Below are 70889 nucleotides of genomic sequence, written 5' to 3' on the forward strand. Positions count from 1 at the left end.
ATACATATATACTTTATTAGGGATATCAAAATAATAAACATTTATTTTTTAAAAAAATTAAAAAGTTAATTTCTCTCTTTCTCCTACTTATTCACTCTCTGTCTCCTCTCTAATTTTCTCCTACGTCTTCTGACTCTTCCCTTTTCTTTTCAAATTACAAACGGATACCACGGAGTCATGGGCAATATTAATATTCGTTTTAAGCTTTTAATGAAATCTTTTATATCAAAAGATCAAGAATTTGAAATCACACTTTTACATTGGAATATGAAAATCAACTCAAGAACATATCAAAAGGTCAATCGAAAGGGGTAAAAAAAAATGAAAATTGTTGTTTTAGTCCCTTCTCCAAAGTCCGCTTAAGCCAAATGGTTGGAAATGTTTAGGGTGTTTGCGGTTTGTTTGTTTTTGGTTTAATTTTTTTTATTGAAAAGTCATTTAAAATAAACTTAAAAACTATACGTGATTTAGTTTAATTTCTATTTAAAATAAAATTTAAATCAAATCAAACTAATATTTTGTGATTTGATTTGTTTTTACTAAAATATTATTTCATTAAAATTTATATACTTTCTTTCCATATTTTAAATAAAAATACATTAAAAAATTGTTAATAAAAATTTATAAATTTTATTAATATGTTAAATTTTCTATGATAAAAATATAAAAAATTACATGTATTTTAAATCAAACATCTTAAAAAAATTATATGAAAAAAATAATATTTTATATAAGTTTTATATGTATAACATTATATCAATCAATTTTAAAAAAATCATCTAAACAAATGAAAAAAATTAATTTAATTTGATTTTCAATTTTTTAAGCAATTTTAAATTTTTATTTTGAATTTGATCACCCCTAAAAATGATCAGCTCAAAATCATGGCACATCCTCTCCGTGGCCACTTTGTTTCAACAATTTTTTTCTTTTTGAGGCTAAGAATGCTCAGAGTTCTTGGTGGCACAGTGAACCTGCCAAACGGTAATGTTCTGAACCATATGGACCTCGGCCCAACCCGAACTACTGACTTTCTAGACTTGTACACACCGATGCAACTGTTGGGAAGAGAGATGAATGGATTTTTTATTTTTCTAAAAAAAGGTTAAACAGCAATGTCCCTAAAATAAATTAACTAGAAAAAAAGGAAATGATGGGATTTTTGGTCCACTTTTTTTTTTTGTTTTTAGATTACTAACATACATACTTCAACTAAAAAAAGATAAAAATATATTAACAAATTCATAACATTCATCTAATCCTGACCGGTCCAAGTCTACCAAAAATTAGCGTGCATTCCAAAATCAGGTAATGTAAATATGTAATATAGAGAAAGTTCAACATAGGGGAGAAAGTCTGACATTAAAAAAAAGAAATTGAGGTTAGTTTTGTATCAAACTATTATGTCATCTACTATAACACCGTGTTATCTGTCATAGTAACATGTTAGTATTATGTGATCATCAATATTCGCGCAAATAAGTTTTGATAAAAATTAATGATAAATTAAAAATAAATTAAAATTATTAATTTTTTAAAATTGCTAAAGGTAAAATATATAATAAATTTTTTTAAAGACTAAATTTATACTGAAACATATATAGAGACGAAAATAGATTTAAGCTCAAGATTTTTTATTTGAAAGTAATTCACCGTCAAAATTCATTTTAAGATAGGCAAGACCGAATAAAAGAAAAAGTCTGTAAAGGCCACTATTAGGGAAACATCATTTTCTCCATTTCTTTCATCTCATAAACTTTTGAATAAATAAATAAAATAAAAATGATACAAACATTTATTTTCTCAAATTTTTTTACTAAGCTAAAAACATAGAATAATGTATAAAAATATGAAAACATATAAAACCAAGTACATGCGAAGCTTAAAAGAATAATTTGTAAAATGCTTAAAAACATATGAAACCAGCCAAGTAAAAATAGAAATATCCAATCACATATACAATAGTAGTTACATACATATTGCACTGGCTCAAGATATAGACACCAAATATGAAATATCTTACCACGAATGCACAAATTCGAATGCCCATATGCTAAAATTACCTATGGACATTTAAGCTTCTTAAACCTCAGCTTGTGGTTCTTACTGATAAGAAAATATCTCTAGCTGTTCTGCTCTAATAATACTAAAATTTTCAGGAATTACTCAAATTTACAATAGAATTACTCAAACTTACTGATAAGAAAATATCTTTAGCTGTTCTTAAACCGAGTACATCTACGAAGCTTACAAGAATAATTTGTAAAATGCTTAAAAACATATGAAAGCAGCCAAGTAAAAATAGAAATTATTACTTCTCGATTTAATTAAATTATGATGCTATGAAGCATCATTCAAGTTCTGATACTTGATCATATCTGAAGGAACTTTGTTAAAAAAAAAACTGCCAATTTCACTGTGTGTTTTTACTTCGAAAAGACTATAATGAAAAATATTTTGGTGTGTAAGAAACTAAAAGGATCATTGCTACATATGAAACCGTGAAGGCTCCACAGAAAATAACGCTGATATATAGGTCAAATAAGCTTTGTTATTACGTTTAATTTAAACCAGCTAATAACATTTTAGCGATATGACGACTTGTTTTTTTACATTTATTTAATCTATTTTAAATTCTAACATTAATTATTCCTTGCTAAGGATGATTCTCCCTGAACAAAAACGTTTATGCTCACAAACAGAGCTGAGAAAATCAAGGACGATTAAAATTGAAAACTATATCATAAATTGAAGTTTTTCCGTGGTAGTATATGTAAACTCGCTGAATATCCATTTGCTATTAATAGTATGTAACAACGATCATGGTCCATTAATTTTTTTGTGTTAAAAACAAAAAAAAAAAAAAGAGCTGCAGGAAGGAAAAATCAACAAAAGGACGAGATATAGAACGAACGTTACATGCATAAACAACCCCTCCACATAACTAATAGCCTAATTAAGCGTTAATTGGCGCTGGTCTGGTGCCTCGCTTTTTCCTTCTCCTTCACCTCACTTCCCTGCGTCTTGTCATAAGCTTCGTGCATATAGATTACACATACCAAACAAACATATTAATATTTAGACATAGCCAATAAGAAAAACAAATTAAACACAAAAAAGCAAGTATATATATATGTGTGTGTGTGTGTTTGACAAGCAAATCAACCTGGGTCCATCTCAGGCTTCGATTGGTTTCCACCATAAACTCCACCAAACCCTTCTTCATCAGACCTCGTAGCGTACCCTTCCCCAAATGAATGAGACATCGTATCTCTTCACAACATTAATTAATATCAGTACATATAGAGTCAAATTAACCCACGAAATACACATACATGCATGCATATATTCCAATGAAATTAATTTGAACTCACCCTTGTTTATTTTCCTCAGTACTAGGCTTCTGAGTCTTGTCCATCTTACGAGCACTGTCAGTGCAGAATCTAACTGCGCAAGTTTCCCGACCAAGGTTGGAAGAGAGAGACCGTGCAGGGAATGAAACTTGTGGACAGGTTAAAACCGTTTTGATTGAGTGAAACATAATTTTTTCTATATATGTTGAGATCTTATAGAAGAGGCAGTGTGGTATAGGCTTATTAAGAGGCTGTGTGGTAGTCCTGTAATTTCGACACGGGTTGAATTTGATCGCAACAATGCAAATCCTATTAATCCTCTGGTTCACTTGCTATACATGGTTCAGGAAAATGAAAATATCAAGTATCTCATGACGTGCCATCTGGTGTGTGTATTGGACGCTTGTCCTTCATTTAAACCCTTGCGTGTCACCTTGGGGCTGTTGATCTTTTTGCATGCAAATATAACTATTATTTCAATTGAACTTTAGTTTGAAGACTGTATCATCATGTGGAACAACTGAATAATCGCCACGTCCCGATCAGGTATAGCATCAGCGAAGGATATTAATTTTTATTTTTAGTGCATTAGTACGTGTATCGCATGACTCGTGAGTTGTCTAATTAATTTGAATTGCTCAACTTTTACCTTCACTAACATCGACTCTGACATAGCACACTTTGTCTAAGTTTTATTTTTTTTTTCATCAAGTTGTTGGAAACAGTTCAAATTAATTCTTACTCCTTCAATATTTCAATGGAAAACTCTATAGTACGTGACTCTGAAAAATAATAAGGAAAAGATGAAGTACATGATGAAGGATAAGAGTCCATGCGCCGCGTTTAATCTAGATTGTCAAAGAAGGCGTAAGTTATAGGAATTTTTATCACTTGGTTGGATATGAAGTCAAAAAAAACTTTATAACTTTTCGTTTTTTTATAGGTAAGTCGTAAAAAATTCAGCGATTATAATTTTTTAAAATTATTTTTATAAAATAGTAAATTTTTCATGACTTCAAATCTTGAGTAATTTTTTTTTCTTTTTAAATTAATTTTGAACAACTTTGAAGTCATCTTAATTATAATTTTATATTTTAATTTCTATTTTTTTTTCATATTGTCATGTACGATAATTTTTTTTTTGAAGCAATGACTTCCAAGATTATTTTGATGATGTCAAAGAATCAAGAATTAAGCAAGTTTCAAAGAATCAGGAGTAAAAAAAGCTTCAAGAATCAAGAATAATCAAGTTTCAAAATTCAATCAAGTTTCAAGAACTCAATCAAGATAAGTACTAAAAAAGTTTTTCAAAATATTGGGTAATAAAAAAAATTTCACAAAATCTTTTACCAAAGAGTTTTATTCTCTGGTAATCGATTACCAGAAGATAATAATCGATTATCAGTAGCTAACATTATTTTTAAAACTGATGTACAAAACTGTAATCGATTACCAATATTTTAAAACGTTAGATTTTAAATTTCAAGAGTCACAACTAGTGATAAAATATTTTCAAATCATTTTTAACTTGTGTAATCGATTACACAATACTTGTAATCGATTACCAGTGTTTCTAAACGTTTTGATTTTCAAATTTAAACTTGAAGAGTCACATCTTTTGATGTGTAATCGATTACCAGTGACTGATTTTGAAAAATAAATTTCCAAAAGTCACAATTCTTGAAGTGATTTGTTTATGAATATTTTTTCAAAAGTCACAACTTTTTAAGTGACTAGTTTTCACAAAAGTCATAATTCTTAAAGTGAGTAGTTTTAAAGAAATTACCAAGAGTTACAAATTTTAACTTGAGTCATCAAATGATTATAAATATGTGACCATGACACGAATTTCATATACTGAAAAGACTGATTCCTTTCATGATTAACAAATTTCTTTCATAGAGTTTTTGTTCAATACTTTCTCTTTCAAGAAAAATTCATTGTTCAAAAACTTGTGCTACTCTTCTTCTTCATTCACTTATTTCTCTTTCAAAAGATTCAAAGAACTAACCGCATGAGAATTCTTTTATTTCTTCTCTTCTCCCTCTTGACAAAAAATTTCAAAGGACTAACCGCCTGAGATATTTTTTTTCCCTTTCCATTTATACAAAAGATTTCAAATGACTAACCGCCTAAGATATCTTTTGTATCCCCCTCCCAGAGAATTTAAGGGACTAATCGCCTAAAAATTCTTTGTCCTAACACATTGGAGGGTACATCCTTTGTGGTACAAGTAGATGGTACATCTACTTGGGTTGTTATACTGAGAACAAAAGAGGGTACATCTCTTGTGGATCAGTTCAAGTCGAAGGTATATCCACTTGGTTGTTCAAAGAGAACAAGGGAGGGTATGTCCCTTGTGGATCTTTGGCTTGTAAAGGATTTTACAAGGTTGAAAGAAATCTCAAGAACCGTTGGTTTTTTGGGGACTGGATGTAGACATGGTTTGTGGTCAAATCAATATAAATCTTGTGTTTGTCTTCTTCTTTCCTACACTCTATAATTTTCGTTGTGTACTTTTAATTGCCGCTTTTACTTTTGATTAAGTTATTGATTTTGTTCTTTACTTTCTCAACTTAGTAGTAAAAGCCTAGTTAAATCTAGTAACATTAAGAATGATAATTTTTTAATTAGTCAAGACACAACAATAATTAATTCAACCCCCTTCTTAATTATTTCAATGCCACTTGATCCAACATTTTTTATATAAGTTTATTTTTTTCTTTTAACATATTTATTTTTAATACAATTAATATAAAAAAATGTATTTACACAAATAATAAATGTTGTTTTCTTTCTTTTATAATTTTATATTTCAGTGTTTTTATTACTCTATTTTTTTGTCATGTTCTTGTATTTTTTATGTCATGTTATTATATATGACAAGGGTATGATATAAATTCATTTTTTCCCTATTTTATTTAATATTTTTTACATTTGTGTTGTAAATTATTATTATTGGTTAAATTTAGAAATGAAAAAGAATCCAAATAGTATAAATTAATAATCTAAAAATAATTTCTTATTCATTTTATCTAGTTATTATCGGTTAATAAAATATTAATTAAAAATAATAATGGTTAAGAATAAAATAAAAGTTGTTGGATTATAAAAGAATTAGTCGTTTTAATTATAATTATTATTTGAATGACTTTAAAGTCATAAATTATGAAAAAAATATTAATTGCAATTATTTTTAATTTTAAAAGAATAAAACAATGAAATATAAAATTATAATTAAAATAATTTTAAAGTCATTTAAAATTAATTTTAAAATAAAAAATTAATCATGATTTTAAAGTTCTAAAAAACTTACGACTTTATATAAATAATTAAAAAAAAACTAAAATTGTTAGATTTTTATGATTTTACTATAAAAAAATCGAAGTCGCGATTTTTATGGCTTCATATCCAAAAATCGTAAATTTTTTACAATTTACCCATTTGAGAATTAATTCAAAAAATATTGCCATTTGATAAATTCCAAATGGAATTATCCATTTTGATGGAAACCTGTATAGGTTAAGATAAGCTTTCTTATTTATTATCTGTGTTTATTCTCGATGTCTCAGCCTAAAGTGGTTGGTTGAAGGTGTTTGGAAGTTGACATCTTTAAGTTTTATTGTGTGTATTTAAGCTGCTAAGGCTTATTTGCTTTTTTCTTTGTAAACATTTATAGCATCTATGGTGCGTTTAATATATTGTTGATTGCCCATAAAAAAAAAAAAACATAACTCGAGTATTATTTATTTTTTATAATAAATTATAAAAAATTGAGTATATTTTATGTAAAGATTAATCGAGATTATAAATAGGTAATTTCAGACTGTCAAATAATTTCACGATGAAGGATTCTGACATTTTTAAGTTGACAAATGAAGACGTTGCTGTAATGACAAGATTATCACTAGATATTTTGGGTACATATAGTCCCTCTTCTGATTCAGTTGATAAAGCAATTTAGAGACAAGAGAGTCTGAAGTCTGAACTTCATTATGTTGAGATTGGTTAACGACCCCCCTATTTTGAGTATAAAGGGATTGAACTCGGTTTTCTGAATTTATGAAAAATCATAAGTTGTCCCTAATATAATTGTCTTGTAATTAGTTATGGTTTAAAAGTTAAAAACTAAATAAGTTGGCCAAAAATTAACCAATAATTCAAGCATGGAAGTCATAGAATAAAACATGTGAATTTTATTTTATATTTGATATATCTTAAAATTAGGGAAAGGGAGACACTCGGTGTCTCTCTAAAATTTTTAAATAGTAAAAAAATAGAAATTATACCGTTAATGAAAAAATGACAGAATAAAAAAGAATAATAATATAAAAATAATAGAAATCTAATGTAAGTTAAAAAAATTAAAATTTAAAAAGTGATTTTAAAATAAAATTATCCAATGAAATATATGCATGAAATGAAATAATTCTCATTCTTAATAATTATAAATAAAACAAAACAGAACATGGAATAAAAAAATAGTACATTTTAATTTTATATTTTACAAAATAGTATGTGTTACATACTAACCAGTAAACACCACTAATGAGTTGCGAGAGTCAGAGAGGACAAGGATAATTGCTCAATCTTGACTCATCCTCTCCCTCTCGTAAACTGGCATATTTTTACCTCGAATATATATTGACATATAATTGATCTATCAAAATATAATAAATACTGACAACATAATACGTCTAAAACATGCATAGAATTATGCTAAAATTCAACAAAAAAAAGGACCAAAATCTCCGAGATTTGATGGAATCAGCACCTTTGAATATTTGACCCTGTATATGAGAATGATGCATATTTTTGCCCATACTGTAGCCTTACGAAAATAAATTGCATAGAATTGTTTCAATCCGCGTAAACAGAATTGAAAGTTAAATAGTTGAGATAAACCAAACTGTTGCTATGAAAACGAGCAACGGAGAGATGGTCACACCAAAAATGGAGGAAGAGAATATTCCTGATACACTTAACACTTTCTATTAAATTGTGTGAAATTTATTTTATATTGACACCCTCAAAGACGTAAATCTCATTTTTCTTTCAATGAATCTCATTTGTTATTTAATAAAGTTTACATGCATTTTATTCTATATTAAAAAATATGTTACCGGCATTCCTAATAAATCGAAAAAGAAAAATAGTATGACACACCATGCTAGAAGAAGTCCAATACAAAATTAAAGATTCTATTCGCCAATCGATGAAGCATAAATTTGGTGTTATTTTCAACAAAAATATCTCTCGAGTTCTTTGAAAGCAGAGTTGATGTATTCTACAAATATCAATATGGGATTTTCTAGAAAAATTATTGGAACTCCCTGTAGAATGGGTTAGATTCAAAGGAAGAACACTAGCCGCACTAGCCTGGAAACTAGAAAGAGTGATAAGCAAACTCGAAGATTCATTTTCTAACTGGGTTAGGAAAGAAGTGTTAATCAAAGTAATCCTTCAAGCTACTTCCTTTATATGCCATGTCAATCACTAAGTTTTCCAATATGTTATTATTATTATTTTTTTTTTTTTGCAATTCTCTCCACTTTAACGAAATTGTGTAGTTGTAGACTTAACAAATACAGAGGTGTCCATTGAAAACGATCAAAATATTTGACAAAAACTAAATTTTCTAGATGTATGGGTGTTCAAGAGTTTTCCATTATGCCTTCCAAAAAAAAAATATTGAGTTTTTCGTTATGAATGCATGCGCAAATCGTCAACCAAGCAAGGTGAAAGAATTGAAGTATCCTAGAGCAATAAGGGTGAGATCATAAGATGAATTTATTTTCCAAATTACAATTTTCTGGAGCATTACGGGTGACAATTTGCTAAATGCCTTTTGTCTTGTTTGCTAAGTAACCCAAGAAACAATAGAATATACCTTCCTTATTTGTTCATGGAATAAGACGGCTAGTTTGCTTCATAGATCTGTATTCCATTTCCATCCATTTACGTGTGTGTGAACCTAATATGTTATCAATGATGGGAGAATATTCCAAGTATTCAAGGAGCAAGTTCTTAGCTTGCACTTTGGCCAATTTATAAAGATAGAAATACGATGTACATTCAGAACAGAGAGCCGAACTATATAAGCTATGTTTGAATAAAGAGTAAATCACACTCAAATTTTCTGAAATTTTACGTAATTACGTATATATGACAAAACCCCACCTTCTTATAAATAAAATGATAATGGCTCACCTAATTTTTTTTCCCTAGATTATGCCGATCTATAAAACTATTGTGAGTGACAAGACTAAACTTTGGATTATGTCTGTAAATTTTGTTTGTTTGTAGTAAAATTGATTCCTTTCGGAGTTTCATTATTTTTACACGAGGAATATTGCATAATAATAATAATTTTTTTTCAAAAAATAATTTATATTGTAATACTATATTATTTTTAACTATTGACAAATTTTTAAATAAATCTTTATGTTAAGCCAGAGTTGCATAGCATTTTAATCTCATAAATTGAACATCTCATTTTATTTTTTATTTTTTATTATTTTAAAATGTATTTTTTAATTTAAACTTTAAATTTGTTTTGATTTAACAATTAATCCATTTTTAATCATATCTTCTCTTCTTCTCTTTATTTGTTTATTTATTTTTTAACTACTTATCTTATTTTTAAATTAAATACTATATTTAAAAAATTTTCAATAGTTAAAAATAAGTTTATATCATCATACAAATGATAAGACAAGTAATGGAAGTTACTACTTGCACCTGCCGAAATACAAGTGTTTTTGCCACATCCCTCCTAAGTCGTAACAACCTAAATTTTGGCTTGACTCATCCTTATTTACCACTCCCTGTTTTGATCCATCTGTGAAAGATAAAATAAAAAGGTTATATTTTTTTTATTATTTAAAAGAGTTGCATAATTGAAATCAAAATATTTTATACATTGTTTCTATCGAGAAAAAAATCCATTATCTATGTCTATCCATATATTTTATACATTGTTTCTATTGAGAAAAAAATCCATTATATATTTATTAAAAACGATACTCGATATTTTGTCTAGAAAAAAAAGAATTATAATTATCTCTATAATAATATCTATAAAAACGGAAGTAAAATATTTATCTAAAAAATGTTATTATCTATTTGTCTTTGCTGTAAAAACGGATAAAGTTTGTCTAAAAAATATTATTATCTTTATAATGAAAACAATAAAAGGAGAACAAAATATTTTGTGAAAAAATAATACTTAAATATTATTATCTCTAAAATTATATTTCACCAAATAAAAAATCACCATAATATTAAAATATTATTTATTCTAAAGCTGGGATAATTTTATTATTATTTTTTATTAAATATAAAATATTACAAAATAACCTTATTTTTAATAAAATACCAAATAAACTTAACTATATTGCATCATTAATTGAGTAAATATTTTATTTAATAAATATTTAATAATAAATTAAAATATAAACGACCAACAAAATCTCTCGACCAAGTCAGTCAACAATATATATTGATATTTATTTTGTTACAAAAAATATTTATATTTATCTAGGACGTACAGATAACGATAAGTCGATAACGCAATGGGACGCGACTTTGTGCGTAAGGACCACGCAACGTTGAATTGTTGGAACCTGGAAGCCAGCGCGTCATTGCCGCCCTTGTACCATACCGCCATTACGCTACTCCTATTTTACCAAAATACCCCTCCATTATTGCAAAGGAAGCAGATAACAAACAGCTTTGCCCTACCGATAAATGAGCCGCACCTAACGTTACACGTCACCAAATCCTCACCGTCAACACAAGCAATCTCAACCGTCCGTGTTCCCAGAAACCCATTATAAAATAAAGCATAGGGTTCGTTTCTTTCTCTCATTCAGCGCCTCCGCGGCTTCAACCTTGTAGTTATTCTCTTTCTTCTTTTTTAGCCACCCCTCTCTTGAAAAATCTAGATCTCGTTCTTCCTTGATCTACGTTACGCTTTTAGTGACCGGATCTGTATGGATCTGAACCAGATCTACACGCCGATGGTGGTTTTGGCCTGGTACAATAAATCTTCCATCGGAGTTTTGCTCTGTATAGGTTCGATCCATCGTTATTAGCGTCTTGATATTGTTATTTTCATTTGTCATATAGGTCTTTCATAGATCTGATGCATGGAGGCTCAGATCTACTGTACAGAGGTGTGCGATTCATGTTCGTCTCTCTTTTGGAATCTGTTTCGTAGAAAGTCGTTTGGTCTTCCATGTCGCATGGCTCTTGAGGTATTTTTTTTTGCAGATACTGTAGATAATCGATGAGAAGAACGCAGATCCAGCCGCTTCCGCTTGTTCGATCACTACAGACGCTTGTATCGGATTATTCATGATTGATTCATAAGCAGCATGTCTTCCTCCGGCTATAGTTGTTGCAGATCTCGGATGTTGTAAAATTAGTGTATGATGTGAAGCTATGGGCTGGAAAATGTGGATGTAGGAGATTTCGGGACGAAAGGCCTCAAAACGCTTCGTCGTTTGTGGTTACTGAGTCCTGAGTGATCTTGTCATCCGACCTTTGCCATGACAGGTGCGCTTGCTTGGCAGGTCAAAATATGTTAATAAAAAAAGTTTTATTGGTTTAGGGAGAGATCGCACGGGAGTTGCCCGGGGTCTCTCTCTCGTGTGGTGTGTGGTGTTTGCTGTGCTCTCCTTTTCGTTATGCCTTTTATTATTACCTATCTGTCGCTCCACTCCGTATTACGACTCTGGATCAGAGGGATACATCAGAGGATTCGCTCCAACTCCTATCGAATAAGGTATTATCTGTCAATTTACATTGGAAAGGGTTAGGATATTGAATTTTACATAATTAAAGATAAAATCAACGATAGCTATAGTTTTAAAATTAACCATCGATTTAGTTGCAACTGGAACACAGGTTTCTTTCAATGAAATAATATTAATATCAATTTAATAAGCTGGTAATGTAAAATACTGCTAATGTTAATATGAAGTTTGGATGGTCTTATTGGCAGAAGATGCTAGGTGGTGTTCATCAATATTCTGAAAGGTAAAACGATTTTGGTTTTTAATGATAATATAACCATGAATCTAACATCAGACATTGAACGCTACACATCAAAAATAAATCGAGCCAACGCATTTAATTGTAAGTGTCTTCATATTACCTGTGTTCTGTGACATCTTTTTGCATAATTTTGGCACTAAGTCTTTTTTGATAGAAATTGTGAAGATGTACTGTTATCATTGTATCAACTATATTGTGCCCTTCTTTTTTTACTTGATTTGGCAAACACGGCTACTTTTCTCCAAATAAGATGGATCATTTGTATTGCCGGCTTTGTGCACAATTATCTACTTGTAAGATGTCCAATTTCGGGCAACAACATTTGTAATGCAGAAATAGGTCATTAGCATTGTAAATCTCCAGGCGATAAATGGAATATCAAATGGAAGACGCCGCATAGCTTCTGGTGTGACAATATCATTGTGTTGGGCAAAGCATTTTCGAAGAAATATCGTGGATTTAGGAAGATTCTGATTATTCTTCTACATCTACAATTATTAAGGTGAAGATAATTTCGGCTCTTTACAAGTAAAGAATGAAATTTTCATATGGTAGATTTAGTTGATCAGTATAATTATTGTTTTAATTTAATTCCTTGAATTATTTTAATTATTGTTCTTCGACACTTTATTCAGTATATTATTAATTTTTTTAGAACCAGAATTAGTTTATTGCACTATGGTTAGTTTTTTTGGTCATTCACATTTGTACATTTATTCGGTATACATTAATTTATCATTATACATTAATACAAAGGGATTTTTAGAAGTTGGTTTTTCCCTTGCTGGAAATTCTTATTGAGAACCCCAGCAAACAGCCAACCCAAATATCTTCTATTTGAACTTCCTATTTTCAAGGTTTCACTTGTGGTTCGAGTTCAATTTGCAATTCAATTGATAGTTTCTGTTATCTGCTATTGAGGATGACTAACGGATTTATAATACAGGAAGTTTAGACGTGGTTCAGCGAACACATTAAAAAAATCGTGTTTTTATTTTATATTTATACTGTATCTACAGTTTTTATGTATTTCAGAAATTCAGTATACGTAGTTTTTTATTATGTTATTTTAGTTATTCTTTATGTATACATAGTTTTATGTATTTATATCTACTGATGTTTATATTGTTCCGAGACGCATGGATAATTGGAAAATCATGCCAGTTGTCGATTTAGATGTTAATTGAGCCAAACCAAAATATATTATCAGCCCAGTAAAGTAGTTTTAATCTTTTTTGGTCCCCTCTTAATTGTTACTTTTTCTAGTAATTCCCTTTTTTTATATGAATTATGTATATTAATTTTTTTAAATTGAAGAATAAGAAATACTCTTGGTACATGATAAACTACATAATTTAATTGGTTTTATTATTTAAGTAACACATGTTAGGAATTTTTTAAATAGGCCCAGCCTCCCTACCCATCTAAGTCTCAACTTCCATTTTTTTTTCTGTTTATTTTATAATTGGGATGAAAGGATCAACTATCATAATTAAATTGCGTTGATAATTTGTTATATGCAGCGTATAAGTTATTTTGTTGTTGAATTTGAGTGTTTTTTCCTGGGTTATTTAAGTCTTCTGAACATTATTACAATTGCAACATTTGTAGGTTTGGTTGAGTGGAATAGTTTGAATTAAATTAGTATAAAAGACGTAATCCTAATCTCACTAATTTTTTGAATTTTTATTTTTGATTATGCCACAGTTTAGTGAGGTAGTTAATGATTAACTTTCTTATATTAAACTTCCTATAGTGTGTAGGCGATAGTCGTGGACGTGTGACTTTGCAGTTTATCTATGTAGTAGATCTTTATTGTTATTCAAATCAATATTATCATACGGTGCGCATGTAAACTTACGCAGACTTCAAGGATTTAGAATTCATGGTTAGTTCTTGTTATTTATTAAATGTTGTAATTATTATCGTTGATAGATCTGTTAGCTCAAAATGGTAGAGCGATCAGAGTATTTTGTTGATTGATTTGACAATATATGCTCTGGTAGGATGGTGGTTCGAATCCACCCAGATCTGCATCTTGAAAAGTAGTATAAAAATTGTATTATGGTAAGTAATTTAACATGGTTTGAAAGAAGGTAATCTTAATTATGTAAGATTATTCTTTTTAAATCGAAATGTTGTTCGTATGAATAACTTTTTGGATTTAGATTTTATAAATTTTGAATTTGAACTTGCGAAATTTGAAGATGATTTTTTTCTTTAAAAAAATAAGAGCTTCACCAAGTGTAGTTTGATAAGAGAAAAGATATGGAAAATTTGATTCACATGTTTGATTTATTTTAACATAATATTTCAGAAGTATTTTTCGGATGTTTTCATCTCTTTACTGCAAAAAAGGTAGGGAATTCAAGTTTAAAGTATGTTTTTATACAATTTATCCTCAGTCAAGGTTAATCTTTGTCCAAAAATATCATCTATGTATCTTTTTATTTTTTTTAATTTTTAAAGTTGTAAAAAAATCTCCTTATTTATTTTTTCGCATCTTAATCTAGTAATTGTCAAATAACCTCAACGATTCCTATATGATGAATCATCTATTTTTTTTATAAATTCAAAAATATTTTTATGATTATATTTTTTTTAACGTAAAACAATTAACTTTTTATACCTTTATATATCATTATCATTATGTTACAATATAATGATAATTATAATACATACTACAACCTATTTTCTTGATTACTTTATCATAATGATAGTTTATTATAACATAGTTATTATCTAATTATGTTAACGTATAGTACACTTTTAATATATTAATTAATTTTAACAGAATAAATATATTTGGATTAATATTGTAATTCAACATCTAATATGATAGTAAGCCATTATATTAATTCAATAAAGTAAAATATTGTCATAATTAGATCTAGGGGAATGTTAATATAAGGTGCATTAGCATTTAACATAAAAAAATTAGATTATAAAACTATTAATTATTGTTTTTTAAAATTTAATTTAAAGATATTATGATATTTTATTATTTAATTTTTAAAAAAATATTTTTCCTATTTTTTCCACGATTCTTTCATATATATGAAAAATATTTTATATTTTTTTTAAGTTAAATGGTAAAATAATGTCCTTTTGAAATAAAAAAATTAATAATTTTTTAGAACAATTTTTTGTTATGTTAAATGTTAATCTACTCAAATGTGAATAGATATAATGGGGTTTCAATAACCTCAATCATGATCCAATTATCCAATTAAGTAATAATTGCATCCAAGTAAGGGTTTTAAGTATGAAGTTGGGAGTCGAATCTAAATTTGTGTATTTGGAAAATTATTTATTGAAATCACTAAATAATATTTTATAATTATGTTTTATGAAGGTTCATAGAATAATATTTTAATTGGCTTGTATTTTTAATTAATGTTTTTATTCATTAATTTTTTATAATTAAATAAAATACAATTAACAAGTACATGTAAGAGTAATTAGGTACCAAGTGGACAAAAATGCAAGTATAAACTTACTACCTACTTAGTACAATGTCAAGTATTATTGTTTAAATGCAAGTACGAAATCAAGTACTATAAAACCCTGTCTTTATCTATTGTAATTTTTAAAATCCATTGTCTGCTCCAATTTTCCAATACTATGTTATAAAGATTAGTATAAGTTTACACACTCGGTACATATGTTAAGGACAACGAGAAACACACACTCTATATACCACCCATTTAGGGGTGTATGGAGTGCACAAAAGAGAGAGAAGAAAAAAGTAACAAGTGTGATAAGTCATATTACTCAAATCTTAAATGGTTAGACTAATTTACCACAAAACATAACAGATATTTGTTCATTAATTTCTTTTCTAGAATCATGGAATTATCAGTCTTGAGAGTGTTTACATCTATAGGACAAACCAGACATACAAAAGCAAAGATGAATTCCAAACATAAATTTTCAAAAAAACAGAACAGCTGATTACAAAACCTTCTCAGTTTTCACGTTTTAGCCTTGAAAACACAAAAACCAGAGAAAAACCCAGTCGAACAGAATTGCCTCCGAAGAAGGATAAGCAAAGAAGAAAAACACATCACCATCCCTGAATTGGCCACCGTCTATCTGGATCGGGAAGCCAAGAGGAGCGTTTCTTCTCCTTCTTTACCACTGTCTCGGCCACCTTATTAGGCTCTCCGTGAGGAGTGGAAACTCTTCTGAAGGAGAAAACCTTACCAAGAAGCCCCACAGTACTCCTTTTATGCTTCTTCTGCTTATCACTGAAATCATATTCCCCACTTAGCCTTAACGATTGTGAGAGTCTCTCATAGCCAGCGATTTTGGCACATTCCGAAATCACAGATTCAGATGAAAGCAGTATGTGGTGTGACCTTGACAACCTGAAGCTTCTGTTAAATTCCATCAACCTTAAACTTGAGGTTTATTCTGGTCGTGTTTTTTCCTTTTGCTTTCTGGTTCCAAGTTGGTTGTGTTCGTGAAATTATGGTATTTGGTGAATGGTGAATGGTGAATGATGAATGATGCGGGTGTAATTAGTTGGGTCAACTTTGGATGGACATTATTCAATTGCTGCGTGATGGGGTTACTCGAGTGTGACATTAGTGTTTGCAAAACCATAATATAATATATTTCGATGTTTATCTCTCTATATCGCTCTGTCTTACCTTAGAATTGTTGTTTTTGACTTTTCTCCGCGTAGTGGAATTCAATGATCAAAATCAAACTTCGTAAGGTCGTGTCAGCGAAAGCAAAGGCAAGTCAAAGGAGAATGAATGATTGGGCTGGATCATAGAGGTGGTGAGACGTGAGTCTTGCCTTCAGAGTTCAGACTTCAGACCCTTGGTCTGAACATTTCATAAAAATGAATCTGTTGTCTTAAATAAATTTTAGTCTAAAAAAATAGTGTGTTTTTTTAATTTTGTTTTTTATTAAAATTTATCCATTTTTAATCTCTAAAAAATAATAAATTATATACTTTAGTGAGACACTAAAAATATCTCATTTTTGTTAAATGTAAGAATTGAAAATAAATAAAATTTTATAAAAACTAAAAGCAAAAATATCATTTTCAGAAACAAAAAATACATTCAAATATTTTTTTACGTGAATTCTGAAAAATGATCTTGGTAATAAATATATATATAAAAAACTAATGATTGAATGGATAATTGGACATTGTAATGTAACAGGGAGCAATAATTTTTAATCTATCCCTGTCTAATAAAATAAATCTACATTTGCAGTCTTCATTATTTTTCTTAGGAGGAAAACCCAGAATTAGCAGGAGAATGATTCCTCGTATCAAAATGCAAAGATGATTTATTCTTTTGTTTGGTAAGTTCCTCATATATATTGCGTGTTCGATTAAAGCTCTAAGTATACTAGATTAAGGTGCAAGACCAAGTAATCTGATGGAAGAAAATTAGGATTACAGACATTAAAATGTTAGTATCTCCTCTCCACTCTTAACACTCTTCCATCAAGAGCTCACTTGTAACAGTTGTATGAGGAAAAAATCATGTTCACGCCTCCACAATTGGTGAGATGATAAAAGCTACGGTAGTTGGTAGAAGAATATTCTTTATTACTTTTGACTTCGACGTAAATTGCAACAGACTGCAACTGATCAGATATCTACAACACGGACTCAACTAAAAAAATGAAACACGATGCGCCATAGAACTGCAAATATAATTATCATTTGTCACACACAAGAAATGATGCTTACTTTCCCACCTAAACTCACTAAGAAGAGAAATGAATGAAAAAAAAATTAAGAAAAAATATTTGAATTAAAGTACTATGGAGGTGTGAGACCCCACCATTTTTTGAAAATTTCTCCTTGAATAGTAACATTTTCTTGGCGACCAAACCATTGCTAAACCGGATGACATGAACTATGAGTGTAAGGACCGGGTCAGCCCCTAAGCAGACTGACTCAGCACATTCTCTAGTGAAAGGTACAAAAAAATATGGCATCATGATGTCTAACTTGATTTACATACATACCACATGCTAAACACAACGTAAAGTGGGTAAGGAGAGGGAAGATACATCCTCTGAAAATCAAAGAGCTTCAAAGAGATAAAGCTTCTTGAAAGGTAAATCCCGTCCAACTAATTTCCAATATCTCCATACATATTGACTACTTTTTATAGCATCGTAAATGGAAAATGCTCTGTACAATAGTTTATTATGAAGGCATATCTGCTAGTTCACAGTTCATTGGAGTAGAGGCACTCATCCACAAGCTGGCGGAGGTTGGGATTCTCCAAGGCAGCAGCGACTCTTTCTTTATCATTTAACTGCTTATTGACTGCACGAGGAAGATTTGCAGTATTTTTAGAAGCTCATATTGCAGGAAGAAAAGAATCCAAAGGAAAGTGTAGTTTCCCATTGAGGTAGAGGGGCAAAGTGAAAGGGTGTCATGAATAGGTGAGCATACTAGTTTTGGAGGGTATATGATCATATAAATTTTTTAGTTTTGTTTGAGATGGTGTCTCTCCTGATGTTAAAGCTGCTGAAAACAGAAAGTAAAAAAGTGGAAGAAAGGAGAGGGAAAAGGCTTAATCTTAGGAACGGATCCTCTTGTACAGGACTAGTCGAGTTCAATTTCTCTCTTTAAAGACATTAAATAGACTCTCGTACTTGATAAACATTCAATACACCCTGCCCCCAAATTTAAATAGACCATGTCATGTCAAATTTTAACATAAGAGAATCTGTTTTAACCATGGTTCAAATTTCACCTGATTCTTCGTCGGCATGAGATCCAGGAGAAACCTTGATGTCCACCTGCAAAGAGATATTTGAATAATGGATCAGATAATTATCGGCCAGGAAACCCTGCAGGGGAAAGGGGAACTAACACACCACCAACCATAGTTATTAATCCCAAATAGTGGGAAACCCTGCAAAAGCTATAGCGGATAGTGGGATGACTACTATTCTAACCAATTAGAATAGAAAAAAATGAAGGATAAAACTTAGAAGAGAGCACAAGACCGTGAGATGAAAGACCAAAACGATACAGAGACAGAACAAAGCAAGGCAGTAAAGGTCACAGTTGGCTAGAAACAACAACAGGTTTGCCAGAAAATGGCCGCAGAGCTTTCAGACTGTTTTAAATCCCAAATAGTGTGTGGCCAGCCCCAAAAACACAATCGTGGGATAGTGGATAGCAAGATAGTTGCTATTTTGAAATTTTCTATACAGTTTATATATACTATATACATATAGACTCTCTAAAATGATAAAAATTGAGAAGTCCCAAAGTTAGATTCCCAAAAAGCCCTAACTTCTCTGCTCAGAGGGTTTTTTTCGGAATCAAACATATATTGCCATTATCTCGTCTGCTATGACTGCTATTTGGTCAGCTACAGCTAGTATGCTACTGCGGCCACTATTGCAGCTAGGGACGCTTCACTCTGCTATTCCACTATAGTGCATTATTTAAAACCCTGGACTCAAGGATGATCATAAACCACGGATAGCAGAGGCTGCAGGGGTTGGAGATGGCCACCTGTCACAGCTGGCCAGAAACTGCTGGGTGTTCCTCATAAGGAAAAGTAGGTGCTTCTTTATAAGTCATAACAGAGTGCACACAAGTAACAGATAAAGTGAAGTTCCAGTTCTGATTCAAAGGAGGGAGCAAAATGCCCAATGGACTACCCTAAAACAGCCCTAAACAATTCCATTTTATGGTTAAAATAGGTTTTTTGCAACCAATTCCAATAATGCCCACTCCAGCCGTGATTTTGTTCGCTATTATAGCCGTGACAACCACAACTTCAAAATGAAACGCTAACCAGTATATCCAAACGCATTTAACAAGCTTGAATCTAATTCACGTAATGATAATCTTCATTTCTTTATACATGTCTCACAAGCATCACATCCCCAAGAGTCATAAGGGTAACCACTCTGATTCTTGTGGAGTAAAATTCTTGTCAATACGCATAACAGAAATAGACCTTGGTCCGATGATTTATACATAAAGGACATGAAAAATAGACAATACCATCTTTAACTTATATATTTTGATTGATTAATATCTTACATAGGGAATAGAAAGAAAAAATAGACGACTTTTTCCTGGAAATCCGCATAGGAAAAATACACACTTCCCTTTTTTTCTATCAAAACAATCACAATCCCTTCCCTTCCCACATTCCACCACATTGAACATGGATCCCAATTCATTGCATTCACACAGTTATGAATCAGTACCATTGGATGAAAATCGGACAGTTCAAATATTAGATGAGTATTTTATATCTGATATATGAGCCAACTGATCTTCATCCAATATTGACTGACAAGTTACAATGTGAATGGTTCAAATCTCGGATACATATTTTAAGTTTGATTTAGCACGATAAAATATGACTCATCCACTCTTCATCCAACAATTTCATTTGACTGACTTCGTAAATGCGTCAAATACCTGCCTGCAAGGAATCTAGATCCATAATCCATTGAACACCACAAATAAGAACTAACAGAGAGACACGTGAATCCTTGATTCCAGGGAAAGACATTGGAACCTTGTGATGGGAGGAAATTCGCTGAGACTGAAATAAAAAATAAAAAAAAACTCCTACCACCAAAATAGGAAGTTACACCCAACAAGAACTATATCGCGCTCTCTCCATTTTTCCCCCCTCCAAATTCTTCTCTCGCATTATTCACACCTTTACACGTTATCAAATCGGCTATAAAATCCTAGCCAGCAGCTCATAAGCCTCAAAACTAAACAAACAAAAATGTGGTTTAAGTCTTAAAACAAGCTATGCAATCAGCAAACGAGAAACCTCTCTAACTAGTATAGGTTAGTACTTGAGGAAAGCAAAAGCATGCAGGAAAAAAAAAAGTAATAAGAGGGAACAAACTTTGAAATGAGGAGGGAAGTAGTGCTTCAGTTTAACTCTGAGACAAAGACCAATAACCGTGGCCATGCTACAGTGCTGTACGGTCGGCGTAAAAGTTATCCTAAACAAAAACAAATGAATGCAAATTAAGAAGTGAGGTAAAACATTTTCAATGAAACGCTAATACTACGAGAATAGCGAGAAATTAAAAAAGTTGAAACTAACAGAATTCGGCCTAATTTGTCATCAACGGTGATTGATTCCTCGGAGAGAACACTGAGCTGTTCCAAGGAATAAGGATGTTCGGGATCCCGAATATCCCTCACGAAATTTGTCAAAGCCAAGTCAAGGATCTCAACAAGTTCAAGTAAAAAATAAAAATAAAAATAGCGGAGTAGTTAGTAAAAAGGATATCATAGATATCGAGAGGATCAACGGCGTCGTCGGCGTGAGGATCATCGGAACGAGCGATTCGCTCTTTCTTGGCGTGAACCACAGGGTTCGCATTGATCAGACCCAGCGTCATCCCTTTCCTTTCTTTCCACTGTCTCTCTCGCACGCGCAAAACTCACTGGCCTTCTCTTCGCTTTCTCTATTTATTTTTCTTATCTTATGTACTAATAAATAAACAATCAATTAAGTACTTTGAGATCAAGTATCACTCTCTCTGCTAATTCTAAATAGTTCTTAAATAAGTAGTTTATAAAGTTAGAAATTATGTTATCTCTAAGGATTAAGAAGTCTTTGAATTAGTCCATCGGTATTAGTGAAGTATATCAACTTCAGAGTTAAATTGACGAATATTCAAAAAAAAAAACTTTCGTACCCCATTGCTCAGATGCTCTTCGCTATGCGAAGGTATGGGGGAGGGATGTTGTACGCAACCTTACCCTTACGATTTGAACCCATGACCAACAAGTCACTCAGGCACAACTTTACCGCTGCACCAGGGTTTGTCCTCAAATTGACGAATATTCAAAATACTTTAGAAATTATTTATATAATTTTATTAGTTTAACAGTTATTTAGTATAAAAACTAAATTGATAGTTTATTCATTTATCTTATATGTTGTTTACATCCACACATATACTTGCCAACACCATTGCAAAATGCCAAAATGCATCAATCAATTTTAGAGAATCCTTTTGAAGGTTAAGATATTACTTTAATTAAACCACACACGCAACCACCAAGATGCAAATTGCATGTAACAAATTATTATAATATTTCAAATGCTTACAATTTTTTTCTGGTGGGATTGTCTAATTTATTCCAAATAAAGTTAAGTTAAACATTTTCATCACACTTAATTAGTGTAATTAACATCCTTCATTCAAAAGTATGCCAGAGAATTACCCCCCCCACACACACACATATATATATATATATATATATATATATATATATATATATATATATATATATATATATATATATATATATATATATATCACACATAGAGAGAGCATAAAGCAATCACACATAGAGAGAGCATAAAGCAATTAAAAAACATGTATTCCTTTGATTAGAAAGAAATAAAGGAAAATAAAAAATAACAAACATGTATGCCCACACAAAGAGACAAATAGAGAATAGAACAAATAGAAGTTACTAATTCTTGTTTAGTTTATAAAAAATGAATGAGACAAATACAAGTTACTAATCCTTGATTTGGTTTAAGAGAGATAGATACATGCATAGAGAAAGAAGGTGAAGCAAATAAAAGATACTAACACTTTTGTTTAGTTTTTTTAAAAGAAAATAAAATAGACCGAAAAAAATAAGATAAAAAAACTCAAGTTTTTGTTGTTTTTTATGTAAAAGATGGGGAGGATATTTTTTTAGACCCACACGCTCAAACAAGAAAATCCTCCCTTACCGAGGAGAAAGTAAGGGGAAATATTTTGTTTTAATTTTCTTAAAAATAAATAATAATTTTAACATGAATAAATTTATATTAAGAAAAGTAGTATAATGAAAGAATGAATTTAATCTATGAGTTGTGGTGTGGGCGTGTGGCCATTTCCAAACAAGAAGGTTGGTGCACTTGTCTAAATGATGGTCATTCAGTGAGTTTACTGTTTAGCTTTGGGAATGCAACGCCTTTTAGAATGGGAAAGTGGCATAGGTCCTGCACCATGGGAAACTTTTATCAGCATTTGGATACATCTGTTACTTAATGAATCACTTTCTTTCCCTAGCCTCAATTGTAGGGGATTCCTTTTTACAAACAGAGGACCCCACGTTGTGAGATTAGTGTTGGACAATAAGGTCATTATGCCTTTTCCCATTGACATTTTGTGAGCAGTGTCAATGTCGTAAACCTCGTCTTTAATCACCATCTCCGCCATCAACCGTTGCATGCCACTTTAAAGGATCAATTACTATTTCCCAATTTCAAACAAAAATTATAACTAGTAACCCTTGTAGTAGTGAATATCGAAGACCAGGAGCATGGAGTGCGAGATCCAAAAATTTGAACCTTGTATTCTATTATGCAGATTCCGTTCAAGCTGGCAGCATCGACAGCACTGGTGTTTCTCCCCATGACAACTCTGTTCCTCTATTGGTCTATGTTTTTCCTCTTTTTTGTTAAAAAAACAAAAATCAATTTTGTTCCATTTTATGTTGGAAATTGAATTTTACATATGACCCATTTGGTGATTCTTCTTCTTGATGGTTATGCTTTTGTTGAATATGAAACTCAAAGGGAGATGCAATGAGCATATATAGGGCTACAACATGTTAAAGCTTTGTTTTATTTTAGCTTAGAAAAGAAGAGCCACACCTTGTTATTTTTAAGCATGCACGACATCAGGTGAAAGAAAAATGACTTATTTTAGTCTTACATTTTTTTGTCTTCTTTTCTATATTTGTGTTCATGGAGTACAATTAATATTTTCTAAAAAACAATTCTCTATGGTTAAGACCTGGAAAAGAAGGCAATCCATCAAGCAACAGATAAATCCAAAGGCTAAGAAAAATTTCCCACGGTGCAGGACCTATGCCACTTTGCCATGCTAGAAGGCCTGTTGGGAATGCATAAAAAAAAAAAAAATAGAGTTAGCAAGTAGAGACTATAACTTGTTTTTATTAAGGTCCCGTAGCTCAGTTGGTCAGAGCGTTGGTCTTATGAGCCGAAAGTCGCGGGTTCGAGCCCCGCCGGGACCATTTAGTTAAAGTATCAATAGTCATTTTATTTAATTCTTTTCAAATTTTTTTTTCCGATGAAATTCTTCATGATTTCCTTCTCCTTATTTCCCCCCAAAAGAATGTAATAAAAACTTTTTTAACAATCATAAAATATCTGAACAACACTAGGATTATTTAATTTACTATTATACCACTAAAATTGAATGGGTAAACGTGTAAACATAAGCAAAAATGTTATGTAAACATCATGTCTTCCTTTGCAAAAGGCAAGTTGAAGAAGCCTGAACGTTATGTAAAAAAAGAAGAAAAGAAAGGTGTGGTTGAGGGAGTGAGGAAATGGTGCACAGCGCGTACGATTGTCTGGAACTGGTGCGCGAGTGCCCAGCCAAGATCGAATCCATCGAATCCTACGATTCGAAGCTTCTCGTGGGCTGCTCCGATGGATCGCTCCGAATATTCGCCCCGGAAACGGAATCTTCCTCCTCCAACGGGTCCAAGTCCTACGCGTTGGAGAAGAACCTCGCCGGGTTCGCGAAGAAGTCCGTGCTCTCAATGGCGGTGGTGGAGTCACGAGAGTTCCTCATCTCGCTCTCCGAATCCATCGCCTTCCACAGACTCCCTTCCTTCGAGACCATCGCGGTCATCACCAAGGCCAAGGGCGCCAACGTCTTCTGCTGGGACCACCGCCGTGGATTCCTCTGCTTCGCCAGGCAGAAGCGCGTTTGCATCTTCCGACACGACGGTAACGCTGATTCGTTCCTTCTTCCGTGGCGTTTCTCCATTGTTGTTGTTGCGATCAATTCTAATTGAAATTGAGTGCGTGTTCGTATTCCGGTTAAATTATCCAAAATCATGTTGAAATACCAGTTCATTTTTTAGGTTAATGTTCAGGTGATTAGTTTCACGTTAAGAAATTGATTCTGAATTGAAAATCAATTTTGAGCTGAAGTAACTTAAAGTGACTTGTGTGTTATTTTATAATGAATTATACTACTAACCAACTTGCTTTTGGAATAAGATATTTAAGCATAAATCACTTTGCTTCACAATCAATTTAAACCAAAATTAATTTTGTAAAATCAACCTTGCAAATGCTCACACAAACACACGTGAGGTGCAGGTGGCAGGGGATTTGTGGAGGTGAAAGATTTTGGTGTGGCGGATACGGTGAAGTCCATGTGTTGGTGCGGTGAGAATATATGTTTGGGGATTAGAAGAGAATATGTGATTCTGAATGCTACAAATGGAGCTTTGTCTGAGGTTTTTACTTCTGGAAGACTAGCGCCTCCTCTGGTTGTTTCTCTTCCCTCCGGAGAGCTTCTTCTTGGAAAGGTATTTTTCTTTTCTATGAATGTCTGTTGATATGATACATTGTGCGTTATCTTAATGTTCGAGTCAATTCTTCAGTTAGATGAGGTAATTTGTTTTGTTGGTGCATTTTTTTTCAGGAGAATATTGGGGTTTTTGTGGACCAAAATGGGAAGCTTCTTCCTGAAGGTAGGATTTGTTGGTCAGAAGCTCCTTTGGAAGTTGTAATTCAGAAGCCGTATGCTATAGCTTTGTTGCCCAGATTTGTGGAGGTAACTGACTGTTTGAAATAATTTCCTGTTTTTTTTTGTTGTTGTCAATCTTAGAACATGATTTTGGACTTAACTTAACCCCAAAAGCTAGCTCATAGGGTGAGGGCTGCCCTCCACTTATATACTTTATCTTGGCACTATCTCTGGCCAATGCGAGACTTGGGTCTTTTCCAATAGTCAAGAGGTTGTGGATTGATTGATGCACTTTGTTTTGGTTGCATTTTGCAGATTCGGTCCCTCCGAGCTCCTTATCCTCTGATACAGACAGTTGTTCTTCGAAATGTTCGCCACCTTTGCCAGAGCAATGATTCCGTGATACTTGCTTTGGATAATTCTATTCATGGGCTCTACCCTGTTCCCCTTGGAGCCCAGGTATTGCTAATATTGTTGAATGATTGATGTCTTTTTGATGTGGCACCTGTTTCTGGATTCTAATGAAAATGGCATAGCAGTGAATCACATCGCTTCTTTTTGCATTACATCATCAAATTCTGCATTTGATTTTGTGTCGTGTTGCTAAACTTAAATCAGAAGTTAAGGATTTTGATATTTACATTACAGATAGTCCAGTTAACAGCTTCTGGCAACTTTGAGGAGGCCTTGTCATTGTGCAAGCTTCTTCCACCTGAAGATTCAAGTCTCCGTGCTGCAAAGGAGGGTTCAATTCATATAAGGTTATATGTCATTATGAGATTCTTCCTTTTTAAAAAACAAAGTAGACATATTACCCCTATTAAGTTGAACACATTTGATCTTAAGTTCATCTTAATTCTGAGCCGTGAGCACTGATTAGCTGGTGGTTTAAGTTTGTATTGATTCCAAACTCTTACATATTAATTGCTGAATGTCTTGAAACTTGTAGGATTCAATAGTTATGATTGAAATAAATCAGCACTCACAGTGGAGGTCTGGACTAACTGTTGACCTGGAATTTTATCAATATGATCATGATAGCAAATGTAACCAAAAATAGAAAATGTCTAATGCTTGTTATATTTGTTACTAAGTGTTCCTTGTATAAGAGCTTATTAAACTTTGTAGCTGTGGCTAATAGAAGTTTTACTGAGTGATCCTTGTTATCATGTTTATAAACTTATTAAACCGTGGCTAATTTGTTTTACCCAATATACTAGCAATATGTTATCTTCTTTTCATTGATGATTAAAGGACATAAAATGATAACAAAAAGTCTTGGATTATGTATCATACAATTGTACTGTGGTCTGTACAATGTACTGGGGAATGGGGATTCCTATATTTTAGAATTTATATCCCAAACTATATGTTATTCATAACCATTTTGATCATTGCACATAATTGTCCTATTATGTTCATAACAATATTTGTGTCATTAAGTAGTTATAATCAAAATCTTTGCACTGATAATTAAGATACAAGACTAGGTGTGTAAAACTCATTTCAGTGACAAGTTCTGTCCCCAGAATATCAGTATAGATATTGATGTTGCTACTGGGTTCCTATGAGTTGGATAATGATGCCTACATTAATGATAAGGTTAACTATTTTGGGTGGAAGATTTTGCCTTTCATGCATTTATATTTAGTAATCAGTAGTGTTTCTAAATTACATCAGCTCAACATATTAATCATTACTTTATATTTTTCCAGAAATGCTTTTAAATGTGATTGTATCATGTTGTTACAGATATGCTCACTATCTTTTTGACAATGGGAGCTATGAAGAGGCTATGGAACATTTTCTGGCATCTCAAATAGAAATAACCTATGTGCTTTCCCTGTATCCATCCATTATCCTTCCAAAGACAACTATTGTTTATGATCCGGAGAAGTTGGACATTTATGGGGACGCTTCATATCTCTCCAGAGCTTCTTCAGGCGTGTCAGATGATATGGAACCCTCATCAACATCTCATATGCCAGAATCTGATGAGAATGCAGCACTTGAATCCAAAAAAATGAACCATAATATGCTTATGGCTCTCATAAAATATTTACAGAAGAAGAGATTTAGTTTTATTGAGAAGGCCACTGCAGAAGGAACTGAAGAAGTCGTTTTTGATGCAGTCGGGGATAACTTTGCATCTTACAATAGGCTTAAGAAAACAAACAAGGTAAAATAAACTAGTTTTGTTTTATTTTTTGTTTTCAGCACATTGAATATATCTGCAATGTGTGATAACAATGATTTTGGGGGGTAAAATTTACAACTAACGCCTTTCAATGGTAAGTCAACTAGGTGAGTGTTATGCCATGTCTATATGAAGGTTTATTTTGTGGGGGTGCATGGATGATACTATCAAGTGTGAGAGCATAAAAAGATTAGCTCTTTGTATGCTCTTATTTGATATGGCCCCCCTTCCCAACAACACACATTCAGGATTGATGGTGTAGCTGTGGGAATATTGATGTCCTTAATTTGTTTTGAAATATCAGAACAGGTAATAATAATTTATCTCTGTTGTTACTGAGGTTATCATTTTGAAATCTATTGTTTGCTGTCAGGGGCGTGGTAATGTACCTGTTAGTTCAGGAGCTCGGGAGATGGCTTCAATGTTGGATACTGCTCTACTCGAAGCTTTGCTTCTAACTGGACAGTCTTCAGTGGCTTTAGAATTACTGAGAGGAGTTAACTACTGTGATTTGAAAATATGTGAGGAAATACTTCGAAAAGGCAACCATCATGTTGCTTTATTAGAACTTTACAAGCACAACTCATTGCACCGGGAGGCTCTTGAACTTCTTCACAAATTGGTGGATGAGTTGAAATCTAGCCAGTCTGAAATTACACAAAGATTCAAACCTGAGGATATTGTGGAGTACCTCAAGGTAATTTTCTGTTTGGTTAAAAATTAACCACTCATTTTTTCCTTCAAATTTTCAAAAGTTTGTGAATTTATGATGTTTAAATTTTTTACTGCCTCAAAAACTAACTGATACAGATGGTGCTTAGGATTTAGAAAGCAGTAGTGTCTGAAATACGAGATTCTATGAGACACTAAGTCCTCACTCCACAGAAGTTGTTGATGTATTTATTGGGGGTATTATTAACATTAGGTTCTAGCATTACTGGAGATTATATGAAGGTACTATTGTTTTGCATTATTTGATAGTCTAATATCAGTTGACACTTCGTCATTAAACAAATGAACTTTTTGGTTCTGTGGCACTGATATGCCAACAGAAAATGTTTGAGGTTTTTCCTTTATTGGTTTATTGACTTAATTCTGTTCTTTTCTTCTGCATGTAGCTATACTGGAAAATGTTGTCTGTGTGTAGTCACAAATTATTTGGAAAATTAATATCTTCATTACATGTGGATTTTAAGTATGCTTCCAAATTGAAAATTTTGTTTCTGATTCTTAATTTTTAATTTGGTGGATTTCTAATGCAGCCACTATGTGGGACAGACCCCATACTTGTTCTAGAGTTCTCAATGCTTGTTCTTGAAAGCTGTCCATCTCAAACTATAGACCTCTTTCTGTCCGGAAATATTCCAGCAGATATGGTGAGCTCATATTTGAAGAAGCATTCTCCAAACATGCAAGCTAGGTACTTGGAGCTCATGCTTGCAATGAATGAGAATGCAGTATCTGGCAATTTGCAGAATGAAATGGTGAGGACTTCTTGCATTTTATTCCTAGGCATTAAGGAATTAACCTATCCTACTACCTTTTCTTTTGGCCGGGGAGGGGGCTTGGTCGAGTGATTTCTTGAAAATAGCTCTTAAAAAAATTGGTAAAGCATTATTCTGATGCTGTTTAATTGTCAGCATGTTTTATATATAATTAATAATATGAGAAAATTCTGTATTTATTTACAGTATTTTGCAATGTAGGTGCACATCTATCTTTCTGAAGTACTCGATTGGCATGCTGATTTAAGTGCTCAACAAAAATGGGATGAGAAAGATCATTCCCCAACAAGGAAAAAATTATTGACTGCCTTAGAGAGTATAGCAGGATACAATCCAGAGGCTTTGCTAAAACGTCTTCCACCAGATGCTTTGTATGAAGAGCATGCTATATTGTTGGGGAAAATGAACCGACATGAACTGGCATTATCTTTGTATGTTCTTAAGGTATATCAAATATAAATCATTGTTTTAAACTATTGAATATTACAGAAATAAACAAGTGTTACTATTCATTTGTAGCTTAATGCTCCAGAATTGGCATTGTCTTATTGTGATCGGGTCTATGAGTCTATGCATCAGCCATCTGCAAAAAATTCCAGCAACATATACCTTGTGCTTTTGCAAATTTATTTGAATCCTCGAAGGACCACAGCAGGTTTCGAAAATAGAATTACAAATCTATTATCCCCACAGAATAAGACTATTCCAAAACTCACTCCTACACCATCCATAAAAAGCAGAGGCCGAGGGTCAAAGAAAATTGCTGCAATAGAGGGTGCAGAGGACACAAAAGTTAGTTTAAGCAGCACTGACAGTGGCAGGAGTGATGGTGATGCAGATGAATATAATGATGGTAGTCCTACTATCATGCTTGATGAGATCCTTGATTTGTTGAGCCGCAGGTGGGATAGAATAAATGGAGCTCAGGCCCTTAAACTTTTACCAAAAGAGACAAAATTACAGGTATCCACTACTTGTTGGGGCACCATAGCTAAAAAATACACCAACTGTTTTTACTGGTCTAACTTTTGCTCATAGGAGTTTTGTTCTGTTAGGAGAAAGTTATATTTTGTCAAATAACATTTTTTTAGTTTCTTCAATTTGGTAAGAAATGTGTCTATAATCTGCAGGACCTACTTTCATTTCTTGGACCCCTTCTGAGAAAATCTAGTGAAATGTACCGAAATTGTTCGGTGATAAAGAGCTTGAGACAAAGTGAGAACCTTCAGGTAAGCACATATCTGCTAATATTTTAGGGGGGATTTGTAGAATTGAGGCTGGTGTGGAGACTTAATAATCTCTTGTTTCTGAATGGATTTATTGTACATCATCACAACTTCGTACCATCTAGTACTTGTACTGTAGGATGCAACATGGCACAGCCAATGAGCCTCACTTTTGCATATTCAGATACTTTTGTTTTGTTAGAATCTAGCTATAGTAGCATGATTCGATTTGTTTTGCACAGGTGAAAGATGAACTCTATAGTCAGAGGAAAGAAGTTGTGAAGATAACCGGTGATAGCATGTGTTCTCTGTGCCATAAGAAAATAGGGACAAGTGTTTTTGCTGTCTACCCAAATGGTAGCACTCTCGTGCACTTTGTCTGTTTCAGAGATTCTCAAAATATGAAAGCAGTGGGCAAAGGGTCTCAATTGAGGAAGCGATTATGAAGCTGAAATGCCATACCAATTGGTGGTCCAGTTGTCTTGTTTTAGCGTGCTTTTACCCACGGTACCTGTTGGTAGGTGTGGATTATGATGAAAGTGGCACCGTAATTTATCTTCAGAGGTCTCTCTTTTTCTTTTTTTGCTTTTTTGCCCAGTCAATTCGTGTGAAAAGTGAGATTTGATATGTGAAGAGCGTGATGTGTCTATCTTTTTCTTTTTTGTGATGTAAATATTGGCAAAACTTGCCACAAGTAAAATAAGACTACACGAAATTTACATTTTTTTTTTTTTATAGAAAATGGCAAGCTATAGTCATGGAGAAGAGAGTGCATCCCACTATGTTGCCACTCATTTCTAAACCACTCTCAGCAAGCCATAAACATATTGGTTAAAAAGAAGGAAACAAAAGACATGGGAGGACTATACCAAAACCCATGAACAAGGATCAATCAACAAAACTTGTAGATAATCCACTAAGGATTGGCTGGAATTCTTTAAATTAATATGTTTAAATATGTTGGTAAATCATGATGTTTAATTTACTAGGCAAAATTACAAATTTTGTCTTATATTTTATCTCCAATTTCGGATTGTCTTCTGATAAAATTATTCACGAATTTTATCCTTGTATTTAATCAAATCATGCAATGTTGGTCTCTCAACCCATAATTGAATGTTGACTGTTACAAAGGAATGTTGATTGTCATGTGTCACGTTCTTATTGGATGATGACGATCACGTGTTATGTTATGATTGGTTAGTGAAAATAATAATGCATTTCATCTTTCATGGAGTTGATATCCAATCATAACATGGTACGTGACAATAATCATTCAATAAGAACGTGACATGTGACAGTCAACATTCGTTTGCAACAATCAACGTCTAATTGTGGGTTGGAGGACCAACATTGCGTGATTTGATTAAATACGAGAACAAAATTCATGAATTATTTTACCGGAGGACAAAATTTGAAATTAGAGATAAAATGGAGGACCAAAAATGTAATTTTGCCAATTTACTAATACGTTTTTTGTTCTTTTTGCAAACATGTATACATTTTGTTTTAGGTCAGATTATAATTCAATGAAAAGTTCAAACAGTAATATCTTGATTTAGCAATTTTAACACTCAAAGTTGGCCACTTTTAAATTCCAATCGAGTTATCTCACCTCTAAAACCAAAATTTGAATGTACTTTATTTTGGTTAATTTTTTTCTAAATCTTAACCTTTTATTTGAGATTAAAATATAGGTAGTAGTAACTAAGGAGGTCTAGCTGAGTCTGTTGAATAGGGTGTGTGAATATTGTCAATTTTTTATACTTTTTTTTTACTCTTACTAATTAAAAAAATCTTAAAGTAATATTATGACTTTATCATATTTAGAGAGTTTAACTCAAAATTATTTTTTAGGTGGTACATTTTCATGACTCAAGTATCACATTGAACTTCTTATTTTCATTCAATGTGAGATTCATAATATTGTTACTCTCTTTAATATTTTGTTTGAATTATAAATGAAAAAGAGAGGAAAGAAAAAAAAAGATACAAGTAAAAGTAAAAAATATATATATTTAGAATCTTATTTTTGCATATCTCTTTTTCATATTTAAGGTTAATCAAATATAATGTTATTCTAGAAAAATAATGAATAAAATAGGAAATCAATTTTTTTTTAAAAAAGAAAAACATTTAATTGAATTAAATGTTAGCATTTTCTTAATGTCCAAAGGTCCCATGGTCTAGTGGTTAGGACATTGGACTCTGAATCCAGTAACCCGAGTTCAAATCTCGGTGGGACCTAGTTTTTCTTTTATTTTCTCATTTTCATTCTAAATCGCACAAGGTTTGTAAACTATCATTTTCGATTCTACTTTAACAAAGCTCTTATATAATTAATGGACAAAATTTTATTCATTTCAGAATATATATATATATATATTATTAAAAACATTACTTTTTATTAATTAAAAAAAGTATTACTTACACCATATAAAAAACAGATACTTGTATAATCTTGTCAAAAGAGCGCATATGTAAAATCCATTGAACAAATTGGTCGTTGGTGTCTCTGATCATGAAACGTGGGGTGAAGAAATTTCAGTAACCTCATTTTGCGACTTTGTTAGTGTTATACTTGTAGTTGGAATGTCACTGCATAATTCGTTGATTTGGATTGATGCGGACGCAGTTCAGACAGCGAGAATCAATCGAGATTTAATTAAATTTTGTTGAAGGAACGTTCTGGTACCTAATACACTTATTAAGAATATTAATAGGATAGTCAGTTTTATTTGTTTGAAGGTTAATTTATTAATAAATGTATTTTTGAAAGATGAAAATATAAAGTTTAATTTTTGAAATTGTAAAAAGTGGAGCAAATATATTGGGTTATTAAATTCTGTCCATCACTTAATAAAATAAGGTACATGACGCATGAGAATAAATTTATCATCGAAATGATTTATCAATGTGACCGTACTGATTAGATTAGATCAAAATGTCAGTAAAATATCTTTTTTATTGTTGGACAAAAAATATTAATGTTTTTTATTAGAGAAAAATGATCAGTAATTTATTTTGGACTTAATTATCAATATATTTCATTGGATCAAAATATCAATAAGTTATTATTATTAGACAAAAATATTAGTAATTTTTTATTGGACCTAAATATATTGACAAATGTAATTTAAAACAAACATAATAATAACGATAATATTAATAATCAATCATAATTTATGTGTCATAATATAAATTATTTAAAATAAATATTGTATTAATTTATCAAAATAAATATTGTAACTTGTATTAATCATTATAATTTTTTTTCAAATTATAATAATTATTCATAATCTACTATAAATAAAAAAATAAATATATCTCATATATTCAACTTCATCAATTTTATTAACATTGACTAACATATTCATTCCTATGTCACGTATATCATGATATAAAATTTAATGATGGAATATATTTATTATAATTTTTATATTGCAGGAATTAAATTATATATTTTTATGTTACATTTATTACTAAATTACAATATGCACGGATAAAGGTGGCTGTTTATTTATATTAATATTAATATTAATACTGGTGCATACACGTGTCTGCACGTTGTTGAGTACTTTAATCCACGTGTTATCTATCGCATCCTATGTTTCTCTTCAATCGAGAACGAAATTGCTGGAAAAGCTAAAGGCTAGTATCTAGCATCTACGGCTTCAACATCTCACGTCCTTCTTTTTCGGTCATATCACGGCAACGCAATTTCCATAAAGAGCGAGAGAGAGGAAAATCAGAAAATTGTACCTATGTATGAGAAGAGAATTAAAATAAAAGAATAGTCTGCATAAGCTAAACGCCTAAACGGCACATTCTGAATTGCACTAGTTGTAGAGTCAGATGAAGTGCCTGTTTCCGGATTGAAGACACTATCATAAGATTTGTATAAGATTTCAATAGCTTATATAATCTACCCTTACTTAACCAAAATGTGAGTAATTTGTGGGTCTAATCTCATTTGATAAGACAAAATAAACAATGAAACTCACTTGATGACTTGTATCATTGGAGAAAAAAGTTACTTAGTTATATAAAGTTTTTTTTTTAAAAAAAAAAACTATAATGAGATCTTTACATTTTTTCAATCATTTATTAGGTAAAGATATTTATCAGTTTTGTCAAAATATGATTAATCTTTTTCACTGAAATTTTAGTAGGATTTATCTTTTCAAACTATGTTTTTATTATCATATAAAGAGTTTAAACTTGAGATTTTACTTAGCAAATCCAAAACTAATTTTACTTGTATTGACATATAATATTGGCATAAAGAGATCTATATAAAAATAATAAATAATAAATTTATTTAACTCCAATGAGTTGCACTAAGGCAGATGTTCTTAATAGCTTTTGCATAAAAGTCTTAATAAAGAAATATTTATTTAACTTTTATATTAAATATTTTTATTAAAAACGTGTATAAAATATTTTATTATAATATAATAAATGTTCTATTTTCATTTTCTTGCCCGCTGGACATTTATTAGCAAACATCGATACTTCTAGTTCTCTAGTTCATTTCAGTTCACTAGATTCGTCTTTTTGGTGTGCGAAATATCACATGCCACTAACCACAGGAACAAACATTGGACATAGTGACCGTAATCCTTATCTAACATTAAGCCTTCAGGAAAGAAAGCGGAAGAATACTTGAAAATGAAGCAACTGATTAATCTTCAGAACTTGAATCCTTTCATTAATCTCCCTGCTGCACAATCATCATATTATATAACAACAGTATTAATAACTTGTACTTTTGTTTGACAACTTGCAAACTTTCCATATATAGTTTAAATGGAGCACCAATTACTAGTTTCGCAGTGTCATTTCTTGAATCTAGTGTTCCTTATAATATTCATCAGCAACTTCCTACTCCCTTGTGTTTCACACCAGTCTTCTACAGTTCTAACCCATTGCTTTCTCACTCATTTAACTTCCCCTTTTTGCAGTCAAAGATTCTTCCTAATTTAGTGACTATATGTCCACAGGATTTTCCCTTTGTTCCAATCTGAAATCATTTTTGTAGCAATGACAACCAGCACACTTTCTTCTCCTGACACCAGTCTTAGATGGACAAGTGAGAAGAACAAACTGTTTGAGAATGCCTTGGCTATATATGACAAGGATACCCCTGAGCGTTGGAACAACATAGCCATGTTTGTTGGAGGCACAACTGAAGTTCAAGTCAAGAGACAATATGAGATACTCCTAGAGGACATCAAAAACATTGAGTCAGGCAAGGTTCCCCTACCTGCTTACACTAGAAATGCTGGATGTAGCAAACTAAACATTAGCAGTGCAGAACAAAGGTAACATATATGATTCCCCCTTTAGCATTATTATGGAAACAATTCTTTTATTCTCCCATAAGTAGAATTGTTCTTCTCTCAATGATACTATTTCCAATATGTATGACTTCACTGATTCATGTTATGCCCCATTTTTCAAATCACGGTTTATCCTCTAGCTAAAAACTGATCAATACCACAATATGATGCCCTCGCTGATGCTGATTTATGTTACTTCCTAAAAGTGATCAATGGCTATTAATCCTCTAGCTGCCTAGTAGGGCCTGGTGGTGATACTCATCTCCAAAGAGAATAATATTTTACGAGAATTATAACAAGAAAGTCTAGGACAGTTAGTACAAGTTGGCTGTCTACCCAACCTCTTAAACTACATCAAAAACTGAAGCCATGTGCATATAGTTTGAAAGCAAATAGCACCGGTTACTTCACTCTGACTAGTGCATATTGTTAGAAATATAGGTGATGTTTTGATAAATTTATTAGTAAATAGGAGAAGAAATAAGAAGATAAAGTAAATTAAGTTTTCCCACAAGGTAAAATTAACTTTTGAAGAAACTAAATCGGAAAGTTTTATAAATTAGTTATGTATAAATTAATTTTAACTTAATGGAAGAAACTTAATTCATTTTACCTTATTATTTTATAAACTAGTTTGTTAATTTTCACGTTGTATATAAGCCAAGTAGGTATTTTGATGTAATTATCTTTCTCATTTCAATCGATTCAAATTCACTGATTTTCTCTCTTCTCTTTTGGACTCAACCATGTTTACTAACATGTATAGTGTACAAACAAAACCACAACCGGAAACTATTTACACTTAGTGTAATTCTAATGAATATCTTATTGACTAGATTTAAGACCAATATACTTCATGATGATGTTTAATGCATACCTAAACGGAAGAGGGAGGCTGTGTTCACTAACTGTAATTTTTTTGGGTTACAAATTATGTACAGGCTGAGGGATTTAAAACTCTGGAGGAAGAATGACTTTCAAAGTGAAGAAGAACACCATTTTTCGAGAACTCATTTTAGCATCGACCATCAGTAACTTTTGTTTTTCCTCAGAATTCTCTGTAATAAATTTCTTTGATGCTTACCATTCATAATGACATCTCTTTTTTTTATATATAAGGATAGATAAAAGGCTTAAACTATATAAGCTTTGCTGCAAGCCTGCAAATTCTTATTTTGGCAAATTGAGCATTAACCACAAACTACTTGTATGAGGACTGAAACAGGATCGAAATATCAAGTAAATAACAGAGAAATTAATGTTGACTTCAGTTTAGCATGCTAACTACGGAGCTACAAATTCAAATTCTACAATCACATGCAACCATAAAGCAAAGTCCTACTTGACTTCAATGATAGTTGGATAAGCCTCTCCACAAGTACTTGCAGGAGAAGAAAATCAGAAAAAGTGAAATATGTTTCTTCTATACCTAACACATTGTTAAGTATGTTTAAGTCGTAAACAATTGCAGGCAATCCATACATTATGAAAGAAAAATTCAATCAAATGACAAAACGAATGCATTGCAAATCTATTATGCTGTAGTAAAGAAAAATCAAGCGTTCTAAGGCCGTAACATATCTTATAAACTCTTCTAACACTCTACTGATGATGATGGAATCGAGAAAGCCTTTTTTAGTTCTTTGTAGATGACTGAAGGGGTACATACTCACCTTCATTTGTGCTGTCACCATTTTTCCCAAAAATCTTTGATGCATCTAATATCTGTTTCAATCAAGATATAATTTATCACCCACAACAGTGTGAACATCATAAACAGAAACCTCATTTGATGCATATATCCACAGCAGAAATTTACCTTTTGAATTGTGTTTCTCAAGCATCTCTTGTGTTCATCCGAAGAAGCGTGTATAAATTCATGAAAGTGATTTCTTAAATTAGACACAAAGCTCCCGTTCCCAGACTTCTTTCTTTGGCAGAATGAGACTCTTGATGCTGGTCGTTTCTCATTGTTGGAATCCATTCTAAGCCAGCACCGAGCACAAATAATGTATTTTGTTTAAAACTGATCTTGAATGTAACTCACTATATATTTCATTTTTGGGTAATTTTATATAACTCAACAGCTAACACATGCTTTCACTGAAGATTAACTATAGCTTGACCAATATGGGCCAATTATAACAAAAATTGATTAAAAGAGGCAAAGTTCATTCATTATAATGAACTGAATTGATTGATAGTAGTTGTTAAAGTTGGGAACTAAATTTGTTTATATATTGATTTTTAAAGTTGGGAACTAAATTGATAGATATTCTTTTTATTACAATTCACAAAAAAAAAAAAAAAACACTTAGATAATTGTTAACATTACTGTTTTTATGAGTACCCGAAAAAATATAAGTGGACGAGGATAAATAAATAAACGAATTCTTCCCATGCAATAAAAAATCATTGTAATTATTAACGACTACGTCAAGCGCCTAAGCCTATACAGTAGTAGTATCTGTATAAAAGAATCTTAAGGAAAAAACAGTGACAACTTAACTTTGGGCGAACAAATTTGAGGAAAGGGAAAAGCAATGAGCGACCACTTGGCTGCAACAATAGAAATCGTTTCGGGCGAGACAAGACACCAACGGCGTCGTATACCAGATTTCCGCATACAACATTCAACTTTAGGACGTGCCCTTCTTAATTTACAACAGCCCAAGGCCCAATTTTTAATTTTTTATAATAACTTTTTGACAATAAATTTATTTTTTAAATGTTAATAAAATAAGATTATTACAATAACAGTTAAAGTTAAAGTTAAAATCAACCATTTTAAATAATTCGTGGCGGTAATTCGTGTGAAAATGCACTTTAGCATGCAACTATACAAACGACATTTCTTTAAAAACAGACAAAAGAGCAATGTTGAATATGTTAAAAAATATTGAAGAACTAAATTGAACATTTAAAAGGAGACAAAAAAAAAAATTAAGAAAATTTAACTCAATAGATAAAGTGTAACAGTGCGTGAATTATTATAAATTCTAATTAAGTTTGATTCTTATGCATCAAAAATAAAGAAGAAAGACCAAATTCAATAAATTAAATAAAGAAATGACTTAAAAAGTAATATAACCTTAAGTTTAACATAATTTTTATTTTATTTTTTAAGAAATATATTTGACCCCATAAAAATATACTGGCTCATCCTTGAATAATACCAGAAAAACCTAGTACCCCTTGAGGTTGAGACGTGGAACTCTTCAGCAAATTAAGCAGGTGTAACATTAAAAGTTAAAACATTTTTTAAAAAAAAATTAATTCCTCAACTTCATTTATTTTCACAAAGAAAAAAAAGCTTAGAACTAACAGTCCGCTGTCTACGTGCTTAAAATGTCCACAGGTGTTCCTTATGCACATGTGCTTCTGTTCATGAACTTAATTTGATTAAAAATACGTACTTCACACAGTCATATTCCTCCAAGTGTTCATAATCAAGTCTTCCCAATTCTCATATATAATTGATAGGTAAGTAACTCGCAAGTAATCCAATATCTTGCCGCTTCAAAATCCAATATCAATTTTACATGCACCCCCATCACCCCACCCACCAAAAAGAAAAAAAAAAGAAGAAAAAACACCTTGAACATATCAGTGAGGCAGTGAATCCATAATGTCTTCCAAAGGCAGCATACTGGGTTTGAGAATTCTCTTGTAAGTTGGGACACATTTCATGGAAGATGGCACAAACAAGCATCAGTCAAGCATGTAGATTCTAGAGGCTATGTCCTGAACCAACCAATCAAATCCCTCAAGCAGACCCTCACCAGTGTATGCACTACAGCCAACTATCTGCCAATGCCGAGATTTATCCATGGCTTCCAAGTTCAGCACCTGCATGGTTGGAGCATATTATAAACCTAACAACTTAGAAACAAGTGTAACTCAAGTTACTTGTGGTTTCAGGTTCTTGGGATTGGAACAGTTTAAAAATTTCTTTCTCCAATATTTAGCTCCACTGTGTTTACTGAAAATAAATAGAATTCAACTTTCGCTACTACTAATAAAGAAGTACAATATATATATATATATATATATATATATATATATATATATATATATATTTCTTGAGCACTTCAAGTAAATCAGAACCATGAATTCCTAAAATCAGTTTGAATTTGTTGAATCAGCTAGGTTGCTTCTCTTGAAGGTATTCAGGGTTTCCACATAAAGTCAAATGTATCCAGTTTAAGGACAAGGTGCCCTATAAAATTACTAAATGATTCATGGACACCTCTCTTCTATTTGACACCTAGTCAGAGAAAGAGAGAGGAGTGTAGGTGTCTTAGGTGATATAATGTGATAAGGAAAGGTAGAGAAAAATGATAAGTGTTAATGAGATATTTGTAGTGGAGAGTGATTCATATATGATTACTAATAAAATAAAGCTCACCTTAGCTATTTCTTCAGGAGTAAGGGCACCTTTTATGTCCTGTTTATTTGCAAGTATCAGTAAAGATGCTCCGGATAGCCTCTGTTAGATGAAGAATAAAAACATTGTTAACACCAACTGTAAACAAACACCCACATGGATAAAAAGCAAAAGACAACCATGTAAGCATTCCAAAACAGTAACAACGAGCAACAACTACAGTTAACTTTCTTAATACTTCAACAAATATTTATTCAAAGTGTCAATGGAGCAAGTGCTCATTGCTATTGCTTTGGCACTACTACTACTACTACTGCAAATAAACCTTTCAAGAGGCAAAAGCATTGGATCAAGACCAAAAATCTCAAACCATTTACTCAATGCAAAGCATTAAGTTTAGATAATATTAGCACAAAGCATCAACAGAACCTGATGCCGATCAAACAAGAGAGTGATAAATCGGTTTGTCTTCCAAAAGCATGACTGACTATACAAGGGTGCATTTGGGTAAATAACATAATTAGGCATTTGCCAAATAAAAAAGTGCTTAGTGCTTGCATATGATTACAATGTAAGCACTTATGTATATGCTTCTTTATAATTGACGAGGAAATAACATTAAATTGTAAGTTCTAAGCTGTTTTCAAAAGCTATTCTAAGAGCTCATTAAAATAAACTGAAAACTGTATATAGAGCGTATCATATCCTATTTCATAAACTCTCTTAAACACTTACTCCGAACCCTCCCTTAGTTATCAAAACCGGTTACATTATTGTAAACAACTTGTTTATTAAGAAGCAATAAACATTTGAATTGAACAAATTTAACCTCTTCCTTGAGAAGGTTATCGAGCTCGAATTTGCAATCATCCAACCTTCTGAGATCTGAACTGTCAACCACCCAAACCAAACCATCTGTTTGCTCAAAGTAGTTTCTCCAGTAAGATCTTATTGTTTTCTGGCCCCCAACATCCCATATATTTAGGGTATACCTAACAATGTCAAAGAGAAACCATCAAGTAAAATAACAAGCAAACTAGTTTCAAGCTATGTGATTGGGTTGTGAAAAGTGAGAATTACTTTTGGTAAGTTATGGTTTTGATGTTGAAGCCGAGCGTGGGACTGATGACGCTTGTGTCCTCTCCGTTTATCTTTAGAACGATTGTGGTTTTCCCAGAATTGTCCAATCCGCTGCAGAACAACAACTGATTCAAGATATCAATGTATTATGAATGGAGAGAATCAAAGAGAAATTGGAATTGAAGAAAAAACTTACACCATTAGAATTCGCATTTCCTTCTCTTTCCGCTTGATTTTCCTTATGATGCTCAGAAGACCCATTTGGCTCCCAAAACTCTTCGACTCGACTTCGAACGTAAAATGCTTTTCTTTTTCTGAATCTTCGATTTAATTCGACAGTGATAAATCGCTGATAAATATGTCCAACGTTAGAGTGGTTACTGTGAGCACTTTGCATCGTATTTTATTTTATCATTAGGGTAAAGAAAAGAAAGTATAGACATTGAGAAAATCGGGATGCTTTTTTCTTTTTCATTGTGACAGTGATATCGTTTTATGCAAAAAATTGATTTTTTTTCCTTTCAAAAGGTATTTTTAATTTAAATATGTTTTAAAATTATGATGATTAAATAAACTTTTTTAAATAAGCAACAACTAAAGAAAATACTTTTAGTGTTTTTCACAAGTTGAAAAGATAGTTTCTAAAAAGATGCTTTAAAAATACTTCCATAACTTTTTTTCTACTTATCCTACACACCTTTAATTATAAAAAGAAATTACGTTACGACAAAAAAAATTGATCATTAAAATAAATTGAGAATATAAAATAATATATAATATAAACATTATCTAAAAGGGGAAAATTATGAATATATGAAATTATTAAGTCACGTGAAAAATTGTGTGAAGATAGAAAACTTCACAGAACCATAAACTCAAATAAATTTATTGGTGTAGAAGTAACTGTTAGAAATACCTTGTAACCAACAAAAAAATGTTAGAAATACGTTGCTTGTAAATTACTAATCAATTGCTCATAAAAAAAATACTGATCAATTAATTTAATATTTACTATTAGTCATCATTTATTTTGGTTGGAAGAGAGGATTAGCGATCATTATTCTAATATAAGAGATGTACATAGTCAAAAATTTGTTTACAACAATACACAATTTTTTTAGTATATGAAACTAACGCCATTGTATCTCTGTTGATTTATTTTTTAAGAAATCAACTTCAAGTGTTTTGTAGAACTGCTAAGAAATGCAGATTGATTTTGAAAATTTTGATCCTAATCTAATTTTGACCGAATCTGGTTCAAAAAAAATACCTAAAATTTAAGTTTAACAACATTAAAAGAAAATATGGATTTAAACATTCTCGCGACGTTTGATAGGAAATAAATTTTTAAACGCTTCCTCAATCTTGAATTCAAACATTTAATAACAAACTTGTCTCCAATTCCTAAAGATCTAAAATTAAAAATTCAAATTTTTTAAAGAAAATGGGGTAATGAACTGACTCATTTGACTTGCAACAAGCAAAGAACCAAACAGGGCTAGTAATTTTTTAGCTTGCTATCAAATTATCCTGACTGCAAAATTTTATCGATGCGCAATGCACACACACCTATCAAACAATCCTTTTTGTTTTCAGTGACACTAACACAGCTGATTCTTATGATACGAAATATCAAACAATCCGAGACGAAGTTAATAAACATTTAACATTGCGACAACTATATTGAATTGGCCAATATTAAGCTTTAGCTTCCACTAGTATCGGACTATCAGTAGTATGCACGAATAAACCAAAGGAGAGAAAAAAAAAACACATCAGTAAGTTTCAAAATTGAGTTACAGCGACAAGTCACTGCATTCCTGAAGATGAAAATAATCAGTTCAAAACCTTAATGTACTGGCAAACTTCAGACGGACAAAAGCCCTAAAGATGCAGAGTTCTAAAGTTTTCAGCTTAAAACAGCATTACCGCAATACAATAACTACACCACCTATGCACGGGCAAAAAATCTTTGACATCTTGAATGTGTATCAAGGGTATCAAGACATTCGATTGAAATATCTCGTGTATATAGTAGGCCATATTTTCAGCTTCTTCACTAATAAGAATCGGGAACTTTTTCTTCGTCCTTGTTGGGCTGTTTGTGGAGTTGGAAGGCAATAATATACAAGAATATACATAAACATCAATCTACAGTAATTCTTTTCCCTCAACAATATGGTACTCTACTCTTGTGCTCTACTACATTGATCCTGTATTGGACTGATTCCTCCATGCTAATAAATTTTCTAATTGATAAATTAGCTAGTTACTGGGGCAAAACTCTTTCAATATACTTATTGATAAGATGACCAAAACAACATTAATTCATGAGCTTTGGGGGCTTGAGAAAGTATATACTCCTCACAAATCCTTTCCCAACTTCCCCCACCGCTTTTAACACCTTGCAGGGGTCAACTACATCCTCGCGCTTCCGCTTCTTTAAAGAAGAAAGGAAAAGACAGTGATCAGAAGATCCATTTGCCAAGATTTGTAAATTAAGAATTTATAATATACTTTGCAAAAAAACCCACTAATATAAACGCCAATTCTATACCTTGGAAGGATATGACTCTCCCCATGTTAGGCCGATAACATCACCTCCCAGATAATCATGCCATACTTGGAATGTGGTTGAGAATTCTTGCTGCAAATGATAGTATCTAATGAGCAAAGAGGATATTGTGCAAAGGGAAAACAACATTATATTCAACATCAAATCATTCTCACTGTACATGCCTTTAAATCTCTGATAAAGCACTTTGATGGATCAAAATCTACCAGCAACTTATTTTTAAGTTCCTCTGGCCTGCCCTTCAAATCTTTAGGCAACAAAAAGGGTTGGAAACACTTGCTGGCGTGTCCTTCTGCAACATGTGTTCCTGCCAACAATGCAAATGAGAATATCATTTGATTAATTAAGCACAACTCATTAAAGGGAAGTAAATAAAGTAAAATATTAAAATATCAAACTATCAATAATTAGTGTTCTTTAACATTAGTTGAATTAATTTCTTAGTCAAATGAAGTTTGAACCAATGTCATCCTGCATTTGTCTGTTTCATAATAGGTCTAGAACATTTTATATGATGGCATCGCACTTGACCACACACAGAAAAATCTGTTATGACTATGAAATAATGTAACTGGTTTGCTACAAATATAACTACCAACTAATTATATACCCCTTACCCTTGAATCATTTAAGGGAGGTTTAATTAAGTAAACTACCAGCTACTAATTGTACCATGATTAACTTCTGATGGGAAGAGAAGCCTTTGGGGATACGGTAGTTTGTCCTTGTGGAGAATAACTACTGCATCATAATTGTTTAAAGGAGTTCTAAAAAGACACTGCCAGCAAGAATAGAAAAATTCATTATGTCTCTCAAAAGACATCTCTTCTAAAATTAAAGGTTGAAATGAGTAAATAACTGAAAAATGTGCTCCACTCACCTCCCACCTATATGGACCAATCTCTTCCTGAAATGTGAGTTTTGCCAACAAATTGGCACTGCTTCGGGCATATGCAACTAACCTTTTAAGTTCCTGGTAAAAATTATAAATATTGATGAATAATCACAACAAAATTAACATGTCATTATAAATTAGCAAACACTTGAAGCATATGCAACAGAATCGTTGGAGGAAACAGTGCTAAAATGCAGACATGAAGGTTAAAACATCACCAGATCAGAAAACTTATGTATGAAAAACTTAAGGGTAATACTAACTGTGGAAATTTCCTATATATTATCAGCACAGTCAACTTTCACTAAACCCCAACTACTTAGGACATTCTTGCAGGAAATTTATTTTTATTTAACCCAAGCTATATTATATTATTGTAAAAAACATTCCTTGAATTATGTGACAACAAACTGGAGGTGTAAGGAATGCAATGAAGAAACATTAGGTCTCAGGCATTACGAATCTAAGAAGACTAAAAATTAATACGAATTTAAAGGGAAACTAACCATTCCACTAGGTGATAATCCAGTCCAAGCCTCAGATTCTTTATCATAAACTGTAGCTAAGAACATTGCTGGTCCTACACTTTGTCCATTTTCTCCCTGACCTTTTCTTTTTAGCAAAAAGTTGTCCTGAAAATCAAAACAAAATATAATTGCAAAGACGTCCAACACCAACATCATCAAGTTTTTATCTAATCATGTACTCAGACACACAACTTACATTTATTTCTTTCTCATCACTTGGACTCAAGTCATGATTTATGTCAACAACCAGCGGAGAGAAAGTCCAATCATAGTGTGAGAGTAACCGCAGGAATCTGTCAATGAAATCAATAAGCATAAGATGATATTATAATATTTAAATGCAGCAATCTGATATTTAAATGCTGAGTCTGAAGAGAATTTGATAGAAGCCAGAGAAATATGAGAAGGGGTAGAAAGGGGCTCAATGTAGAGGATCATGACTAGGCTAGAAATGTGAGAGAATGCCGCATATCTTAATACAGGTCTGATTTAAGCAATAATATTGTATTTTACAGTGAATTGACAGTATGTTATGCAATTTTGAAGCAATCACTGCTTAAGTAGTCATTTCATCTTGTCAAAATTACGATTGCTTGATTAGATGAGTAACAATGATTAGGAAACTCACCTCAAAAACCCAGTGATCCGTGAGCAGGGAACATCATAAGGCAAAGGATTAAGAAAAAGATATGCAACCAATAGCTCAACAGCCTCCTCTAACAGGCAAGCTGAAAATAGATGTGAAGCAGCCCATCGTTTTGCAAGTCTAGACATATAAAAGGTCTACATGAGTTACAAATTACAAATGGAATATAGCTGAGTGCAGAAATCTTCAAATATTTACCTAACTACTGGTCCAAATATTGGATAACGACTTTGTAATCCATTGATCATGTTAGCATGCTGACTATGGATAAAAAGTTTCTTGTCAGCAGAAGGAATCCGCTTAGCTTGATCACTCCCAACTGCATGTTAAAATGGTTTGATAAGTGAAATTAAGAAGCTAAATCTCCAATTAAATCATCATAATCTTATATGAAATGGAAGTACATACTTTCCTTGTTGAGCAAACTAAGGCCCCTCTCATGCAAAATTTTTAGACGAAATAAATATCCAGACATTAACACGTCCACATTATCCTCAGTGGCAGTACATGTCATCCCCCACATCTTTTGAAGACTGCCATGATAACATTATGATATCACATTAAATATTGAAAAAGAATAAGATCCTGAAATGAATAAAGAATCTATATCCCTACCTTACTCCAATTTGGATAAGGAAACTACATTTTGTTTTTTCAATTGCGATTTCATCCATTGGCCAGTTCCCAGAACCTTCCAGCTGTAAAGGGCAGAGAAGTTAGCTCTTCATAAATTGTCTGTAAAAACTTCAGGACACTGAGCATCACTGGTGCATGAAGCCATACCTGAATCATAACTTCCAGTGGTTGAATGCATGACGGAACTAACTTATTCAGTCTGAGAGATTCATTTTTTTCATTTGCTAGAAGATGAGGTTCAGGAGGGAAGACTGATGTAAACCTGAAAGCTGTAAATGACAATAAGCACAGAACATTGATAGAGCTCAAGCTTAAATAAGATTCAACATGTACAACTTAAACACCCTTATACTTAATTAGTTATTTTTTTTCTTTTTTGCAAAAAAACTGAGTTATTAATAAACAATAAAAACACACTAGTCAGCATTGACATGGATCACTTGAAAAATGGTACAAGGAAATCTATAAGGAGTCTATATTTGAATAAATAAAATATTTGTCCAAGAAGGTAAAATACCAGAGTCTAAAGGCTGTACACTAGACACCTTCAAAGGGAGGTCTTCAATAAGACGCAAACGCTTTGATAAAACATCAAATGCCCCAAGCAAACTTCCAGAGTATGATATAGGATCTGTAGATTAATCATTTCAAAAGCACCACAGCAGTTAATAAGATAAGCATATAGCATACGAGACCAAAAAAAGGAAGAATTCACAAAGTTTGTTACCTCCAGCTCCGTGAAGCAAAGAGAAATCAAGTTGATCCACAACAACTACAATATTTTCCTTGGATAGAGAAAGATGCCGACTAAGTACATGATCAATTATTCTTTTTAAAACAAGATGCCTTGCCCATTGTTCACTTTCCCACACTACAATTTTTTTTAGGGAAAATATCATCACCATTTTAGTAGTCATCAAGATACTTTATCTCAGCCAATAAATAAGACAAGACAGAGATAGACAAACTAGATAAAAAAAATGAATTGTAACAATATATGCCTTACCCGTGCTTTCTGCAATTCTACCATCTTTAAATCTTCTAAGATCTGCTTTTTCTCCCCAAAACTTTCGAAATTCAAGAGCCTGCTTCAAATCATCAGTGAAAATCATGGGTCACAGCAACCCAAATTTGAAAACAAAATGAAAAAGTGGGTATGGGCAGAAGAATATACCTCTTCTTTACTTTCAGCATTTGGGCCAATATCAACCATCCTAAATGCTTTCTCCAAAGAACTCACTGAAAATCCTACGAACAAGGGCACTTTATCAAGTACCGACAAGCCCTGAAGTTGTGAACTCAGTTAGAAACAGAACAGAAGACCCAAAGCATGAAGCACATTTTAAATGAGATACTGAAATTCATGCTTGAAATCATACATCATCCACACTCCACTGGCAATGTGTATTTCTCCATGTAACTTGAATGAATTGTGCTCTATCATTCAACCCTTTAGATAAAATACCATGTATTTTATCCTCATATGATCTCCAGCACTCATCGTCCAAACAAAATCCAGATGCAAATACCTCCTTCTTTCCTTTCAAATTTATTCTATAAGAACAAAACATCAGATAACATAAACTTACAGCTTTTATAACAGGAAGCAAGTCATCATGAAAATTATTCAAGGACAGAATAGCCCATCATAAAATAAAGTATCTGGATAGACAAGTATCTATCATCCAGAAGAAAAGTAAAAGCAGAAGAGAAAAATAATGTACATATGACAGTATAAACAACAGAGTAAAGCACACTGAAAATTTCAAGACGTAGTAGGGAAGAAAGTAACACTATGCAAGAGGCAAAGCTCTCAAACATTGCCAATGACAAACAAACATTAAACGAATCATTACCTCATACAATAGTCATATTTAACAGCATAGTCAATCTTGGTCATAAAAACTTCCTCAAATCCACAATCTCTACACTTTTCCATGCACCTAAGTGTCAAAGTAGCCTCATTTTGAAGCTGAATATAGAAGAGCCAAAAATAAGTATATAATCAAAATGAGTACTGCAATATTAATAATATTAAAAAAAGCACGATGTGCTGGCCATGAGTACCCGAGTAAAACCAATCCTAGACATTCGAAAGGCCAAATTGAATCCTCCAGATGGATGACATATGACAACTGGAAATGACTCTTTAAGTTGCATCCTTTGCTGCAAATGGGAATAGTGAACACACCATATTGCAAGAGAAAAAAATAAACAGCAAACAATGTAATGAACATAACATATTGTGTGATTTATTTAAAAATTTGCACCAATCTAGTGTGGGTTAAGTTCAGCTTATTTTGAAACAATAGCTTTTTTTAGAGTTTTTTGAAAGTGCTTTAAAAAAAGCAATTATTATTTCAAACAACCACCAAATCAACAAAACAAAAGAACAAAGAATAAATGAAACATGAATGCAAATGATACACAAAATAGAATTACAAAACTAAAAAATAATTAAACAAAAAAAGAGTAGAGATCAGGACCTCTTTTGTAATATTGCTCTGGCCTTCCTTTGGAAAGTAGAGACCTCGGCTCCACAGCTCTGAGGTGGCTGCAAAACCAATAGCATTAATAAATACCTATTTATTATTGGAATACATGTTAAATCCCCATTCCCAGTCTATGCTAATTTTTACATCAGTGGCCAACTGCCTACAAGTTCACTAAGAAATTGAAAATGGAAGCAAAGTTTTTTTTCCTTTTGATGCAAAATAAAAGGTTTTTATTACAGAACTTGTTAACCAAATACACTACAGAAGAGACAATGATAATGCATTGAGAATACAAGAAAATAAAAGTCAAACACAGTAGTTTTCCATAGCATTTTTGTTAAAAGAAAAATATTTTAAACTCTTATAAGAGAGCTAAAAAATGTTTCCTGCAGCATTTTATAAAAAAAATGGATTCGTATCACACGCACAACATATTACACAACAATTAATGCTGGCTAAGTATATATGTGTTGACAGCCATAATTCGCCAACATGAGCAGCTTTACTCTCACAACAGACCAAGCTTAGTACACTAACATGACAGAAGAGCTGAACAAAATGAACTGTACTGCAATGGAAAGTCTATACACATACCAATAAAGTTCAACGTGATGCGAATTATTTCAGTTGCTTTCATTGAATTGCTAATATGTTGCTTAGAAGCAAGATATGCCAAAATGACAGAAATCAAAAACCCATTCAGGCAATCGTGAACATATATTGAACTTCTTTGTCGAGCCCAAACCTAAATCAATGAAGACAATCAATGGTTTCAGTGTTCCATTGTACGATTATTATCATTCATTGAATCTCACACATAAATACCCCCGAAAAAATCATATATCAAACCTTAAGCAGGATTAAAGCCTCTTTTAGTTCCTTCCATCCAAGATAATAGTTGTTGATAAACTCTGCATCCTCTATAAACATGTCTTCCAAAATACTAGAATTGTACTTTGGTGTAGCCTGAAGAGAAGTCCCTTCATAATATCAACAATCAATCATCAGTACTCTGTATCAAAAGAAGCAACAGCCTTGGAGAAACAGAATAAAGGTATTGTAAACACACACCATTACTCAAATTATGAATGTTGTTGCGTTTCAGGTTCAACTTTGCAGTGCTAAATATAGCCTTAGCTGATGGAATAATTCTTACAAAAAAACCAGGAACTTCAACAAGCTTAGCAGCTGCAATTATTTTCGTTGTTAGCATCACCAACATTATTTCAAAAGGCATTAGAATTAAATTTCGAAGCTAACACAGAGTGCAAACCTGGATACACAACGAGCAGGGGTTTTCTGGCCTCATTCTGCAGAGTGGACCATTCAACCCTATCAATAGATGGAGACTTCTCCAAATACTTCTTCACCAAGCAGAGATAGAGACACCTCTTGGCATGATATCTGTAATTCAAATAATCCTTCTCATGGAAGCATTCCTAACAAAACGCGAAAACAGGTAACTAAAAAAAGTTAAACGATCGAAGCGCAAGTCTCACATTGATAAATTAAATTAAACATTAAAAAATATATATAAGTTTGGTTATCGTTCTTCTTCTTTTTTTCCGATGATAGTACCTTAGGTAACCTGATAATAAGATCGACATTAACTTCAGGCTTCGCGAGACTCTGTATGGAGCAACTTCCACCAATCTTAACAAACGCGGGCTTCTTAAACTTGAACTCGACCTTATCTGCGCCAATGTCCGTAACAAAGCGCGATGCTAAATCAGCAGTTACCTGCGAATTCACGCGCATTGAGAAGGATCAGTGTTGAATGCACCGAAAAGCAAAGCATAGGGAAAACGGATAGAAGAGTGACCTTGAAATCGTTGGGGATTTTGTCGATGGAGGTTTTAATGGCGGAAACGGTGTCGTCGACGAGCTTGGAGAACTGATGTGAGTGGTCTACGGTGACCTCCTTCAATAGCTCGGTCAACTTTAGCTCTGTTGAGTCCTTGGCAATAGCGTCGGAGTCCATGGTTGTGACTTGTGAGTGTGGTGGAGACGCGGCAGAATGAATAACGGCTTGTTTGGGTTTAGGGTTTATGGGAGAACGATGGCGGTTGACGTGTTAAATAGTACTAAGTGACTGTGCAAATCTTTTGAATATGGATTAGTTTATTTTATAATCAAAGTTTTTATTTTTGTCTATTTTTGAGAAAAATAAATTTTTTAAATAATAATATTTATTAATCGTAGATTGTTTAAATAATCTTTATTTAAAAACAGCAAATATTTATTTAAAAAGTCATAGTTTACTGATAAAAAAATTCAATCATAGTTTAGTAGATTGGATTTTTTTTATCACTGAGGTATGTAAATCTATATATATATATATTTTATACTATTTTATAACTTGATCAAATTACATTGACGTAATTTAACTAATTATTATATAATTTGATATAAAATATATTTTTATCAATTTAAAAATTAAATAATTTATATTTTAATATATTTTTTAAAATTATATAACATTAATTTGAATATGTATGAATGAAGTAATAAATAATTTTTTAGTACTATAAATTTTGTATATGAAATTTTTAATTCAATAACGGATTTAAAAAATATTATTAATTAAAAATTATTAAATGATATAATAATTGAATAAGATTAGATTGATCTAATTTGATCTCTTAATATATACTCCAAATCTATATAGTAAATATAGATTGATCCTGTGGTTTATAATATCTTTAACAAATATGATGATTTTAGCATATTTTATGATTGTCTAATTAACTATAATCAATCAATTAGATTATTTGATTATTTTATTTTTTTAACTATTTATAAAAAATTATTAACAAAATCATATTTTCTACAGTGTTTTTACCTAATAAAGACTATATTTACTTTTCTCTACTTATAGTATACAATTTTTTATGACATGCATATATATATATATATATATATATATATTAACGATTCATTAGAATCATACAAGTTGATGTTGTTTTTACAAGCTCAGAGAAAGAGAATTAACAATTAGAATGTAATAAAATTGGTTAGGTTAAAATTATAAATAATTATCATTTTATCATATATGTTTTATTTTCCATTTTATATTATCAATAAATATATTCTGATATTTTCTTAACAATTAGTTCTTTTTTTTTTTTGCAAAACTTTAACATCTATGAGAAAATAGAATGTGAAATGGGTTAACATTAATTGATTACAACATTATTTATTTGATAAATTTTTTTGAAGATTTAATGATTATATTAAATTTTAATTTTTAAATATTTTAATATCAACCACCTATTATTTTTAATCAAAATTTAATAATTATTATTAATTATTTTCACATTCTTACGTAAAAAAGTGTTATCACAAAAATATTATATATATATATATATATATATATATATATATATATATTATTTTCTATTATTTGGTGGCAGAAAATAGATAAAGGATGGGAAAAAAATTATTAATCATTATAAGAAAATTAATTAATGGAGACTTAGTTACATTTGAAGGTCATTATCACTCATTCCCAATAATGTATTTTATAGGGATCAAATTTGTATTTTTTTCATAAATTCAAATTATTTACCAACTGATCTACATTCATTAGATACTTTAGGTTTGAAGTTTGAAATATATATATATATATAGAGAGAGAGAGAGAGAGAGATAAATTTTAGGTGGAGGGGATGGTGTCCAATAGTGAAAGTTTTTGTGCTCGGGTAACATTTATAAGTAAGTGTACTTATACTGCAAGATAGAGATGAATGAGAATTCAAAACATGCAACCTGCAATCTCCGGAACTCAATCTTGCTCCACTCAACCAAACCCCTTTTAATAAAGAGGGAAAAAGTTGAATTGTCTAACAAAATAGAAGAAAAAAAAGTTATATAATATGTTTTTTCTCTTCATAAAATAAAAGACTCACGTAAGGGGTATATTAAGTGAAAGAAATAACTCAGTAGATTAAATAGGATATCTGAGTTATACATATTTTTTATTTATATAAATAAAAAAATGAAAGAGAGAATATTGGAGAGTTTGCTAAATTTTTCTATTGTTGGACAGAAGGTTTAAATTCATTTATCATACTTTTTTTAGGAGTATTGCTTTTTATATCTCCTCACTTACTATTCAAAACCCCCAAAAGTATTTACCTTTTGAAAAATCCAAACTTTTTCCACCTTCACCCTCCCTCTCTTCTTCTCTTTGCACCCTCTTTTTTTTTCTCTAGCCTTCAGCTCCTGCCTTCCTCCCCTCCGCCGATCACTATCTTTTCCCCTCCCCCCCTCCTTGCACCATCCCCTCCCTACAATATCCCCCTTTCTCTCATTTTTCTCTTTAGAGTCATTTTAGACCATCTTGATATTTCATTTTTTCACCTTTTCCATATTTTTATTGAAACTAATTTTCGTGACCTAAAAGGCTAAAATCTACATTATGGAAAATAGTTTGTGTAATATTGTCAATTTCAGCTAAAAGGGTATTTTGTAAATCATAAAAAAACATAAAAAGTTAGGTCGTGCAAAGAGTAAAAAAGTTTATGTAAGTAGCCTTTCCTTAAGATAAGAGACTTTAAGCCCAACCCATTAGTATCAACATAGGAGGGAAAGGAGAGAACACAAACAATGTGAGATCGTGTGGCCTTCACAAAGGAAAATTTACATTATAATTTTTTTGGTGGTTGTTTTTAAAAAATTTAAAACTCACGACGAAAAATCATCCCAAATAAGACCTTAGTGCATCACCCTTTGTCTGTCCTAAAGTCCAACAAATGAAGGAAAAACTTATTTCATGCAAAGACATGCTAATTTAGATGGATTATTGAAAATACAAACATAATAACTTTATCATGTAAAGCAAATTCAAGTAATTAGAATTTTTTCAATGCATACATCGAAGCAAAAAAAAAAGGGAGAGTGATGAGTGATTTTCTTACAGTAAAAACCTTACTCATCTATGTATGAAGAAGAAAAGAAAATCCATGGCAATGAACCATTCAAGTCAAGTTGATTGGTAAAATAAAATAAGATCATTGTGTCAACAACCAAATATTTGAAACTACTCTAGTAAGGAAATAAATTACGGGAAATCAAGTTGGTCAAATAGTTCAACTCGAGCACCATGATCACTTCTGATGTTTGGCCACCCAACCATGGTAGTAATACTACTATGAGGTTAAGTGTTCCTCCGTACCATTCAAAAGTCTATCGCGTGTTTGATTTTTCATTTTCACAACTTTAAACATTTATTTATGCATTCCAAAGCCAGAAACGAAAAGGTAATTATATTGTTGGATTGGAAAAAACTTGAGTTACGTTGAACCCAACATTTTTTTTTTCAAACACGCCCCTAGTCATTGTTAAAAAGAAAAGAAGTTAAAAAAGGCATCAATGGTATGATATCAAGCATTAAAAGTTTAATTTCCAAAATAAATCAATAATAATATGAGGTACTTGTTAGATAAAGAGCCAATTAAATGAAATGGATAACCAGGGAGAAATTTAAACATGTTGCAATTGAGTTTCATGAAGCATGCAACAATCAACCAAATAAGATTCTCATGAAAGAGGAAGATTTTTATGATGTAAATTAAAATACATTCTTATCTTTCGTTTCTGATAATATTTTACACAATACAAACATACTCTTGACATTATCAACGGACATGAATCCTAAAAAAGCATGATTTCCTATGACGGAAAAAAATCGTACACTAAATGCCCCTTAAAAGATATCATTTCAACCCAAAACTTTAATACTAGCACATTTAATTTCCAACTCTTAACTAATTCATTATTCAAATACAAAATAATTATAACAAATTTTCAAATTAAATTAATAACACGTTGGAAAATCATCATTTTGAGAAATTGGTTATCAGTAAGATAAAATCATCATGTTAAAAAGATCAATAGATTGGTAAATACTCTGGGTTGAGTATTTCCATAAATAAAAAAAATATGATTAAATTTTCCGGAAGATGAAAGTAAGAAATTATTAAATTAATCCTGCACCAACAATGCAGCAGCTGCTTATTTATTTCATGCTTTTAATCGTTTGATACCTTCATAAGCTAGTGTTTTATATAATAAAATTCCTTCACTCCAGCTAGGTAGAGTTAATAGTAATCTGACACACTAACAAGGTGATTTTAATAGTAAAACACTCATCCTGGTTGGCCAACAAATTGTTAACAACCAATAAGCCTTTTAAAAAAAGCCAATATAGAATTGATAAGTATATATCCCGTATATATTACGGATATATTTATGCAAAAATCTATAAAAAAAAATTAATTGTGGAAAAATATTATAATTTTAAAAAAATATAGAAAGGATTTTTTTAACTTAGAAATCTAAAAAAATCCACATAATTGTATTTTAATTTAACGAATTTAGAAAGAGTTTAATCAATAGTTATATGATAATAGTGTAAAATGATTTTATATTGTTATTTAAATACAAATTATTATTGAAATGACTTTAAGATAATTATTATAAAAATAAATAAATTTATTATATATAATAATTTATGATTGAATGTCTATGTAAAATTATTTTTCATTATGAACGCATAATTTTTTTTTTCATTTACGAATATGTTTTTATATTTAAAATGAATAAATGTAAGTAACAATTAAAGAAATTAAAAAAAAACAAAAAAAAGTTATTGAATTAAATAATCAGAAAAAAGATTATACACTTACAATATAAAAAATTTATAATTACGTGATGATCAATGTGAATACATATGAATTAAACTCTTAAATAATTAATTGACATATTAATTTGATTTAATTTACGAAACATAAGTATACTGTATACACGTCCTAACATAAGAAAAGACATAATTTCATGAAAATAAAAGTATAACGTCACTTCATAAAAATATTAAAAATGAAAGACACAAATTTAAGGTTTAAGGTTGGATTTGTCGATTCCGTTAACTTTGGTGATTTTAATTCTTCTTGCATGACTAAAAAGATGTACCGGCAATCATGTTAGGTTTTGTGATGAAAAGCTCAGTTCCAGCCGTTGCAACATAAACTTCATTGGACGATTAGATTCAATGCGATATTCGAAGAAGATAAAGATTACTAGTATCTCACTGCTAAGCAAAAGAGATACATTACAATAAAACTAGGGGAAAGCAAAAGGTAAACGCTAATAATTGCCGTACTGGTTAATAGTAATAAATAAAAAAATACTAGCTAACTTCTGTATCTTTTTAATAATAATAAATAAAAACAGTTTTTACTAACTTCTTTAATATAAAACTGCACTTTTACCGAGGGATCTTGGTGAGTGGTTGTGGGTGAATATTGAAAATAATTCTTTAGTCCTGTGTTAATTTTCTACGGATGAAAAAAAATTGTTTTTTAATTTTTAATCAATATTTTTGAAATATTGACTAACCTTTGTCATTATTCTTTTATAAATATTTCACCAATAGATTTCACTACAACGTGATTTTTAGTAAAAAAAAAATTATTAGACATCATTAAAAAATCAAAAGAAAAAAAAATAAAGTATGTACTCCTTAAATATAAGGGATTAACAATTAATATAAGGGTCTCCTTAAATGACTTAAAAATTGACAAAATATTTATTTTTTTAATAAAAAATCATGTTGATTTTTTTTTGGTATTGAAATGTGTTAAAAAAATATGATGAAAATATACTAACATTCCGTTAGAAAGAAAGTAAAAATAATAATAAAAAATAACAATAAATTAACGTGTGAATCACATTTTTATAATCTATTTTAATTTAAATTTTTTATCCCAATTTACATTTTTTTAATATATTTTTTTTCATTCCACCAAACTGACTCTAACAGGGTAGACTAATAGAGATTTGGGTGTTAAAAAATAGGATTTACTCTAAAAGACATTATTTCAGTTTTCCTGTTCTGAGCCTCAGTGTACGGTTCAGGGAGAACCGAGATCCAACGTTGACACATTGGACCATTAGATCTGCTTCAAACGAATTAAATGTCTGCAATGGCGGAGCATAGAAGGAGCCAAGGGGGCCATCCTCCCCCTCCCCCAATTTTTTTTTTAAAAATATAATTTATGGGTAATTAATTGATATATTTATTGTTCATAAACATAAATTATGTCTGTGCTGTAGAAATCAGAAAAAAAAAAAACCACCGTAAAATTTCAGACTCTGCAAACAGTTTGTTCATAGGAGGTATAATGGTCACGAGTCATGGCACACCTGCAAAAGCTCAACTAATTATAATAATAATAAATAATGTCTTTGCATTTAATTGATTCAAACGGTCCATATATGTGATGGTCAACAACAACTATATACTATATATAAACTGAGAGGGAAAGTGAGGCAACAAAAAAGTAGGTTTATATATGTAACTGAAAGAGAAAGTTAAAGAAATAAGTCCAAAGAAAAAGCAAGCTAAGATTATAGAATTTATCCCATTCTCTTACCATCTTATGCAAGAGGGAGAGAGAAGAGAAGGAAGCAAACAAAATGGAAAAGCTAAAAAGTGAAAAAAAAAAACATAATATCGACGAGACCATCATAACATAACCATCGCAATCAAAAACATCATCGTAAAACGTTGACGTATAACTGCCTGTGTGCTTGCTTGTTGGTCTTGACCGTCTAGGTAGCTCCTTTTGTAATCTTGTGTCATTATTATTATCATTATGCTTTTTTTTCAACGTTCGTTCATCTCGTGAAGTCGTGAACCAGGCTCGTTCTGTCCGTGACGTTGAGTCTCCACGAGAGGAACGGAATGCCGTTATCGGCGGCGTCTCTATCGGCGTCATCCACGAAACGGAACTCGTTCCCCATCCCCGGCGAGAAGCACTGCATCTTCTGACTCTGCTGGTGTGCGTACCACGAGTTATTGTACACCTGCGCCGATTCCATAACGCCACCGGAAGCCGCCGATGCCGGCGTGGCGGCGGCCGCACTCGCTCTTCTCTCCTCCTTCTTGAATCTAATCCCACACGCATTGCACAGTGACTGCAATTCAATTCACACACATTGAGAACACTAATTAAAGTATATTACATGAGAAAACTTAGTTGATGATTAAATTTCTTGACTCTCAAATGAATTACAATTAGTTCATACATACGCTAAATTATAAAATATAGTAGTTATTTACGTACCTTGGGGCCACGGGGGCCATTTCTCCAGAGAGGAGTAGAAGTGGTATCACAATTGGCGCAGCGGCGAGCGAGGAGAGGGTCGGTGGTGTTGGTGGTTCGGGAGGACTTGGAATGGGATTGAGGGTTGTTGTGTTTGGATTGTAGTAAGTCCCAGCAGAAGTTAGAGACGGAACGGCGTTCGTGGCGGCTTCGTTTTTCTTCGTCTTCGGAGAAGCGGGTGGAAGGGGTACCGAGGGAGAGGGTGCAGTCAACGGAAGAAGAGGAAGAGGGAGTGAAGGAAGAATAGTCATAAATGTTGTCGGAATCATCGTAGGGTGGTGGTTTGTGGTTGGGCATGGAGAAGAACATGGCGAAGGAGCTGGTGGTTTGGCTGTGAAACATACCACATGTGCAGGGTCCCATCACGTGCCCCTGGGAACCACTGCAACAGCGATGCATCCTTTTCTTCTTTTTTTTTATTTTATCTTATCGACGTTGATCAATAGCGAAAACGGTTGCTTTGTTGGTGTGAAGGATTGAGGGTGGTGAGGGAAGAATGAATTAATAGAGGGAGTGTTAGAGAGTGAGAGAGAAAGAAGATGATGTGGGTTGGAGATTTAAAGCAGGGGAAGTACACCGTGGGGGAGGAATTGTAATAATAAAACGTTAGAAAAAAATGTAACGGAGGGAGGGAGGGAGGGGGGGCTTGGAAGAAAGAGCTGAATGGTACGGAGTTGGGGGGAGAAATGAGAAGGGGGGTGTTGTCTGGTAGCTTTGTGAGCTAATAAGATGTCGAAATACCAGTCAGCACCTGCAGTCCACGTTGTCGTTAATGCAAATGGAGGGATATATATAGTTAGTTCGAGAGAGAGAGAGAGAAGTAAAAGGATATGAGAGTTATAATAATTATAAAGAGGTGAGCAGAGAGAGAGGGACCCAGTGGATGTGTTATAGGAGAGAGAAAAATTAATCAAGTCTGGGAGACTGAATCATGCAGTCAGGGAGTGAGTGTGGGTGTAGGGTATAACTTAGAAGCAATAGTGTTGGGTTTCTATGTGTGGCACTGTTTGTGACTTTATGCAAGATTTGGCATTGCGTAGTTTCGATATATAGCAATATGTGAGGTGGAATTGGAGCGAGAAGAGAAAAGAAAAGAAAAGAAAGAGAGAGGGTAGTTTTGGTTTTGATTTTGGTTTTGTTTGAGTCATTGGGTAATGGGTAGTCAAAAGAGCCCACGTGACCAGCGGGAACAGTCTTCCATGGATCTGCCTTTTCCGATCACGAGGTTTTAGTGTCTCAAACCCAATATCCGTATCTCTGCCTCTCTGCCTCTGCCACTGCCACCCTCCCAAGGAAAATGGAATAGTTTCCCACTCCCTCTTACTCTCACGCTCCTTTTCCTTCCCTCCTCAACCACGCTCTAATCCCAATATTACTAACCATACACTACTCTATACTGGTAATACCTGCATCCTTGCACTTGCTAATCCAATACTATATTAATTCACAAAACTCACAACTCTCATATTCCATACGGAGAATATAATTATTTTTCTCTCTTCAATTACTTCCCTTGTGAAACATTCAATTATATAATACTATAATGTATTCTGCTTAATGTGAAAGTTGTTGATAATGTCCTAAAATACTTATCCATGTTATATGTACACAATCTTTCAAAATATAATAAGTATTTTTTTTCTTCATAAATCAAGGTATTGGACCAGGCACGATATCTCAATTATAATAACACAACAGAGATTGGAGGAGAAGAGACCAGTTTCAAATATTAGGTCAAATTAAAAGGTTTTCATAGATAATTATATGAGAAATATATTATTCGGATAATTAAAACATTAACTTAGAAGACATTGGAATTAAAATGTGAAAGTTGTGACAAGTTCACAACTTCACTAACCCACATTTTGGTTGGGTGATTAAGGAGAGAAAAAAAATAAAAACATAATGATTTATTTTTTGTAAAAAATAATTATTAATTAATATCTTACATTTGTATTAAAACATGAACATTGTGGACAACTCCACTAATCAACAAGAAGCTTGACAATTTCATATAATTATTATTTATGAGAATCATGAATAACATAGTATGATTTTGAATCATTTAATAATTTCTTTATCAGAAGCACAAATCAAAAAAATTTAAAAATTAAAATGTGAACATCATAGATAATTCCACTTTGGATGAAGATCAAATCAAATAACAATCATATTAAACTCTAGAATGTTGTAGGCATCTCCACCAATCCACAAGAAGATCAAGCCAATAAAATGTTGAGATTAAAACGTGAACGTTGTGGCTATCTCCGCTAATTAATCCACAGGACCAAGCCAAGAAACATTATTATGGCCAACTCTACTAACTCACAAGACCAAGCCTAAAAAATGTTGGAATTAAAACGTGAACTTGTGACCAGCTCCACTAACGGACAAGATTAAGCCAAAAAAGGTTTGGGATTAAAATGCAAACGTTGCGCCCAACTCATAACCCTCGAGACCAAGCCTAAAGACTGTTCAAATTAAAACATGAACGTCATGGCCAGTTCTACTAATCCACATTTTTCGGATGAAGAGCAAGCCAAGAAAGAAAACAATTTTTTTTGGATAAAGCGCAAACTAAAATTGAAATTAAATTACTATCCAAAAATAGTTTATTTTGGATAAAGCTCAAAGCAAAATTGAAAATAAATTACTATCCAAAAACAGTTTATTAAACTGTAAAACAAGTTTCTTTAAAATTCATTGCGGGAACATACTGCATTAGACACTTAATTAGACCAATCTCATGGAAACTACACCATACCTTTTGTTTGTTTGAAACCTCATAAAATACATCATTGTATAAAACAGTTGAATGCTAGCTAAACCTAGTCAATAATGTTCGTGCAATGTTACTCTATATATAAGCTCACGAACATATATTGAATTTTTGGTGTTATGTTGAACAATTTATTTATTTATTGAAGCGGGGTGGGGGGCCACGCACATAAATGAGGGTGGGATATGTGAAAATTGTGGGTGGTGTCTAATGTCCAAGGGAAGATATATTTTCAACAGAACAATGACCACTCCTCCAATGACTCCCACTCCGTTAGTCGTTATAGGGCGTCCAATCCATCAAATCTGCAGCCAACAACAACAACAGCCACAACAAGCAGTTTTTTGGCTGCCGTACCGTGCGAATCACGTGAATCCAAAACAAAAGCCAAGCTCGTCATCATAGTAACCTCATGCCCCGAATCCACACCCATTGCTTTTGCTTATGCCACAACAGTAGAAGTTGTAGTGGTCGAAGAGAAGATCCCTCATATTTTGATTGATTTTTGGATCACCACCAAAGGGGGAGAGAGAAAGCTATTCAAATGGATACTCAGCAATCATCAAAGCAAAGCAATCTTGCTAAGCTAACCGCAAGTATTTTTTTTATTATAATAAATATTAGTCATTTAAATGATAATTTTTGTTAACAAAGAGAATTGAATATATAGTTTTTTTTCTCACTTAACCATTAAATCCATCTTATATAAATGCTAACCACAATGTGTGTATTGTGCGAGAGAGAGAAGAGACTTCTTTGGGTCAAAGGTAGATAGAATAGAAGCCATTGCAAAAAGAAAAAAAAGAGAAAAGAAAAAAGGTCAGAAAAAAAAAAAAACAAAATCCAAAACTAGAGTTTTGTTTTAATCAAAAAGAAAAGAAAAAAACAGACAGCTACCCCACATCATCATACCCAAACAAACAAACTCCTCTGGAACATGGATGAAAAGATTCAAAAACATTCACTGAGAGTGAGAATCAGATCGCATAGAGATTGATGAAGCCACAGTTCGACAAACGGGACGACCACACCACCGCTTTCCAAAAGATGCTCTCTCTATATTTTGCTTTGTAAACTACGAGCAAAATACTACTTATTGGATTAGAAAATTTTTTAGAACCCAGATCTGTCAAATAGAATATATTCCCCAGGGGAGTATCAACACTCGAATCCAAGTTTCAAATCATGTGAAAGGCTAAAAAAAAGAGAGAGAGAGAGAGAGAGAAAGAAGGAAATAGCATTGTCCAATTTTGAAATGATTGGAATAAGGGTACTTCAAAGACCAAACGTAGCAGCAACACACAAGGGAAGAGACATTGAATATAGTCTTTAATCTCGTGATCATCTGCAAAAGGAGTTCAAACCATGATTCCATGTTTACGTACACAACTGATAATATTTTCTAACGCGAAGCCTGAAAAAAGAAAAAAAAAAAGAGGGTTACGAAAAAAGGTCATGCAACATCCATATTCTATAGGATCCAACGCTACGTTGCCATCGCTTGTGTCCCACTTCTAACTTGGCACATAACAGGTACCACACGTCGGTGAGTGTTGCAATTAATTCAGCTCACTATTTTTTTCTTCTTCTGAGTTTAAAGAGAGTGTTAATTAAACTCTGAATTTTTTTGTGATTAATTTCTATTCAGGTTATTACTACTATATAGTATATCCATGTGGATGCCCCGAAGAACAAACTGGCAAAAAAAAAAAAGGCCAAAATCAGTTTTAATTGTATCTAGTCGTATTGAACTAATGAATTAAAAGTTTTGTCGTTTTGTACCAAGTTATGATATATAAATATAAGATATTGGAAAAGAAAACATTAACATTATAAATAAGTAGGAATTTACGAACAAAGATAATTTGAGTAAAAATTACGAATGTATATTAATTAAAGTCACTTAAAAAATCTAAAAAACGAAATAAAAGGAGTCATGAATGTAATATTTACATTTATGGTATAGCTTACTATTTTATAGTAAATTATCTTGGTTTTATATGTGTGTGTTTGTTATCTCTAGGCCTCATAATATCGCATCTTTATATTACACATCAGTAGTTATATATATAGAATAAAAAATTAATTAAGTATTTTCGCAATTTAGCCAAAATCATAGATTTAATTTTGTTACAATGGATATTTTTGCAAATAAAATTGATATAAACCCTATCGGATTTATTAGGACAAAATCTGTATTTCTTTATCAGATAATAAAACGTAATTACTTTAGCTTTTTTTCTTTTTGGAATTTGAAGGAATATTTGATATATAGACATCACTCGCTTAACATTGTTTCGAAAATTGAAAATGTGAATAGCAAGCAAGGGATCAATTAATCAATATACCCACTTGACATAAAGTATTTCATGATTAATTAAAAAATAACAAACTTCTTTGATGAACTTTTTTACATAATTACTTCCAAACATGAACGACAAATGAGAATATAATAATAAATTTTAAAAATGGAAAGATAAAGAAATGTTCTTTTAAGACGCATACAATATATACAGTGGTTATAAGACCACCTTTGACCACTTGACCAAAAGGTTAGACCTCCATAGAGGGGACAATTAGATGTTACAGAATGTAGTCTCAGATGTTATATATATGATACTGACAAGAAGTTAACTTTCTTAGGTAGGACGGCTTATTAGTGGGATTTCTCCTACAATACGGTTCCCTTTTTCTATATGTTGGTCCTTTGCCTCCCACTTTAGATTTTGTTCCTTCTTTTCCTCCTTCTCTTATATATTCCAATTCTACTAAGTTAATTCTTCTATGTTGCTACTTTGAAACCTTATATACCAAGTTCTGCCAAAGAAGATCCCGTCAACACAAAATCACTGGACCAATCCGATCCCAATCCACCAAGCCAAAAGGTTCCTCTCTGGTCTCCATGGATCAAATTTTAAACACAAAAAGGAAAAAAATAAAATAAAATCCCAAACCCCCAGGTGAGAGAAAGCAGACATTCCAGTTGTATCTTGTTGCTTTTGAGGAATGTAATTTTATTCGTTCCCAAAGTTTATTTTACTAATAATTGTGTTATATATGCACTATTGAATCTATTCACTTGCCATATAATATTCTAATAAAATACAGTATCAAAGTGTGGCTCCAGGTAATAGGCATTGTTGAACACATTTGCATGCATGCAATGCAAGCAACTTGTTCCACGACACCCACGTGGCATCTTGGTGGATGATATTATTATTATTGATTATTGAATTGATTGATTTTAGGATTTTTTTGTCGGATTAGGCGTTAGATACGATTTTAGCAATTTTCATATAGTTTTTCAATTCGGCACTACGTTGGGAAATTGAAACAGTAGAGTAGGTGAGTCCCACCAAATCCAACGAGCCACGTAATATCATGATTAAGCAGAGCATTGCATGTAAGACCGTGCAAAACTGCGGTTATGAGGCGGTGACCAGTAACGGCTCAGACCCCGTAATGCACACGCACGCTCTCGTTTTTGGTTTGAACTCTGATCTTTGAAAAATCAATATACGATGAATCGCAGGTTACTTGGGGCCAGCGGATTGAATTACTGTACTATTTCTAGAGATCCTTTTGATAATTAATTAGCTATATGGTGTATACTACATAAAGATTAAAGATAAGTAATATTTTTACGAGAGATAAAGAGTAATGTTATATTATATTCCCGGATCTTTTTTATTAGTTTTAATTAACTAATTATTTGAAATCAAGAAAAGTAATTAATAAAGTTTTTTTAAGAAAATAATATAGTTAATAATTTAGAATCCTTCCACCATTCGGTTACGTTAAAATGTGAAGGAAAAAAATATTTCGTATGAGTTTCGAATGAAAAAATGTTTCTTTTGGATTTAGAAGAAAAATTGAAGAATGATAACTATTGTATGTTTTTTTTATATTTTTCAATCAATTAAAAATCATGTTATATAATTTTCAACATATAAAAAAATGTTAAGTATGTTTTTTAAGTAATTATTATAAAAATTAATAATTTTTTTAACTAAAATTAATAAACTTATCATATATAATAATTTATAATTAAATAATAATTTACAAATATCGTACACTATTAATCCATTTGAATTAAATTCTTATATTATTAAGAAGAAGAAAAAACACAAAAAGTAGAACTATCACTCCCTTTGTACATATACTTCACCATGATTCGGACTCCATTTAAGTTAGGCTTGCAGCCCAAATCCACAGCATACTGCATTTAGTCTTGGGCATTTGCTTGGGGAGCTTAGCGTTTTTGCTGGGACACCCAAGAGATTTTCGAATTGCTAAGAATATCATAAATAATAGATTTCATTTTTCATTTCTGCAGTATCTTTTTTTCCATAAAATCTCACTTCCTTAGTACAATTTTCTCCCATTAGCTTTTGTTAGTGTCGTATTTCGAGCATTTGTTGTCTCTGACGGTGTACGTGTGTTATTTATGAATATACAGTGAAGTTTGATCATTTTTCATCGTCGGAGAAAAAGAAGTGCATAACTTTTTTTAAAAAAAGATATGGATTGACAATTCATATGGTTCAGACGGATTACTGATTCGTATAGTCTTACGGATTGTTAATCCATATGTTTCATACGGATTGCTGATCTGTAAAATTAAAAAAAAAATTATAAATGTATTTTTTTTAATTTGTTTTGTAGTGTAATTTTTTTTGTAATAGTTTTAGCAATTTTATAAATATGGATTATAAATTTTAATTTTTTTTAAAAAAAAACTCATACAGATTGTTGATCCGTATGAGTCATATAGATTATCAATCCATATGAATCATACGGATTATCGTATGAGTTTAAAAAACAAAAAAAACTCATATGGATTGTCAATCCTTATGAATCATATGAATCGTCAATTCGTATGAGTCATACGGATCGTCGATCCGTATTTAACAAAAGGGTGAATGACATTTTAGCCCTTTCACCTGTGTTGCTGGACGTCCAACAAAAATGCTGAATGTCTAAAGCAACTGCCTTAGTCTTGCTGCTTGTGCCGGGGCTTCGCTTTGCATTGGAATGTCTACAAATAGTAGGCATGCAACCCATTACTCAATTCTTGTAGGAAGTTGCTATATCCACTCCCTTCTCAGATTTTCCCCAAACTACCCTTAAAATACACTCCCCTGTCTCTTTCTTTCCCAATTTAATTATTTTCCAAAATATGTACACCCCCTTCCATATAACTTTTTCAACAACCAAAGGACATGGCAGCACAAAACTAAGTCCAATATGGCTTGCGCATCTGCATAATTTAATTATCCCTTGATCATGGTTGTGACTCTCGAACAAAGCAACATGTTTTTGCTATTCATGGTAGATGTGGCATAACTCTTCAAAGAGGTGCCTATATGGTCAGATATAAATAATTGATTCACATGAATTTGGAGCTATGTCGGTTTAAGATGGAAAGGATGTAGGTGTTGCGTAATGAGCTAAAATGAAGGGTATCTCAAAGCCCAACACCATAGAAGATTCTTTTATTTTGTATATGGTCCCTAGCAGAGTAATCCACCGTCGTTTACCTCGTCGCAGGTGAATCCCTTGCCAGAAACATAATGAGAAGTCAAAGCCCTAACCAATCATAGAAAGAAGAAATAATCCCATTGTTGTTTGCTAACAAAAAAAATAATTAAATTGGAGAGAAAGAGTTATGCGGAAGGTGGAGAGTGTGTACATTTTTTGAAAAATAAATTGGGGGAGAAAGAGACACAGGAGTGTGTTTTATAGGCTAGTTTGGGAAAAATATTAGAGAAAGGAGAGTGGATATAGTAATTACCTTGTATACTCTAAATGGACAACGTTAGTTGGGTTTTTCAACCAACCAATTTTTCTTTTTCTTTGTTAATGGTTATTCAACAAACCTGATGATCGAATTGTGACACTTGCAAAGCTGGCTCACAAGGACGATTATACTGGTTCATTGAATCAGTGGAACTAAGTATGAAGCTCATGCACTCCTATAGATAAATAGATAGTACCTGGTTCTTTTAATTTTATTTTGGCACCACTGTTTTTTTTTTTTAAAAAAATGGCACTGCCTTATTTTTTAAACTGCTATTACAAAATTATCTTTGTTCAATTCTGAAATAATTTTATAAATTATTTTTTGGAAATTTCATTCTGAAATATACAAAAATTCTGAAAATTTAATTTTGAAAGTGACTTAAATATTTTTCAAAAATTGAATTCTAGAATGTATTAAATTATTTTGTAGAAATTCAATTCCAAAAATTATTTACAATTATTTCAGACATTTAATTTCCAAAATTTAAAAACTCTTTCAGAATTTAAATTCTGGAAATGATTTGTATATAATTTAAAAAATTAAATTTCCAAAAATAATTATAAACTACTCTGAAATTAAAATTTGAATAATGACATACGCATCTTATTTTAATAGATATAGTTTTAAAATAATAGTTAAGAAAAGAAATGATGCCACATAAAAAAAAAGGAAATAAAGAAAGCAGTACCCCTTACTTTTGGGATACTTTTCATTGCAAATTTTCTGGCCTCGTGAGACGGCCCATCACTGTTTCTTGGGCCTTAGTGGAAGCAGATTTATGCTCAATGGGTTTTGTAACATGGCTATTGTTTTTGCGGGGCCCGTAGAAAAATCTTTCTTAGTCTTCCGTTTTGTAGTGTAAATAATTAAAATTAAAATAGTGTATTAAGGGTACGTTATTCTATTCTTTAATTTTTTTCAGCAGTAAAAGCAAAAATAGAAAAGGCTGGATCCTATACTAAAAGGAAAATACGAAAGAGAAAAAGAAAAGAACCTCTCTCAACACGAAAAAAAAAGAGACAAAAGGGAGGATCATATGGCATCAGCCGCTTTGTATTAACCCACATAGTAATATATGCACCAGTTCGCAACCAGACAAGAACTAGACGACAAAACACGATGCATCCTTCTTAAAAAAGTTTTGTTCTTTTTCTTTCTAATAATCACGCGCATTAAACATAATGCAAACAAGAAAACAGTGATGTTAATATTAATAACACATTCGTTTTAACGTATTTTTTATTCATTAAAATTTATTAAAAATCATACAAAATTATGGTCTACTTTCTTATTTAATTAATGAAACTTACTAATAATTTTAACTAGTAAAAAAGTCTGGCCTTTAAAAATATATATTAGAAACGTGTGTTACTAAAACTCTTCGTGCAAACAAATCCCGAGTCCTGATCCCTGTTCAGAGATTTTCCTGTTACAATTTGCAGGACGATGGCTAACTGGAGTTAATTATATACTAAAACCAATATATGGCCTCACCAAACAAATTCCTTGGAAAGGTAATTGAGCACGGAAATTAGACAAGGTTCTTAAATATACTTAAGCTAGTTATGAGATAATACATTAAGAAATAAAATAATAAAGAACAACTAAATGAAGTTTTAAATTAATATAAAATAATTGTTATATTTATTTAAAGTTAAAAACGATAATAATTAATTTAAAAACCCAATAAATATATTATGGAGCCAAAGAAATAAATTGAAACTCTTTAGTGTGGGTTTAAACTATATATCGCTAATTTCATATTAGAGGTGGATCAAACCAACACTGACAATGACATTCAAAATAGCATGGGTCTAACCATATATGGCTGCCTAATAATTAACAAGTGATTACTGATTAGTATGACCATTTCAAATTCCTATAAAAAAAATGACCATTTCAAATTAATTGCAACTTAGTGTCAACTTGACTAACGGTAAAACAAATATTTATTTAGTATTGGCTTAAAAGGTGACTCAAAATGGTTCAATTCATTAAGTTTTAGCATCAGCTGGTTAATGTTAATATGTAACTAACGATCTAGTGCTAGATTGACGTTGACTTAACCAACACTAAGTCTAAATATATGACACATGCTAGACCCATCTTACACAATTTTTTTCTTCATACATTTTCTCCTACTGTATCCATTGTGGTCGCTGCCAATTTCGGTGATCATCGTTGCCGCACGGTTGCATCCACCACTGCATCGCCCATTGTAGCACCCTTGTTGCTCGCACTGCTCCCTTTATGGCGGTGCTACCACCACCATGCCACCACTGTCCTCGTTCATCATAGATGTGCCATCACTATATACCTAGGGCACCACTGTACTTCCATATTTGTTTCGCTATGGTATAATGATATATATTTAATATTCTTATTTCTCACAATAACTAATTGTCATTTGACACACACACCGATTTTTTTTTTAATCTGAATCAATCTTACTCCGTTTCAATCACTGTGCTATGTCGAGTTATGATCGTATTCGGTAAAAAAAAAAGTAGGAAAAAATGCTGTTATTTTTAGTTAATTGCACAAGTGGTTATATACTCTTTTTGAGAAGTGACAATTATTTTAGTTCCCTAATTCCTTTTATATAAACAAGTACGATAAGATATGATTCCTTCGTGTTTGAGTTGATGTTACGTGATATTATATTCATTTTATGCTTATATCATGGAAAACGCTAGAGATACATTCCTCACATTAAAATAACAATAATAATAACTTTACTTCTCTACCATAGATTTCTATATATGATGACTTTCAAATCAATGATAAAAAAACACGTACACTTTTCTCCCTGAACAGAGTTATGGCATGGCATGCAATGTCATTATGATATTCCAAAAAGATTTTTTCAATCTCTTGAAATCTATACATCTTAGAGAGAAAGGGATATCTTTTTATGAGTAGAGAGAAAGCTGAGATATATGATATATAAAGAAAAAAAACAAAAAATAATTAATTATAAATATAATAAGCGGGGTAATGGGGGGAAACATAAAAGAATTAAGATAGATACAAAAAATTAGAGTATGACAAAATAAGACAGGATTGTATGTTATTTGAGGTAATGAGAATGACTAGTCAAAATGTGATATTGACCGATTTTCTGTTGCTATTTTTTTCCTTTTATTAAAAGGTATTTAAATATAATCACTAGAAATTCAAGTTCCCGGTCTGGATTAATTATGCTTAACTATCCTGTATTGACAGTATTGTACTCTGGTCAGATTTTGGAATTTTGTTTACAAACATATATAATATACTAGTTAGGTGGGTTGTTTTGAGATCACTTTGTCTGAAAAAAAAAACTGAACCTTGTAGTTATTTTATCGGAAGAATTTTATTGAAATGTTTTATAGCGTACTAGAATTAACATATTTTATGTTTGATAAACTAAAAGTAAAATGCTGTAGAACCCCCCTCCCAAAAAAAAAAAAAAATCTAATAGCATCAACAAGTTGACAGATTTTTCTTATTCCAGTTCACTCGATCAGTAGATTTTATGGCATATATAATTTCCCCTCATGTTACGAATCATTGACAATGATGTTTCATGGGGTCTAATTAGAATTCAAATACGGATTATGTTTGTAGGAAATTTTAAAAATAACTCTACGTTAAATTCATGAATGTAAAAATAAATAATGACGTTTATTTGTAAGAAATTAGATAGAAAAATAATTCAAACTTAC

The 70889-nt window shown here is 31.8% G+C and overlaps 6 protein-coding genes, 2 long non-coding RNA genes and 2 other non-coding genes across 13 annotated transcripts; 4 read left to right on the forward strand and 6 right to left on the reverse strand.

Annotated features, from left to right (window-relative positions):
* Window positions 1-2768: 2768 nt before the first annotated feature.
* Window positions 2769-3667, reverse strand: LOC114375572. The gene is made up of 3 exons (XM_028333398.1): window positions 3375-3667; window positions 3167-3273; window positions 2769-3034 (listed from the first exon to the last, which is right to left on the reverse strand). The coding sequence occupies exons 1-3, from the start codon at window positions 3539-3541 to the stop codon at window positions 2964-2966; spliced, it is 345 nt and encodes a 114-aa protein (XP_028189199.1). The 5' UTR covers window positions 3542-3667; the 3' UTR covers window positions 2769-2963.
* Window positions 3668-11202: 7535 nt separating this feature from the next.
* LOC114376435 lies at window positions 11203-13475 on the forward strand. 2 transcript variants are annotated; one of them, XR_003658949.1, is made up of 3 exons: window positions 11203-11391; window positions 11484-11530; window positions 11628-13475. It is a non-coding gene; the product is annotated as an uncharacterized LOC114376435 (long non-coding RNA). The 2 variants fall into 2 exon arrangements; XR_003658948.1 differs by having other exon boundaries at window positions 11484-13475.
* Window positions 13476-18076: 4601 nt separating this feature from the next.
* Window positions 18077-21885, reverse strand: LOC114373121 (protein AE7-like 1). Its single transcript, XM_028330659.1, has 5 exons — window positions 21689-21885; window positions 21500-21605; window positions 21296-21395; window positions 19154-19199; window positions 18077-18720 (listed from the first exon to the last, which is right to left on the reverse strand). The coding sequence occupies exons 1-5, from the start codon at window positions 21798-21800 to the stop codon at window positions 18620-18622; spliced, it is 465 nt and encodes a 154-aa protein (XP_028186460.1). The 5' UTR covers window positions 21801-21885; the 3' UTR covers window positions 18077-18619.
* Window positions 21886-24373: 2488 nt separating this feature from the next.
* Window positions 24374-24447, forward strand: TRNAI-UAU. The gene has a single exon. It is a non-coding gene; the product is annotated as a tRNA-Ile (tRNA).
* Window positions 24448-24670: 223 nt separating this feature from the next.
* Window positions 24671-31615, forward strand: LOC114374572 (vacuolar sorting protein 39-like). The gene is made up of 12 exons (XM_028332231.1): window positions 24671-25171; window positions 25550-25761; window positions 25878-26009; window positions 26238-26381; window positions 26571-26683; window positions 27675-28101; window positions 28493-28816; window positions 29382-29603; window positions 29826-30068; window positions 30144-30587; window positions 30755-30853; window positions 31093-31615. The coding sequence occupies exons 1-12, from the start codon at window positions 24766-24768 to the stop codon at window positions 31294-31296; spliced, it is 2970 nt and encodes a 989-aa protein (XP_028188032.1). The 5' UTR covers window positions 24671-24765; the 3' UTR covers window positions 31297-31615.
* A 1410-nt stretch (window positions 31616-33025) lies between these two features.
* TRNAQ-CUG lies at window positions 33026-33097 on the forward strand. Its single transcript has one exon. It is a non-coding gene; the product is annotated as a tRNA-Gln (tRNA).
* A 2437-nt stretch (window positions 33098-35534) lies between these two features.
* LOC114375689 lies at window positions 35535-38818 on the reverse strand. Its single transcript, XR_003658818.1, has 3 exons — window positions 38702-38818; window positions 38012-38177; window positions 35535-37917 (listed from the first exon to the last, which is right to left on the reverse strand). It is a non-coding gene; the product is annotated as an uncharacterized LOC114375689 (long non-coding RNA).
* A 753-nt stretch (window positions 38819-39571) lies between these two features.
* On the reverse strand, window positions 39572-42094 carry LOC114374522 (ADP-ribosylation factor-like protein 2). 2 transcript variants are annotated; one of them, XM_028332179.1, is made up of 5 exons: window positions 41856-42094; window positions 41660-41784; window positions 41409-41571; window positions 40601-40681; window positions 39572-40041 (listed from the first exon to the last, which is right to left on the reverse strand). In XM_028332179.1, the coding sequence occupies exons 1-5, from the start codon at window positions 42054-42056 to the stop codon at window positions 39904-39906; spliced, it is 708 nt and encodes a 235-aa protein (XP_028187980.1). In that variant the 5' UTR covers window positions 42057-42094; the 3' UTR covers window positions 39572-39903. The 2 variants fall into 2 exon arrangements, with proteins under 2 accessions (XP_028187980.1, XP_028187981.1); XM_028332180.1 differs by having other exon boundaries at window positions 41660-41770; window positions 41856-42039.
* A 1325-nt stretch (window positions 42095-43419) lies between these two features.
* On the reverse strand, window positions 43420-51491 carry LOC114377520 (nucleolar protein 6-like). Of its 2 annotated transcripts, none has more exons than XM_028336064.1 (26): window positions 51256-51491; window positions 51012-51173; window positions 50707-50872; window positions 50505-50621; window positions 50283-50413; window positions 50028-50178; window positions 49425-49492; window positions 49006-49104; window positions 48795-48910; window positions 48318-48492; window positions 48113-48223; window positions 47945-48023; window positions 47666-47809; window positions 47456-47569; window positions 47086-47207; window positions 46918-47000; window positions 46711-46835; window positions 46501-46621; window positions 46285-46422; window positions 45853-45949; window positions 45636-45761; window positions 45115-45207; window positions 44907-45012; window positions 44399-44541; window positions 44217-44306; window positions 43420-44096 (listed from the first exon to the last, which is right to left on the reverse strand). In XM_028336064.1, the coding sequence occupies exons 1-26, from the start codon at window positions 51412-51414 to the stop codon at window positions 43983-43985; spliced, it is 3150 nt and encodes a 1049-aa protein (XP_028191865.1). In that variant the 5' UTR covers window positions 51415-51491; the 3' UTR covers window positions 43420-43982. The 2 variants fall into 2 exon arrangements, with proteins under 2 accessions (XP_028191865.1, XP_028191863.1); XM_028336062.1 differs by having other exon boundaries at window positions 43420-44099.
* Window positions 51492-57763: 6272 nt separating this feature from the next.
* On the reverse strand, window positions 57764-59491 carry LOC114375478 (GATA transcription factor 18-like). The gene is made up of 2 exons (XM_028333263.1): window positions 58562-59491; window positions 57764-58412 (listed from the first exon to the last, which is right to left on the reverse strand). The coding sequence occupies exons 1-2, from the start codon at window positions 58997-58999 to the stop codon at window positions 58113-58115; spliced, it is 738 nt and encodes a 245-aa protein (XP_028189064.1). The 5' UTR covers window positions 59000-59491; the 3' UTR covers window positions 57764-58112.
* Window positions 59492-70889: the final 11398 nt, after the last annotated feature.

The sequence above is a fragment of the Glycine soja genome, chromosome 11, assembly GCF_004193775.1.
Source record: "Glycine soja cultivar W05 chromosome 11, ASM419377v2, whole genome shotgun sequence".
NCBI lineage: Eukaryota > Viridiplantae > Streptophyta > Magnoliopsida > Fabales > Fabaceae > Glycine > Glycine soja.

What these genes read in the sequence shown, in the direction of transcription:
- LOC114375572 (XM_028333398.1), bottom strand. Translation starts at nt 3,541, where the DNA reads ATGTTTCACTCAATCAAAACGGTTTTAACCTGTCCACAAGTTTCATTC. An exon ending in ACTGAGGAAAATAAACAAGG is followed by an intron (nt 3,274 to 3,374) that starts GTGAGTTCAAAT and finishes AATGTTGTGAAG; the next exon opens with AGATACGATGTCTCATTCAT. An exon ending in GAAGCCTGAGATGGACCCAG is followed by an intron (nt 3,035 to 3,166) that starts GTTGATTTGCTT and finishes ATATGCACGAAG; the next exon opens with CTTATGACAAGACGCAGGGA.
- LOC114373121 (XM_028330659.1), bottom strand. Translation starts at nt 21,800, where the DNA reads ATGACGCTGGGTCTGATCAATGCGAACCCTGTGGTTCACGCCAAGAAA. An exon ending in TGATCCTCTCGATATCTATG is followed by an intron (nt 21,606 to 21,688) that starts ATATCCTTTTTA and finishes TGGCTTTGACAA; the next exon opens with ATTTCGTGAGGGATATTCGG. An exon ending in ACTTCCCTCCTCATTTCAAA is followed by an intron (nt 19,200 to 21,295) that starts GTTTGTTCCCTC and finishes ATCTCTTTGCAG; the next exon opens with GTGGACATCAAGGTTTCTCC.
- LOC114374572 (XM_028332231.1), top strand. Translation starts at nt 24,766, where the DNA reads ATGGTGCACAGCGCGTACGATTGTCTGGAACTGGTGCGCGAGTGCCCA. An exon ending in ATATTGTGGAGTACCTCAAG is followed by an intron (nt 28,817 to 29,381) that starts GTAATTTTCTGT and finishes TTTCTAATGCAG; the next exon opens with CCACTATGTGGGACAGACCC. An exon ending in TATCTTTGTATGTTCTTAAG is followed by an intron (nt 30,069 to 30,143) that starts GTATATCAAATA and finishes ATTCATTTGTAG; the next exon opens with CTTAATGCTCCAGAATTGGC.
- LOC114374522 (XM_028332179.1), bottom strand. Translation starts at nt 42,056, where the DNA reads ATGCAAAGTGCTCACAGTAACCACTCTAACGTTGGACATATTTATCAG. An exon ending in ATAACCTTCTCAAGGAAGAG is followed by an intron (nt 40,682 to 41,408) that starts GTTAAATTTGTT and finishes TTCATCTAACAG; the next exon opens with AGGCTATCCGGAGCATCTTT. An exon ending in CTCCTGAAGAAATAGCTAAG is followed by an intron (nt 40,042 to 40,600) that starts GTGAGCTTTATT and finishes CCAACCATGCAG; the next exon opens with GTGCTGAACTTGGAAGCCAT.
- LOC114377520 (XM_028336062.1), bottom strand. Translation starts at nt 51,414, where the DNA reads ATGGACTCCGACGCTATTGCCAAGGACTCAACAGAGCTAAAGTTGACC. An exon ending in AAATCCCCAACGATTTCAAG is followed by an intron (nt 51,174 to 51,255) that starts GTCACTCTTCTA and finishes GTGAATTCGCAG; the next exon opens with GTAACTGCTGATTTAGCATC. An exon ending in CATTCATAATTTGAGTAATG is followed by an intron (nt 50,414 to 50,504) that starts GTGTGTGTTTAC and finishes GATATTATGAAG; the next exon opens with GGACTTCTCTTCAGGCTACA.
- LOC114375478 (XM_028333263.1), bottom strand. Translation starts at nt 58,999, where the DNA reads ATGCATCGCTGTTGCAGTGGTTCCCAGGGGCACGTGATGGGACCCTGC. An exon ending in ATGGCCCCCGTGGCCCCAAG is followed by an intron (nt 58,413 to 58,561) that starts GTACGTAAATAA and finishes ATTGAATTGCAG; the next exon opens with TCACTGTGCAATGCGTGTGG.